The sequence below is a fragment of the Mus pahari genome, chromosome 13 (assembly GCF_900095145.1).
Source record: "Mus pahari chromosome 13, PAHARI_EIJ_v1.1, whole genome shotgun sequence".
Lineage (NCBI taxonomy): Eukaryota > Metazoa > Chordata > Mammalia > Rodentia > Muridae > Mus > Mus pahari.
This window is the reverse complement of record NC_034602.1, coordinates 35,999,120-36,071,208: the sequence shown is the minus strand read 5'-3', so window position 1 is coordinate 36,071,208 and position 72,089 is coordinate 35,999,120. Positions and strand designations below refer to the sequence as shown.

Below are 72,089 nucleotides of genomic sequence, written 5' to 3'. Positions count from 1 at the left end.
TATGACAACAAAGGTAACTGCAATGTGTGCAATAGGTTGTAACCCACATAGTGTTCAAAAATTGTATCACAAATTGGAACTACGCAGAGCCATACATTTGTATCTCTGTAGAACTCTAGAAGACTTGGTTTTCCTTGTTAGAGTCAATCTGTGCTCAAGGAGTGTCTTGCATGTCTTGAATTTATTGAACAGTGGAAATCCTTTTTTTTTTTTTTCTGTATTTCTCAGAAAATTAATTAGTATAAAGAAAATGGTAGGAAAGTTTGTTTGTTTGTTTTGTTTGTTTGTTTTTGTTTTGTTTTGTTTTGTTTTTAAAAGACTTCTCTCAGGATGGCCTAGTCGGCCATCAATGAGAGGAGAGGCCCTTGGTCTTGCAAACATTATATGCCCCAGTACAGGAGAATGCCAGGGCCAGAAAGCGGGAGTGGGTGGGTTGGGGAGCAGGGTGAGGGGAGGGTATAGGGGACTTTCGGAGAGGAAACTAGGAAAGGGGATAGCATTTGAAATGTAAATGAAGAAAATATCTAATAAAAAATACAAAAAAAAAAAAAAGAGAGAGAGACTTCTCTCATACAATACACCTGATCATAGATTCCCCTCCCTCCATTCCTCAAGTCCCCCTCTCACCTTCCCTACCCCCCAGGTCCATTCCTCCTCCATTTCCCTGCAGAAAAGAGCAGACCTCCCAGGGATATTAACTGGACATCCTTGTTTCCTAGGAAGTGAGATATACTGTTATAACAACAAAGGTAACTGCAATATGTGCAGTAGGTTGTAACCCATGTAGTGTTCCAAAAATGTATCACAAATTGGAACTATGCAGAGCCATACATTTGTATCTCTGTAGAACTTGGTCTTCCTTGTTAGAGTCAATTGATGTTACATAAGAACATCGATGTGCATAAGACATTACAATTAGACTAAACACAAACCCGCATGCTACAAATGGGCAAGGCAAATCAGTAGTAAGAAAAGGGACCCAAGAGCATGCTAAAGAATCAGAGACACACCCGACTCCCATTTTTAGGAGGGCCATAAAAACACTAATCCAACAATAGCATATTGCAAAAAACCTAGTCCAGACCTGCACAGGCTCTATAATTGCTAGTTCAGGCTACCCTATCTGCAAAATATGCTGGAACAATGGAGATGCAGAACTTTGGAAATGGCCAACCATTGATTGGGAGCATGTTCCCAGCACTGCCTGGAAAATCAGGAACTGGATAGTCAAGAGACTAAGAATAGAAAAAAAAAATAATAAACTGATTTTTAAGGATATTCTGCTATACTTATAGATCTGTGCATAGTCCAATCATCATGAGAGAGGAAATGTTTTTAAAGGGGCCAACAGTAAATATTTAATGTGGAACAATTACTTTACTTTGCCATATAGCACAAGAACTCTTGATATCCCATAAATGAATGTACATGCCTGGTTCCAGTAAAATACAGCCCACAAAAGTAAGTGGCAAATGGGAGGATTTGAGTCTCCCAGGTCTCAAATTCTCAGTCCCTGATCAACATCTTTTCTTACAAAGCAGTTTAGATGCTGAGCTTTGTACTGTATCTGTGGATTGTTTACAAACTTTAGGAGCAACATACCCTGCTTGTTTCATTTCTCCTACTCCAAGCATCATAATCTTGGCTTGAATTGTGTGATGAGCACATAAAAAAAGGGGGGGGTCGTATAAAGAGCTGGAAGATGCTTTTAAGTGAGATTTGGTAAAGATGGTGGAATTGTCAGTTACAGATAAGAACTATAGGTTGTGGCTCAGCAGTAGAACCCTAATGCTTCAGGAGTACAGGAAGACCTGGGTTCTATTCCCTGTCATAAATACAGAAACAAAGACATGAGTCTGCTATTTGCTTCTCAAAAATAAACAAATGCAAAGAATCAATGGTGTTAAAGTGGGTATAAATAAAATCAAATTTTATTAATAATAGAAATGCTAACGTATACAAGGTCTTGAAGTCTTTGTGGTTGGCATGACACAGTACATTCCAAAATAGATAACATTATCTCATATATAGAACACCAGAAGTTATTGCATGGAATTTGAGGACAATGCCAAGCTCCTAACATTAATTAATTATTTAAGTGTGTGTGTGTGTGTGCACATGTGCCAAAGTTCAATGCTGGACCTCCTGAGTCTCTTTGAGATAGGGCCTCTCTCTAAGCCTGGAGCTCAGTTATTCTGCTAGTCTGGCTGGCCAGTGAGCTCATGGAATCTGTCTTCACATGCCCAGGGCTGAGGCTATGGGATTATAGCACTGTGCTTGACCTTTTCTGTCGGTGCTGGGGATGTGGGGTCAGGTTCTTTTGCTCTCATAGCAAGCCCTTCACTAATTGAACTGTCTCCCCAGCACCACGGAATTTCCAACTAAAGAAGTTTATATTATTGTGTCTTCCCCATCAGTTAAAGCTTGAGTAAAAGTTACCCTGCCCCTAGGCAGGAGCTAAAATTAACTTTTAGCCCAATGAGGAAACTGCGGATGTCTTTTTTTCTCCTATGAGGTATCAGTATCAACAGCTACACAGCAATCAGAAACTGAGCCATAATTCTGTTTGTGGGTCCTAAGTGATGTTAACTGAAGCAATGCTACTGGATACCAGAGAATCTGCCTGGTTTTGTCTGTATTCCAAGGCACAGACATCATGTAATTTTCTGCATGTCCCTTGAGCCGCATAGCAATGAGCTAACTCAAGGTCACCTCCTTGACAGCTCCAGAATGAGGCCTGATCACCAAAGAGACCAGCCACATAATTAGAAGGCTGAGATGCTAAGCCAGTCTGAACCCTGGGAGTGGCTGGAGAGTAAGGTAAGTTTTTTGATGACTTACTCAATCATATGTACTCAGTGAACCCCTGATGAAAATGCTGGACATTGAAACTTGAGGCTTGTTGCAGTTTCCAGCTAACAAAAATGTCAAGGATCAGGGAAAGGTCACATCCTGACTCCGTGGGGTAAAGGTACCCAACGACTCTCCTAGAAATCACATTGAGAGCTTCTTCTTTGGTTTTTTTCCAGAGATGGATCATAACAACAACAATCCCTGTAATAAATATCACATTTTTCTGAATTCTAGAACACATTCTAGAAATGAATGGACTAGAAAAGTTGCAGGTAAATTTTAATCAATTTACCTGAAGTGCAAGTGATTGAGATAACTCACTTTTAGCTGGTGTCTAACTGAGAATAATGGTCTTAAGTGAGGCTGTGCCCTTTAACTTGAAGGTCTGCATTAACAATGTTGATAAATACCAGAACTGATTAGTTGGTGACAGGCTACATATAAAACAACTTCCTCGCCATAAATAATAAGGTTTATTTGTCTTGTAAACAGGTTTACTGTACCATGTCAGCCTTTAGTTAATTGTTCATACTCTCTTATACTTTTTTAAAATTAGAATTCTTACCAAAACCCTAGCCACATTAATAGCATATCATAGTCAGCCCCTAATATTTTCTTACAGTAACACGTATTAAAAATAATACTAAGATCAATAACAACCTGGCAGCCTCACTTCAATGCAACTTAATGGCTGCATATAAAAGCAGGCTGTTTGTTGGAAGGTTCTAGAATGTAGCCTAAACTTACTAAACCATAGAACCTACCTTTCTTTTTGTTGTTGTTATTGTTATTGCTGTTGTTGTTGTTTGGGGTGCCAGTTCACCTCACCCCCAAGATAATAGACAACAGTAATCCAGACAAAACAAAGTGTGGAGTGTATTTAGCCAGAGCCAATCTTTGGAGAAAGCTGTCTATTTCATCATATAAAATTAGCATCCAACAGCACCACTGCAAAAAAACATATTTAATGAACAAACAGTAACACCATGCCTTCATCAAAGAAATTCATTGGGGCAGGTTCCTGGGCTCTTAAAAGCAAAGAGCATTTGTAGGAATGAGTAGCAGAAAATTACAAACTGATACAGCTTACAGAGACCCTTGCAGGTGGCACACATAAGTAAAGTATAGACAGTGAGGGATGCATAGGCACACATGCAGGGAAGCAGACCTGGGTGACACTGTGTTTTTTAAAGGAAACAGAAATGGAGGAGGCAGAAGTGTTCTGTAGGAGCCAGAAGCTGAGTCTCCACAGGGCTGGGGAAGTGAGCAGAATGAAAAGGCTCCATTTGTGCCACTGCCTTGTCAATTAACCTCCTGGGAACTTGGTAAGTATGCAGCAGGATGTGACTGGCAGTCTCAACATATGCACAGCTGGGCACAAATCACCCACTGGCAAAACAGGGGCCAGAGAAGTTTCTGCACCTCTCAAAGCCTCTGCTGCAGGATCCCCCAAACGGAAAGAAAAAGCCTCAAAGCACTAGAGACTGGGGTTGTGACTGGCAGGCTAGGGTTCCAGTCAGCAGAAGACCTGTACATACGAATAGGGGTGGGGTGGGGGGCAGGGCATGCTGTATATTGTGTGTGTGTGTGTGTGTGTGTGTGTGTGTGTGTTAGGAAGGGGGAACGTTAAGAAGAAAATAAAAGAGAAAGTAATGGATTACATGCAACATGATGGCAAAGGGGGCTGGGCTATTGGGACAAGAGAATCAGTAAGAGGCTCAAAGGGATGGGAAGGAGGCTGAGGGAAGAAGACAGATGAGAATTTTCATGGAGGACAAGGGTAAAGGAGGGAATGTGAAGAGAGACAGATAACAAAAGTTCTTAACCCATGAGTTGCAACACCCTTGGGGTCATATATCAGATATCCTGCAGATATCATGACTCATACAGTAGCAAGATTGTAGTTTTGAAGTAGTAATGAAATAATTTTATGGTTGGGATCACCATATATCCTCTATCTGTATTAAAAGTCTGCAGCACTAGAGAGGTTGAGAACCACTGCATTAAAAGCTATTTGAAAAGCGACATGGAAACCCATTAACTGTAGAAACTTCCTATTATGTGAAAGAACTTTAAATGGAGTCATCATGTAATGGGAAGACAGTACCCCAATGTCGCAAACCCCAAACTCCGACCAGCAGAGACGGGGGAAAAACGACACAAATGCCAAAGAAGGTTCCAAACAGATTTCTTCTTTATCTCTCCGAGCAGCTTTTTCCTCTCCCTCTCACAAACAGCTTTGTCTAACCCTCTCCAGACTCCAACTAACTCCAACTGCTTTCTTCAGCTGCTTTCTCCAACTGAACTGTTTATAGCTTTTCCCCACAACATTCTCCTTCCCCCCGTGTCACATCTTGTTTTCAGTCCTCTGACCTAATCCCTCCCCCCCTCTCCTGGATCTGGTCAGAGTTCAGCCAGGGCATGCAGTGATAGTCCAGTGACTCAGCAGGCAGGCAGTACAGGATTGTCCAAGTGCACAGGCTCAGGTTAAACAGGGATCACGGTGGTCTCACTTACTTCCCACATCCCAACTAGATATTATGCCACCAAATAAAACCCCAGTGCCAAGAATTGGCCACATCTTATGGAATTCTGGCTAGAAGGGTCCATGGACACTCCCAAAACACCACAGGCTATTGTGAAGGCTATTTGTTACCTTCCACAGTCTGGCAGTATGGTCCTATTGGACAAGGCAGCACTTATTTATGTAACCAAACATGATGAAATTGAGCTTGGGCCAAACTAGAAGCTTCCCCTTTACTGGCTAGCATTCATGGTGATGGAAAGTACTATGTATACTGCCCACAGAGAAAAGTAGCCATCCATACCAATCTTGTGATTGACAACAGTGACTTACCTGCAAGATATACTGATCTTATGACCGAAGGGTATAGGAGTAACCAGCCACTGTGATAAATAGATCCAGGGTCTATTCTGTAACATCAAACCTATACTGGACATGGCTAAATTGACCAAAAAACCAAAGAGACCTAAGGAAAAACTTACTTTGATTATTTTGCTAAAGAAATATAGGTAGTAAAATGACTCCTAAAGACATATTGCTATACCTAGTGATCAACAAATTGCTCAGCTCTTGTCAGAAAAGCCCTTCTTGAAGTATCTGGTAACTATCATCGACACCCACAACCGAACAATGTGCAGAGAGTGAGAAACTTTGGAGCATTCAGCTGCAATGGACTACCTTAAGCAAGCTCTGCCATTCAGTGTTCAGAGATTTATGCAGAAGAGGGGTTCAATAGTTTCTAAGAGTCAGAGATGGTGGATGGTGTCCAGACAGAACAGAGATGACACATATGCAAACTCAGAGGACAGCATGCACAAAACCAGCTCAAGCTTAAAGCAGACAAAATCCCACACTCAAAAATAAATTAGACAAAGGAAGCCATTTGTGGTTGATACCTGCTGGAAAAGGGAAATTCAACACTGGGCACATCAACCCCATTCCTAGACAGGCCACAGGCCCAGGAGGAATTGACCAACATGAACTGAACTCCCTGTTTTATTTGTGCACTTTCTGTTTTGTTTTTTGGTGATTTTTGTATGATTGATGGTTCTTAATTTGTTTTGATTTTCATTTTGGGATTTTGATGTTGAGAGAGACCGAGAAAAACAAAACAGAACACGTTGGATATGTATAGAAGTGGGAAGTTCTGGGGAATACCATGTATGTAATAAATAGAAAAATTTAAAAATATTAGGTTCCTCAAATAGGTCCAGTGCCTTTAAAACACAGACATTTGAGAGCTGATAAACTCTCAGTTTATTAAAAGGATAATTTGAGACTATCTTTGAGTAGCAACTATTTTGACTCAATTGCCCATTCTCTCCCCTCTGTCACCCATGTTTTAGATGTTGTCACCTCTCAGGGCTCATCAAAGACATCCATGTCTCAACCTCTCTATATTAACTGATAATTCCATTGAAGCAATCAGCAGTTACTTCCCTTTGACCCCTGGTTATAGAGGCATCACCACATGATGTCAATCTGGTTAAGGAGATGCTATGAAAGCCTACCGGATAGCATCCAGGGAAGGTTTCCCTCCTCCATCGTTCTCATCCTCATCTCATCTGGGGGAAGGATTGACCTCTGGGAGCTGTAAGATTGATAGGATAATCGGATGCCATGGTCTAGGCTGAAGCAGGTGTCTGTCTGCCTCTCTGAGACTGTATCTCAGAAAATGGAAGGTTGCAATGCCTTTGAAATGCCCTGAAGCCTCTGCAGTCACCACACAAAGGTCCTGCTTCCAAATTTCCTGTTGGCAAGGGTGCCAGTCTCGGCTCTGAGTTATGCTTTATTGGTGGATATCCTCTGACTCAAAGCAGAAGGTTGGAGGGCACAACAGGGAACTTCTCACAACTTCTACGAGTGAGAAGCTAATGTATATTGCCACCTGTCCTTCTCCTAAGTTTCCTGGTCTGAATAAGAAAACCCATTATTTCCTACAAAGCTACCACAATAATCCTAAGAAGATACTGAAAAGTGAAATCAATGAGGTCATGGAAATGATTCCACAATTCAACTAGCAATAGCAATAATATTCTCTGAAATACTGTGAAGAAAAATCGTATGGCTATGAAGAGCACTATAAAATATTACGTTATGTGATGCTACTAGAGAGATGTCATACATGGTCAATCATGCATGACAATATAGCATCAAGGGAGAAGAATGACTAAATCCCATTGCCTGAAACCAATGGAAGGGATACAAATTTTCAAACAAACAAACAAACAAACAAACAAAAAACCAAAAAAAAACCCCCAAAAAACCATGTAGTTAATTTTAATCATGAAATTAAAAAATAATTGAATTTGTAGTGCTGGTCAGCATATGTTCAATGGATGCTCATATTTTGTGGGTGGAATATAGGCTGGGTGGGCTTTAAAGACAATTGGACTTTGTGAGTTTAAATACATATGTACTTTCTAATATTATTATTCTGCCTTTGACAAAATTCCCTATGGAAATAATTCCAAATATGTAAATCCTTTATAGGTAGATAAATAATGGGAAAGATGAAAACAAATTACGTTTGTCACATGTATGGGGAAATTAAGTCAGTTCCGGCAACTTTGCTCTCCTCAAGCGCAAGTATTTGATAGGAAAGTTTGGAGAGTAAATTAGTCACGAGAAATGTCTATAATTTCGCGTGAAATGATGATATGGAATCAGATCCAGCATAATCATATACTTGGAAAATAGCAAATGGTGACAGTAGCATTTGTTAAGGAAATGTTAAAATTTCTGACAAGTGGAATACCAATGATGTTGAAGCTGAATAATGATCTATTTCCTATTCTAAAAATTTCTAAATACGGCTACAGTACAGTGAACAGTTTTATAAAATTCTAAATTTTTGCTAAAAAGGCTTCATGTCATATTACTCGATTTTCTTTAAGGGAATAAAATTAAACAGGGTCAGCAACCAGTCAAAGAGTTGTTAAGAACAATTTTCTGGAGATAGGGAGGTGGCTCAGTGGGTAAAAGTTTTTGTTACACAAGTCTAGTAACTGGAGTTTGATGCCCTAAATCCACATAAAAACTGGGAGTTTCTAGAATTCACCTGGAATCCCAGAACTCTTGGAGAGAGACGGGAGGCGGAGACAGGAGAAACAGCTGGAGATTCATGTAGTGCACTTCGAAAACAAGAGAGCCGTGTGCCCTACGGAGCATCTAAGTCCACAGGCGCCTCTTAGTTCAGAGCATGAGGACTGAAAGTCTGACAGACAAATTTCTTTGGCCCAAATTTGACATTAAGCAGTTTTTCAGCCTTGGGAATGTTACCTGACTGGTTTGAGACTTCTCTGGACAATCTGTGGGATAAGACTACCAACAGCAGCTGCCTTGTGGAGTTGTTTAACGGTCGCCTTGGGCATTAGAACGGGATTGTTTTCTCACAACTCTCTTGCATACTCCGGAGTCTGTCTGTCTATCACTACCTACTGTCAGGAATGGTTCCCTTTTCTTTTTCTTTCCAGTGTCCTTTTGTCTCAATGACACATCCCGGTGTACACTGAGTAGCTCTGGCAAGAGCAACCCTGGCTCTATTTCTCCTCCCTAGCTATTCCTTGTGTTTCTCCTCAGACTGGTTTCTCTAAGAGGCTCCTGCATCCAGAGTGAGCTATTGCTACCTTAGCAAACTATATGCCAAATCCTGAACATAGGCTCTGTTTCAGCTTTGCTATCTCAAAACCAAACCAGAGACTAATGGGTTTCTGCATTGCTTTTCATGTTAACCTGTATTTTGGGAGCACAAACCACAAAACAGCTGTTTGGAAGCTAGCATATCTCTGTCACTGTGCGGCAGATTCCTTTTTGGCTGAGAAATCTGTGTTAATGGTGCTACTTTTAGTTAGCAGACACATTTTTTGTATACTCAGTGCTGACTTTCATGTGACCTCCTGAAGGCAAGGGCTGTGACTCTATTAGTAGAAACTGACTTTGTGTCTCAGAATCAGAAGGCTCATTAAAGACTCTCATGCAAATTTCCACAGTGCTTCAGTGCTCTCACCAGTAACCCCACTAAACTGGTAGCCTTGTATTGCCTTGATGGTGACTATTGCCCATGCTAATGTCAAATAACTTCATGTTGCTGTTGCATGGAACTTGAATGACTAGACTTATCACCTTTTTTCTACTAGACTCAATAGGTCACAGAAGAATATGAAGAGGACCTGTGCAAGCCTTTGTTTCTTTCTCAGAAGAGTATGTCATACAAACTAGTCCTCAGCGAGGAGGTCACAGACTCTGTGGAGATGATCTAGGTGCTTAGAGACCCTTTCTCAATATTCCTCTATTCTCTATGACCAAAGAGATGACTATGAGTTGTATTAGCACTTCTTGCTGCCTTTTGCTTGGTTCCACTGATGCCAGGCCGTGTTTTAAATAAGAGCCGACCCAAAGCAGAGTCCACCAAGAGCACTCTTATGCCCTTTTCTTGAGCTGTCATCTATTATCTGGAAGAGATGATCAGAAGCAAGAATACAAATCTAGGCTTTTGGAGAAGAAAGTGGAGTTTGCTTGGGCACTTTATACAAGGAAGTGAAATAAATGCATGATTAACCATTGCCCCCAGTCCTTGTTTGAAGGTTGCTTTAAAGGCCCCCATATCCTGTATTCCTTAGATGGAGGTTGAATGGGCTGTCACGGGCATCGGAGAAGGTCTGTGGAGGGCAAGGGAGCAAAGAGAGGAGTTCATGGATAGTGGCAATGCTCTCAGCACTAAACAGGTAAAGTCCCGTGTAGGATTGTGCATAACGCCATGGCAAGTTAGAAGGACGCTTAATGTCACATTGTCAAAGATGCTCCTGCTATGTGTAGATTCCCTTGGGTTCCTCCTTGCAAGGTCACCGAAGTTTATTTATATCATTCTGCCTGAGGCTACAGCTTGTATCAAGCAGCTTCTAAAACTGGGACTGAAGCCAACTAACTTCTGGCTCCGATAAGAGGCGCAGGTACCTAAATAAAACCTGGTCTGGACTGGCAAATTAAATACCACAGTGAGAAGGAACCGGACAGGCAGCAGCCTTAGAAGACTGAACATCCTAGGACTGAGAAATCATGGGACATTTCCACTCAGATGACTGTGAAAGTCAAAACTATAGACAGTGTAACCAAAACAATCACCAGAAAGGACTGTCTACAAGGGATGACGTGTGCAGTCACTACAAATAAACAGGTGTGCACAGTACACACAGTCCGAAGAGAACTTTAAGTGCCATGTATTAGCATTTACAAACAAAAAGGGGATATGCTGTATCCATAAGGAGGGGATAAGGAAAAGGAAGGTATAAACTGGAAACAAGCAAATGCAGGCTAAGAACAGAAGCATTGTTAAGGACAGCTGACTTTTAAGTTAAGCATTTATTTTAAAGCAGATTTACAAAAATCACCGGGAAGAAAGTATCGAAACCATAAGCCTTACTGTGGTTTGGGTATGATTGTTTCTCACTACACTTTTGTGACTGAAAGTCTAGGTCTATAGGGTGCCATACTGGGAGAGGGCAGAAGCTTTAGGTCAGTGGTTCGCCATCTGTGGGTCCTGAGTCCTCTGGGAGTCCTGTATCAGATAACCCATGTATCAGATATATTACAGTTCATAACAATAGCAAACTCTTTGTTATAAAGTAGCAACAAAATAATTTTATGGTTGGGGGGGTCACCACAACATGAGGGTCACAGGATTAGGAAGGCTAAGAACCCTTCCTTTTGGAGGGCATTAGGTCATGGATGGTGTATGTTGAGATTTTGGGAGCCCACACTCTCCCGGTCTCTCTGCTCCAGTTTGAGACATAACTGTCCACTTCTACATAGGCTCCTACAAGTCAGTGTGGTCATCCGATTTTTGTCTTTCAAGCTTCAAAACCATGAGCCGACTAGACCCATTCTCTTTATGAAGTTAGCTTCCTGAAAAAGTACTTTTGCTGTATCGCAAAGCTGATGAGGGGAAACAAATTGGTGCTGAGATTGTTCCTGGGGGATGCAGAAGCAGCTTTGGAACTGGTTAATGGAAGGGATGTAGGGTAGTTTCAAGGAACATGCTAGTAAAAAGAAAATGTTGTATGCAGAGTGTACGGATGATTCTGGTTGGGGGGTGGGAAGAACAGATGCTGGTAAAGTGGACAGTAAATAGCATGGTGAGGTCTCAGAAGTGAAGATTTTATTGAGAGTTAACTGAGGGTCGACCCTAGTAACACCATAGCAAGAAACCTGCGTACATTGTTTCCATGACTCCGTGGATAGCTGAAATAACGATTTTTAAGATTTTATTTAAATTAAGATTAATTTATTTGGACTACATCATTTCAAAACCACAGATCATTCCGGCTGTGGCCTGGGTATTACTGGATGTTTTAACTCACCTTCGTAGTGATTGTTGGTAACAAGAAGGAACATGGGTGGGTTTGGAAGATTTTTACCCCTGCTACCACAGGGGTGAATAAGAACGCTAGGGTCTAAAAGGCAGGAGCAGTGTGGATCAAAGGTCAAGTGCTTAGCAAGAGGACAAAGGGCAGGGGCCAGTAGACTGTCTCAGAAGTGTCTGCAGCTTCCCCTTTATCATAGACACATACATGGATGCATTTGGGTCTGGAGCCTGCCTGTGAAGAACCATTTCAGGAAAGAGCCCCAGAATGCCTAATAAGCCCATAATCATCTCAGGACTCATTCCCCCTCCCCCCACGATTTATTACTAAAGCCTTCCACAACCACAGCTGTAGAGTTTTACAGGTAGGTAGAAGATAAGAGTTACTCTTTCATGGCTGCTTACATCAACATTTCAGAGGAAAGCTTGGGAGGACAGACAGAGGGCTTCAGGGTCAGAACCCTTCCAGGGAGTCCCTAGTGCATTGTTCTGTAGAGAAGCCTTGGGACAAGAAAAAACCCGAGGTGATGATTCTAGGGTGGCAGAGGTATCAGGAACATGCAATGGTACCAGAATTAAACTGCACAGAGTGTGTGAAGTCAGCCTGAAAGAATATAGTGTGATTAGCAGAACAATAGGAAGAAGTACTGCCCCAAACCTTGAGCACACATCTCCTGCTACACTGTGCCCAAGATGCTCACATGGGTGGACATAAAGCTTTAGGGTTTAACATTTGTCCTTCTGGGTTCTAGCCTGTTTTGGCTATGGGGATCCTGAGTGTTCATCTTATACAAAAATATACAAAAGCAGGTACACGAGTAAATACAATCTCGCACTGTTTAAAGATGTAAAAAAAACATTACTATTTTGGGACTTACATGTATACAGTAAAGTTGTAGTTAGGCGGGAAAGTGAGAGGTTGCCTCAGAAGAAGGCAAGGATGGTTTTTGCACACAAGAAGACCATGACGGTTATTCCTGGTTGTCAACATGACTACATCTGGAATGAGCTACAATCCAGAAATCCAGGGCACACCTGTGGTCCAGGTCTTGAGGTTGGAAGACACAGGCTTCTGACCCGGATCTTGACATGGAGATCTTGAGGCATGGAGGCCATGAAAAGCTTAGGCCCAGGCAAGGCAGTACACGCCTTTAATCCCAGGAGACTGAGGCAAGCAGATCTCTGACTTCAAGGCCAGCCTGGGAAAAAGCAAGTTTCAGATCCAGGCGTGGTGGTACATACCCTGAACCTGGGCCTCACCTTCTGGAGGCCTACATAAGGACAATGGAAGGAGGAAGGTTTTCTTCTTCATCTGCTTGAACTTACTTGCCAGCACATCTGTTGAAACCTACTTCTTCAGGATTCCAGTTTATACAGAAGACCAGATGAAACACACTAGACTCATAGACTGAAGAACTACTAGATATTTTGAAATCCCATTCAGAGCAGCCCATTGTTGACATAATTAAAACTGCAGGCCATAAGTCATTATAATAAATTCTCTTAATATATAGAGACATTCTATAAGTTGTGTCACTCTAGAGAACCCTGACTAATATAAAGACCCTAATGAGTTTCCAGATACTATTTTGAAAAAATTGTACTGAACTAAGTATAAAATAGACTATCTTTATTTTAAGGTTTAGTTTATGCTTACGTAGCTGTCTCTGTATGTATATGCATACACATGGAGTAGAGGGAGCAGGGTTGAGGTGGGGCTGGTGGCCAGAAGGGGGTGTTGGATCCCCTGGAGCTGTAGTGACTCAGTGGTGAGCTTCCTGATGTGGGTAATGGGAACCCACCTCCAGTCCTCTGGAAGAGCCGCAAGGGCTTTGAATAGCTCAATCATCTCTCAAGCCTTCCACCCTAACTAGGTTTAAGTTCTATGGTACTGTGAATACCACATCATTACACACATCCACAGTTTTATGTGACTCTCGCCCCTATCCATCACCAGTTTTCATCTATCCCGAAGTCTGAACTAAAAGTAACTCCCCCAGCCTCTGGAAAACTCCACTCTGTTCTGTCTCTGCAAAGTTTACTACTTATGGCACCTTGTGCTACTTAATATTTTTGCTCTTGAGCAAAATATTTTTCTTAGTGTAATTTCTCCAAAGTTCATCCATGTTGTAGAAAATGTCAGTGTCCTTTTGTGAGGAGTAATATATTCCTTGAGTGGCTGTATCCCAAGTGGTCTGGTAAGCATCTATTGACAGAAATGGATGACTTCCTCTTGTCTATTGTGACTAGACTACCTGCTAGCATCATAAACACTGACATAGAAAGATGGCTGGATTCTTTTAAGAATCTTTCCTTTCCTGACAAGAGTTTTGAAACACAGTATGAACTGATGTTGAGTGATATCACACAATTATAAAAAAGGAGGAAGTCTTGAAGATCTGGAATTCAGTTGCCATGGGAAATCTGAGACCTGGGTTTGCAATTCTTGTGGTAGTGTTCCTCCCTCGTCTTACTACTGGAGCAAGCATTTGTTTTTCCAATTTCCTTAAAATATACTTCATTAGCTAGCTATAAAATGAGTGGGTAAGTGAGTGGGTAGAAACACATTAGGCTATTCATACGATGAGCATCGTTTGTTTGCTGTTGAGTGTGTTCATGCCTGGTATATCCGAAAGGAAAACATGGTTATTTTAGAAAGTCAGTAATAGCTGAGGGGCTGGTGAGCTAGCTCAGGTGACCACATAATCCTGATAATCTCTGTTTGACCTCAAGAACCCACATAAGCAGAAGTGCACTGTGAAATGTGTACTCCCTAAAACCTTGTTCACAACACACACACACACACACACACACACACACACACACACACAATCTTAAATTTGAAAATAAGGTACACAGTAAGTTTGCTCCTTTGCTATGAGGAAGTAAACCATGTAACAATGCAAAGGTGCTAGAAGCTTAAAGTAGTCACCTAACTGGAATAGAAATTGTATTGCCTAATGACACATTAGCCTGCCATCTTCACCCATGACTGTCACCTGGCACCATCTTCTATGTCCACTGACACTGAGTGTTATAGTTTATCCCCTGGAGTTAAAGCTTTGACCCGCCTGACAATGAGTACTGAGAACTGAACTCTGGTCCTCTGGAAGAGTTTTTAACTGCTAAGTCATCTTTCTAGTATTATATAATTCTTTTAGAACGTTTTTTTGTTTGCTTGTTTGTTGTTAAACTTCTCTTGCTTTTCCTTTCTCCCTCTCTTTCTGTTACATGTTTATGTAGATGTGTTTATGCAGGTTTGTAGGCCAGGGGGCAATCTCAGCTAATATTTTGGTAATATCTCCCCAGAAGCCCAGACCTCAGAATGACTAGCCTTCTGGCCAGTAAGCTCCAGAGATCCTATTTCCATTCACAGCAGTTACCATGGTTACTGATGCCTGCCATCATGGCTGGCTTTCTGTGTAGGTGCTAAAGAGCCAACCAAGCTTGTGTCTCGATGCTTGTGCAGTAGATACTTTAGCCACCGACCCATCTTGGCTGCCCCAAACTATATTTTCCAAAATAATGCAGAAATTTAAAACATATTATCTTCCATATGAAATTCTTAATGAAGTCAAGTTGTTTCAAGAAAAAGTTATTATAGTGGCAGCTTTCCCCCCAACCATCCTATTTGCTAGCCCATTTTATCTTCTGTATTATTTTGTGTTTGAACTGAACTGACTTTTCACCTATAGGCTCTAAAGGGGCCTGGTGGCAAGGGTCCTGCTTAGTCGGTGTCCAGTGCTTAGGTTGTATCCAAAATGTATTCTTTTGCAGCTGAGTGTGGTGGCTTATGCTTGTAGTTGCAGGTCTCTGGAAGTTAGTGTTTAGGCCAGCCTGGTTTAGGGGACTGTTGCAAAAAGAAAACAACAACAACAACAACAACAACAACCACCACCACCAAAGTCCTTTATTCTTTTGTTAAGTGAAAGAGGAGTCTGGCAAGTTAAATGATGTGTTAGCACCAGAGAAGCCAAGACAATGTAAAAAAAAAAAATTTTTTTTTTTGCTACAGTTTAAAATAGGTCAGACTACAGATGAGCATCTTTGGATTTAATAAAGTTTCAAATAAAAAATTAGTGCCCTGTGCTGAGTGTAATCCATGATTTCTTTGGGAGGCTATGGGTGATGATGGTGATGATGTAGGGGGTTACTGTCTTGACTAACCCCATTCAGGGAGTTTTGATCATATTATAGAATCTGGGAAAATTTATCTTTTACTTCTTAAACATTTTTTTAAAAGCAAATTTATCTGTATGGATGTTTTGTATGCATATACATCTGGGCATCCACTGCATACCTACCACCTTTGGAAGCCAGAAGAGGATGACGCCCTTACAAGCAAAGTTACAAATGATTGTGAGCTACCAGGCTGGGGATGGAATGTGGGTCCTTTAGTGGAGCAGCCAAGTGCTCTGTTTTTATTTTATTTTATTTTTTCTTTATTTACATTTCAAATGTTATCCCCTTGGCTCGTTTCCCCTCTGAACATCCCCTCTCCTCTCCCCTCCCCCTGCACCTCAGCCCATCCACTCCCATTCCCAGTCCTGGCATTCCCCTATACTGGGGCATAGAACCTTCACAGGACCTAGCCGCCCAGTGCTCTTAACCATTGAGTCAATTCTCCCAGTCCAAATTTTACTTTTTGAATATAGCATTTTTTTTGACTATTTATCCATGTATTTTGGGTATTCACTCTGTACCCTCACCTCCAACTCATCCTGGACCTCTTTCCATCCCCCTCCCAACTGACTGGCTTGATTTTGTGCCTGCAACAGCTTCTCTTACAAGTTTTTAAGGACAATGACCCTATTCTGTGCAAAAGTCAGTGTTCCTCAGTCCTTTCAAACTCCCAGTGTCTACAGTCATTTTTAAAGTGTTTTCATTTTTATTTATGCTTTGTGTATCTCTCTCTCTCTCCTCTCTCTCTCTCTCTCTCTCTCTCTCTCTCTCTCTCTCGTGTGTGTGTGTGTGTGTGTGTGTGTGTGTGTGTGTGTGTGTGTATTCCACATGTTTAGGCGCCTGTAGCGTCACGTAAACATAGGATCCCCTAGAATGGTAGTTAGGGAGTTATGAGCTGCCCAATATGATAACTGGAAACCAAACTCGGGTTCTCTGAAAGCACAACCAAGTTTCCTAACCCTCTTAGGCCCTCTTATATTCTCCCTGGCTCCCCTTCTGTGATACCCCTGAGCCTTGGTGGAAGGCATGATATAGATGCCTTGAACATATAGACTTTTATTTTCAAATACCTATTATTCTCTCTGGAAGCCTATATGCTTACAAGCACAGATCTTTACAGTGATGGATTACTGTTCACCCTTTCTAACAAAAAACGAATAACTCCTCCTTTCACTTATCCCAGAATCCCGTGTTGGCTTCATGATGGAACTTCATCTTTACGATAAGGTTGCTCAGTCTGTGTCTCTTCCTTGTTCCTCCCCTACACAGAGCACTGAAGAATCCATGGGGTGTGCAGAGAACAAGGAGAAAGTGAGGATCGGGGGCTAGCACTGTGGATCTAAAGCACCATCACTAGACCTGTTTAACTGCATGATTAACTTCATTTTTACAGGTTTGCTTATATGTCAGCTTGCACAGGCTTGTGTATGCCATTGGCTCAGTTCCCCTGAGCTCCAGGCAGTTTTTAGCTGCCCAACATGGGAACCACAGTGGAGTCCCCTGAGAAACATCAGTGCTCTCAACGTCTGCACTCTCTAGCAACCCTTGACTTCCTTATTTTTGGAGTAAAGCATCAAGTCATATGAGGTAACACTTCAGGGCTACTGCGAGGTGTCTAAGGTGTGTGAGAGCTAGGTGGAGGAAGGGGCGTGGATACAAAGGGGCTTCCAGGCTGAAATACCGAGGGGGAATCCTGCATAGCTAGCTGCTGGAGTGGCTCCGACACACGCACACTACACTGTCCAATGACTTGTGCTTTCTTTTTTTTTTTGGGGGGGGGGTTTAGAGACAGGGTTTCTCTGTATAGCCCTGGGTGTCCTGGAACTCACTCTGTAGACCAGGCTGGCCTCGAACTCAGAAATCTGCCTGCCTCTGCCTCCCAAGTGTGCCACCACCGCCCGGCAACTTGTGCTTTCTTAAGACATTGATTGATACCTCTGAGCAAACTACAATCTCAATTGTGCGAATTGTAGAATAAGATTTCACAGCTATGCCAATAACTTAATAGTTTATTAGTCAGTCAACAATATTACAAATATTTAAAAATTACTTAATATAAATAGTTGGCAGCAAACTATTCCATTACAGAGTTAAATTACCAGTACAACAGACAGACTGGAGATTTAGACACCTGGAAGATAACAATAAAATAAACTAAATTATTTAACAAAAATTTTAAGCTGAAGGCGTTTTACCTAGTGTCCATAAAAGCATGGGTTCTCTTTTTATTTAGAAAAAAATAAAAAACGGCTTTAACACCCCATTAGGAATATAAAATAAAATCAACTGAAAATATTAATTTGCATATCAAAGAACCATTTATAGTTACAATCCAAACACTCCATAAACCACTTGTGCGATTCTATACAGAAACTGGGAATTAGAAACTAGTTGCTTTAATATTACAAAGATTTCAGCTCCAAAAATAATTCAACATAAAATAAACTTTAGCAATTAGTGTCATAAAATTATATATTTTCACATAAAAATACAAAATAATATTAATGACAAGAATATGAAAAATTATTCCAAGTATTTTACTACTATTAAAATAAAATAAAACCCAAAAAAACAAAATAGAAATATGCATGAAAAAAGTCTCTCCTTTTGTTAGCAAAACACTATCCAAAATAACTACAATCATTTACATCAGTACAAAGATTTCTGGGTTTAAAAAATAGTTGCAATGACAAAAGGGGCATCTTTTCTGACAGTAAAAAATGACACTGTGGATAAAGTCTGCAAAATATGCAATGAAAAAAATAAATTTGCATTAAAAAGGTTTACACTGTATCTTTATACAAACATTAGAAACAGTATTGCACATCACAACACAGAATCGAGGTTAGTCAGCCTTCCAAAATGTGTTATATTCAAGTTTTGTGGCATCTTTGAGGAGAGGCTCGTGCAGCCAGATGCAACAGGGATAAAATATCAAGTGTTTTCCATACACAAATATATAAATGCTAAATGTTTCCTTCTTAACAAAAAGTGTGGATTTTTAAAGTACTTTTTTCCTCCACAGTCATTCATACTTTTGGGCAGCAATATGAACATTTAGGGAACACAAATGAAGAAGCTTTGAAAATACAAAAATACAATCAAAATTAATAATTTTCTACAAAAATAGTAAAATAAATATGATCTGTAAATTAAAAAAACTCAAATACAGTGTTTAACAGTTAGAAAATAAAAATGTAGTACATAAAAGGAAAAATAATCCCCAAACAAACAGAAAACAAAACAAATCAGAGGTAGGGGAGAGGCAGGGAGGGACACAGTATTAGACCAATGAGCTTTGTCCTAACAGGATCGAAGGTGACACAAACCAGCATTTCTGTCACGCTCACCCTGGTAGGAGAAGGTGTTTCTCTTGCATTTCCCCTCATTTCAAATATTTACTTCCGTTTAAGAAGGGAAAATGATTTTCAGCATCTCCAATTATTTTATAATATAATTTATTTTAGAGTTCATTATTTAATACATGAAAAGGCTCTTCAATTTTAAACATTAAGCAGAAATTATGAAAATAAAGTTTAAAAATCTGCAAAATTAAATATCTAAATAATTAACATTGCAAAACTACTGATTTCTTTTCTAAATTCCAAAAATTGAGGTATAGCAAAGGAGATGTCATCAGTGAAAAAAAGTGTGCCATAAAATAGCTGACTGCTGGAAAAATCGCTCACAGAGATATAAAAATAGTGCACAACAAATGTCAAAATGGATCAAGGGCTGGCAGGGCGAGGGTGAAAAGAATGCTCCAGACACTCTGGAGGACCTCAGGAAGGAACAGGTTGGGAAATGGACAAATAAATTAGTAAAGAGCTCCTCTGAAAACAGCATCAACGTCAAACACTAAAACCTTGAGCCACAACCACGATAAAACAGCAGAGTTAGACATGAACCACGCAGTTTTACAGTACAAAAAAGCATACCATCGACAACCAAGGCTGGGATCAGCACTTTGCTCACGTGAAGGATTGTCCCAAGGGTTTGCTGCACGGGCCATACCCTTGCAATTTTCTCTCTTTAGAGTCAAAAATCTTAGTTCTGCATTTAAAAAAATAAACAACACCAACACCAACACCAACAAAAGCCAACATTTCCCATGTGGGGTGCTTTGCTTAGACTGCAGGTAACCCTACATCATTAACAGCGGCTAGCTGCCGTTAGGTTGCCCTAAAGAGGAAAACCACCACCAACGAACCAACGCACGGGGCTCTAGGTCAGAACCGCGCATGTTTCCACGCAACTCCCTCAATAAAGAAAAAAGAAAAAAAGGCAAGCAAAGTCATTACTGAAATTCCTTCATCAAAGTTTTAAAAAAGCAATTCTTAACCATTAAGAATAACAATGCTCCATGCAACAGTGACCCCAGTTTAGACAGAAGACCCCATAGACATAGGTCAAACATGTAAGCAAATTTAAGCCAGATTTCACCATTGTCTTAAAGGTAAATTTTATGCAACTAGCCATCTGTTATATTTTCCCATCTCCATTTTGACTTCACTAAAGTTCTGTGTTCTTCTATAAAATCCTCTTTTAAAGTATGGGCTTTTCATGGGTCTCACATTCGGTGACTGGTTAGCAGTGGGCTGGCCATCTTTGGTTTTTAAAGGATGTCTTAACCATGAACTATCAAAGGGGCTAAAATCAACTTTCTTTAAAATTCCTGTGTTTTTCTTTTATTCAATCTTTTATCTATACTATATCACTGCACATGAATTAGAACCGCACATCACAAAATTGCACAGGGATTACAAATATTACATCCAGTCTGCATAAAATCGAATTCCACTACTGACCAGATCACAAAATGGCTGCACTCTCTAATCTAAAACTAATTTGCATATTGTACACATGTAGGACAACATTTTTAACTTGAAGTCACAATAATGCATGCAAGTTTGCTTTTTTGTAAAGAAACAAATTTTCTAATTTGTTCATGCTACCTAGATTCAAGAGAGCTTTTTGAACATCTGCAATACCTCACCCCGTTAGTTAATGTCCGAGTGCATGCATATGGTGGACACAGGTAAGTAAACATGCATTGTTTCACATTCTAAACTATGGCAGTTCCGGCCATATTGTGCTGCCTGCATTTCATCCGCAATGCAGTGTGTCTCTAACGTTTTCAATCCCGTATTAATAGGTGACATTTACACATAACACCTATATAGCAGCAAAGCTAATACAGCTTGTGATTAAAAATGTTTAAAAATAGCTAATAAATCAGATTATCTTGAGGTATTATTTCTTGCAAGTCAAAATGGAGAGCAACAAAATCAACCCTAATTTTTAGTTTATGTACACACTGAAAACAGCAACAATAAAAATAAGCATTTGTAGCAGACATATTCCATCTTCACTATTATTTTGCTACCTTTGGTAAAGTACTGGGGCAGATCTTGAAGTTAAAAACCCATGTTAAGAAATAAGTGCACGCTTCACCCACTATATAGCAGCAGACTGTGTTGCCCCTACGCAAAACATTCTCATATCTAATTTTAACTTTACATATAAAAATAACTTGGAGAAAATACAAAAAAACATTTTATTTTAACATGAAAATATCACAAAAATTAGTAAGCCTGAGATGTAGGGTTTTGGTGAAAAACAAGAGGCTTGTAGTGTTTTGGCTGCTGATAGATAACGATGCATGTATCGCGAGCTGGGTGAGAGGCAGAAAGATGCACTTATTTCTTCTGCACGTCAGTGTCTTCAGCACAGTAAGCCACATGCACCCTTCCCTTCCTTGTTAGATGGAGGCCAGCTTGCTATCCTTAGTTCCAGCGGAAGTGGATCTGACGTGGGCGATCAGCACCTTCCTTCACCAATGGCTTATGGAACTCGCGTCCTGCACGAGAGTGGATATTTGCCCAACAAAACTCACAGTAATACTGCAGGCAGGTGACATTGGCACAGAAAAAGGGGGCAAATTTCCCACCGCAGCGTGCACCCTGGCACTCGTCACACATCTGGTCATCTAGCACATATGGCTTCACCTCCACCTAGGAACAGACAAGGGAAAAAAACAAAAAACCACCTTTGTGGAGTCTGCTTCAGAAATAAGACTTGCAGTGATTTTAAATGTTTATAGTGCCCTAGAGAAAGAAGAGACAATAGAGAGGGTCTTGTGGAAACAGTTTCCCCAGGCACGAGGCTAAACACAAGCCAGTTTGCCTCTGTGCTGATTCCATGGTGTGTCAGGTTTCATGTTTATAACTGGCTGTGAGCTTGAGTGGTTAAACTCTCATTCGTTTACTTCAATGGGTTTCCTTCCGGGGTCACTAAGTGCTATTTTACTATATTTTCCAAAGAGAAAAGTCACTTTAAAGATTTAAGACACTTCTCTCACTTTTGTAACATCTTTGAAACATGAAATGCTGTATGGTAGCATTAATATTTTCAAATTGTGAGCAAAATTCATAAGGGATTATCAGCTCATTATGAAAGACTAATTTCTTCTCATATTTTTCCTTTATTCTAGGATCATCTGTAAACTGGTGAAACACAACAGCCTAGGACTACAGCAGCCTCTCCACTGCAGGTTATAGCTGCACCTTGCTTGCAATCACTGCTGCAAACAAGCCAGAACCGTGGCTACTGCGATTCAGGGCATGCCCAGTCTTCTTTATGAACTTTTACGAAATAAAGCCTCACTGTGAAGGAGTGACTCAGCAAACGTCTGCTTTGAGTCGGCTCTAGACAACAGTCTCTCTTGACCTTCTTCCACATCTTCAAACTGAGAAGGATAGACCGTCGGGGATGAGAGGGTTAAATTCCACATGGAAGGAGACAGATCTGGGAGTGCCCTGGGAAGCAGTGTCAGGTGCTCTCAGCTGCAGCAGCCTCTGTGTCTTGGAACTTTAGGAAGGAACCTCCTAGGCTGCTGTCTTTGGCTGACTGGATGGTGTCAGTAATTTAGAATAGTCATTTACAATTCAGATTTTAGCGTGAAACAGGTACACAAATTAGTAGCTTGCTCTCCTCTTTTAAATGATAACCAGTGTTCAATTATTCAGCAGGACAGCCTTTCAGCTGCCATTCACTTCTCAAAGCTGTTACTTTGATGACCCAGTCTATGTTACCAATGAACTGATGTTTCCACTTTTAGGTTAAATGACTTACAGAAATATATACATGTCTGAATTTTAGTTTTTATAAATGAAAACTAGCTCTTAACTAGCACTTCCCGCGGACCAATTTCTCTAAGCACCTGTGGACACTTGAAGTCCTTAACCCAAAAACTAACTTGCACTCCTTTTCACGTTGTAAGTTTGGAAAAGTGGCACAGAGAGAGCTGTTTGACTGAGATTATGGGCAGACACGTGGCTTGGTCCTAAGCACTTTTGTCTTGGTCACAAGCTCGTATAAACTGCCTCCACATCTAAGCAGGTAGTTGGGACTTACTGGCTGATAAAAATTTTTGACATGGCTTTAGAATCACATCTATACTTTCATGTAATGCTTTTAAAAATTCACCAGGAATTTATATTTCAGAGATATAACACTAGGAGACAAAGGGAGCTAAAAGTGTTTGAGTCATATTATTAACTCCTTATGGTGAAAGCACCTACTAAGTAATAAGACACAGATGACTTCCCGGTGTGTCACTTACGCGTTTATCAATGTCACCATGCTGAAGCTGAACAAAGCGAGCACTGATGGCAGCTATGTAGCTCTGCTGATTGGAGAAGGCGACCCGCCCAGCACCTTTTGGGTATTTGAGTTCTGGATCTGTATCGATTCCTGCGTAACACACACCACCATACAGCCGGTCCATGATCATAGCAAGTTCCACTTCAAAAGGAAAGACGTTCCACATTAAAGGTAAAGTAAATCAACAACTGCAAACCAAGAGAAGGCTAACGCAAAGCCGCTGCTGGGAGAGAGCCTGGGAGCCAGAGCTGCACAGGCCAACAGGCGCTCATCACTGAGTTACTTTCTTAATCTTAACAACCAAACCAAAACAACCATCCTCCAAAACACTTGCTTACTGCAAACTTAGACTCATTACCACCGTACGCACTGTCTTATACTCTGATGGAGAAGCAGTGTCATGCTCTTTCTCTGTCTGCATGTCTTTGTCACTCAGTCTCTTTCTAGAAAGGCCTCTGCCTTGCCTCCCCTCCCTTCTGCAGTGAAGCTTTTCTCTCACACTCATTTCTACCTGCATGGTTTCTTCTTATTAAGAACAGTCCTCCTCTAAAAGAAAATCCTCTCCTGACAGGCCACACAGGTTGGCTGGACACACAGCACGGGGAGGGAGGCCAGACTAGCTCAACCATTCTGGTGACCAGATCACTAGCCAGACTGTGCTCATATCTGTACAACCTTAATGATCAGAGTAGCACCCTATGACTCTACCTTAATTGTTCTTGTTAGGATCAACTTTCCCTCCCGATAAGTCTCGTGCTCAGTCTTCTTGATGGCAGTCCTGATCATAGCTAACCTACTCCCTTGTCTGGAAATATTTTTTCATTCTGCTGATAATTTACTTCACTGATAACTTCTTAGTCTCACTTTTCAATGTCGGACACCTTAAGGTTCCATCTTTGTTCCTTTGTCTACACTCCAGTTTGGTGTCCCCATTTTATGATATGTATTTAAATACCACCTGTGTTTGTACCTTTAAGCTCCCGAATTTGTACAAATTTGTGGAATTTGGGTTCCACACTCATAAAAGCAACTGTCTACCAGACAACTCTTGTGATCTCACAACACACAGCCACTAAAAAGGCATAAAGACGATCTTCCTCTATTTCATGAAATACGTTCCAATGAGGTTTTGCTGACTCAATTGTGAAAGAGACAGAAAGGATCGATCCCTGAGTTAAGATCTCTGACTTAGCACTTTTATCTCCACTATACAGATAATCCCATGGAGCTGCTTTTCAGAGCACAGTGAGAATCCAATCTGCTCACTTCCATCAGTCATTTCTGTCTAAAAGCTAGTATCATGTTTCCTTTGGTTTACAGAAACAAGCTTATCTGCTTGTCTTTTATCCTTCCTCTCCCATTTATTTCCAAACCACTAGAAACAAATTTTTTTGAAACAATTGTTTTTTAAAACATTGTACTAGATACCACACGGTTTAACTGAAATTTCTACTTCAGACTTCTGAATGGGGCCATGAACTTCTATTGAGAACCCAGACACCATTTCCTTTACTATGCCCTCTTTTGCTGTTTCTCACAGCTATGTACAAGGTATGCAGCCACCTTGCAGCTTCTGACTAAAGATGGGATTCAGCCTTCTATTTTCTGCCTAAGTCCTCAAGTATCTGTCCACCTGGTTCTTCACTGCCATGCAAGAGGCCCTTTCCTATATTTACTAAAAGCCTATTTTCCCTCATAACTGATCAGCTCATGTGAGCTTTCAAAAATCTCTGTGATTATGGCTCTCTTTGCTTAAAAACTCCTCTTGATCTGGGGATAAATGTCAATTAGTCCATTAGACTTGTGTGATCTAACTTCTATTGGTATTTCTAATACATTTTTGTATCTCTCCAATCATTCTGTGCATTCCTAGGTCAGCCACTTTGCTCTACACAGTCCCTCCATGAATATACTCTGCTCTGCACTAAAGACTTCCAGACATGCTGTTTGAAGGGTTTGGAACATTTGCCTGCAACACACTCCTCACAGTAGTCCTACTGCCCAAACTCTAGACAATTTTTTTATAAGCTCATATCTTCTAGATATCACATCATACCATATTCTAAACATGAACATATATAAGCATTTGTATATATTTATTTATATATAAGCATATGTATATATGTACACACACATGTGTGTATATATATATATATATATATATATATATATATATATATATCCACATCCACATACATAGATACTTCTATTCCCAATTGTCATTCTTTGCAGCAGCTATCAAATTCTTTAAGCATTTACATGTGTGAATAGATAATTCATATTTCCCTGACTTGAAGAGTCTGCTTTCAGAGGTAGAAATCACTACTATCCTTTCAGATAGTGTGATACTATATAGAATACATATACAGTAAATTTACACATCTATAATTATATCCTGCTGCATATTCTTTAGATTTTTTGTTCCTGGGTACTGAGAAACAGACCTTTATATATAACTCATTCATCTAAAATACTAATTTAGTGAATAATTCAAATGTAGAAAAAGACATACTTCCATAGATTCCAAAGTCAAGAACATGAGGACCCAAATATCTTTGATTTAGAGATTCTACTTACCAGCCCTTAGTGGCCTAGGAACACCTCCAACAAAAATTGTTTTTCGGGGATCCAAAGGCTGAGAACCATCCATGACGAAATCACTATCACTTAAATTCCAAGGACGGATTTGAACCTATGGAGAAAATGACATTTGGTCTTACTCCTTTTACTGTTTAATTTTTTTTAAATGCAGTCTTACATTTTTAACAGTAATTTTGAAAACCTGCCTTTCCAGGGCACGTGGTTCACATGGTGTTACTTACAGGTTTATCTTTGATAGTAGGGCTGGAAACACACAAGTAGAGCTTCCCATCTTCTTCAATGCAAGCGTCAATGAGTGCCTGGACTGAGCTCTCTTCTTGAAAGAGGAGGAATGCATAGCCTGGAATAACCGTGAAAAATTTAAGTACTGTTAAAAATAAATAAAGCCCATGAAATATGATTGAATAATCCTGTCTTCCACAGGAGAACACAATATCCTATGGAACATACATAGACTTGGGACATGATGGGAGCAAGAAAGAGAAAGAGAGAGAAAGACTGATGGCAGCCCTGACAAGGTCCTATGGCACTCAGTGTACAGTCCAGTGAAAGAATCCCTCTGGTTCCATGATACAGTCATGACTATGAGGTCAAGGTATATTCGGAACTCAGAACTCTGATGCAATACAAAACAGCAGCATTAGATAAAATATTTGATTGCATTAAAAAACTTCAAGTTATTAAACATATCTGCACCAGAGAAACTTCCATAGATAAGACTATGCAAGATTAAAACTACACTCAAGACATACATAATTGGTAGGAAAACTATAAATAATCTTAAAAACAAAGACTAGTTTTCTTTAGGAAGTTAATTTTGATATAAACTAAGCTTCAAAGGAAATTTTCTATAAATATTCTAATAACCAACATCTAGACCAATATACTAAAATAACAGTTTAAAGTAAAAAATTTTAAATTTTGTGATGTTTAATATTTTAGTATTATTTAATTTTATAATACTTCAAATTTTATATTTTAAGTTTTTAATATTCTGCTATTAGGAAAGATATAGCCAATTAAATGGAAACTCAAGTAGTTGTAATTTCCATTTCTCTGATGACTAAACTGCCAAATGCTTTTAAAGTGATTTATTGGCCAGTTGTACTTTATTTGTAGAAATAAATCTACTTCTTCAGTTCCTAAGTCCATTTTTGGTTGGGTCACGTGCTTTCTTTTTTGTTGGTCTGTTATTTTAAGTTCTCTGTATATTCTAGATTTTAATCCATGTCACATGTATAGTTGTGAAGATTTTTTCCCACTCAGTAGGCTGTCTTCCTTTGCCTCTTTCCTTCACTGTATAGCCTTTCCATTTCATTAGGGTGGGTCTGTCTCCAGGGCCCCTGGAGCCCCCAGGCAGTCCTCCCATGTGCCCCTGTCTTCCAGGGTTTTGCTACTTCTTCTGGTGGCTCACTTTTTTATAAAGTGGGAAGTCTAAAACCATTATTTGACAGCAAGTTAAAAATACCAACCAGTTACTTCCCCAATGCTGTGTCATACAATCACCTGAATACTTGCGTATGCCCGGCAATAATTAGAATACTTAAATAGCTTTATTTGTATAAAATACAAATGAATCATTTCATGTGCATCTTGACTCTTAGCACTGAAAATACTTTTTAGTAGTTTGGATCCACATTACTTATAAAATAATGCTTTAGGCAGAGAAATATTAAAACATATATTCATTTGCACTTAGTCCATTAGAAAATTATGAGGAAACTGTCAATCTTCTGACTCTTGAATGGCTGCAAGTAAAACTGGAGTAGTCCTTAGACTCACTCTGCCTCGCCCAACTCAGGCTAATCGTCTCTACAAAGTGTTAACTTTTTTAAAAGTTCATTTTACTTATTATTTGGGTATATGTGGATTCAGAGAACACCTTTCAGGAGTCAGTCTCGCCTTCTATCATTGTGTGGGATCTAGGGTAGAACTCAGGCTTGTGTGGCAAGAGCCTTTCCTGGATAAGCCATCCTCTGGGCCTATAAGTCACTACTAGCACTTATATAAGGGACTTAGTCATTTCTAAAAGTAAGCCCCAAATAATTGAGATTATTTCTTTTGCTCTCATTCAACCTAGAAAATATTATTAATACACCTCTTACCTTTTGGTGGAAAATAGGATTTACTTTCTGCTTTGTGGGGCCAATCTACTACCAAAGGTCCAAATCTTCGGAAGCTGGCAGTGATCTCATCTTAGGAGAGTACAGAATGCACATCACAAATTAGTTCCAATCATTCATTCCAAGAAACTCCATGTTTCTAAGTACTTGGAAAATTTAATTCTCTAAAGTGTCAAATAGCTTTAGATTAAGTATAATGTCAACAGAAAATATATCTAATGCTCTTATTAAAACATTATATAAAATTTAGTCATTTCCATCAAAATAAATTCATTTTAAGCAGCATACTAGGTAATGTATTCAGTATGAATCCTAATATTTCATAGTTCACCTGAATATTAATGAATTCTTATACTTAATCATAAGTAGCATTAGACTGAAACATGTCATCATTATCAAGTTAACTAAAACAGCTATTGGTGTTCACAAGTAAAACCATTTTTTTGTTGGAATAAGGTGTACTAAAACAAGACTAGCTGTACTATCAGTTACTAAAACAAGACTACCCATTATGTCAGTAAAACACACCAAGGTTAACATAAGCCAGATAGTTTCAGTGACATTCAATACCATCTGGTCAGTTTCAATGATCTTCTCTAATATATGTTAGAATATGCAGAATATATTTGCAGATGTATAAACCATACTGAAAATTATCTCCAAATTTAGAAATATCTTCTCTGTAGGCTATTAATGAATTGGTAGATTTTTCCATAACATTATAAAAATAGTTTAAATAACTTATAACTTTTACCTTAAGATACTTTTCTTTATTGTATATTTTAACACATTTGCTATCATTTGCATAATACTAATTTTCTATTTTATGTTCTGTCTCTACTTTATTAGATTTTATACTGTGTTTCTGTATCTTTAAGTAAACTAGAACAAGGTTGTCCTTTATAAAAATGCTCACAGTAACATTATATATATGATAAAATACTTACTAGACCTTAAAAGTACTTGGTTCAATTACCTTCATATTTCAACAGCTCAAAACTACATTTTACTCTGGTGGTTTTCGTTTTTTTGTCTGTCTTTAAAGCAGGATAAATTTACCTTCATCAATATCCGGAGGAAGCCCACCAACAAAAACTTTTCGAGAGAAGCGTTCAATTCGTTCTCCATTTTGATGAGCTGAATAACATGTTGGTGAATTTAAAACACCAACTTGATCATTGTGACCATCATCCAACAAGCTATCATCTATTGGAAATAGGGAAGAGCGACCTAAAATATAAGAACAAATATAAACTGAATCTCATATACTAAAAATTGATAAAACATACCGGTAAAGCCAAACATATTGATGTCAAATGTAAAGGGTTAGGCACTAAGATGAGACTGGCATAAAAATGAATGGAGATACAGACAGTACAGAGAGAAGTGATCTCAGTATGACTCAGAAATAAAGCCACTGAGCTATGGAAGTGGTTCTGGAGCAGATACTTGCCTAGCATAGATGAGGCCCCAAGTCTAATCTCCAGCAACACAGCAACAAAAGGAAGAGAGTCACACGATAATAACTACAGCACATAAGAAACAAATCTACTAGCTCATTTCAAATTTTTATGGATTGCAGAAAGAAGTTAATGTATAAGAAACACTTAGGCCTGAATGTACAACAGGATTCTTTAGAAATTGGTGGTAAAAAGGAAACAGCATTAAGTCAAATAGGTAAGAGGACATTTCAAAAGAAACCAAGAAAGCAAGATGCTACATTAAGCTGCAAGTTGTACTTGTCTATAGTCTTAAAGTTATCACCCGTGACAATCATGACTGTGTAGAGGGGACTTATGCACATGTGGAAAGCACAGAACAGTGTATTAGGATTCTAGTTCCTATTTGAGCCCACTTCACAGGGCATGTCTAGTTCAGTCTTATGAAGCAATGCTGATGTTAGATGTCCTGTATGCTCACACAAAATAATACTACCTGATAAAATATAGTGCTTTCATCCTCAAGAAATACATACACACACACACAGACACACACACACACACATACACACACAAGAGGTAAGATCTATACATGTAAGGATGCTGTACATTCTATAGGAAAGCCTCAAAATGCTGGAAAGGAAGTAGAGCAGAGGAGAGCAGCAGTGTACTGAATAGGGAGGGAAGTTCTTGGATCTTCAAGGGTACTAGCTAACACCTGGCTGAGACATGTAGAGCCAGAATAAAAGCAAAGCCCTTTGAAGATAAGAGAATTTACCTTAAAAGAATATGTTTTACTTAGTAGGTGGGGGAAAAACAACACAACAAAACAAATGAGCAAACAACTACCACTCCCAATCAACTGCCTGGAATCAGGAGCCACCCCCCCCCCCAAAAAAAACCCCAAAAAACCAACCAAACAAACAAACAAACAACCCCCCCCCCAAAAAAAAAGTAACTTTGTATGACTGAGGAAGACAAATGAGCTGCTGAGATTTAGGGAGGATCCAAACTACAAAGAAGGCAGGAAACCAAAGATGGGAAATGAAAGAGAAACAACAGTGGAAAGAAAAGAGACAAAGTCACATTTTGGCTGAATATAAAGGAGTAAATGTCAAATACAGGTGCAAGGAGGATGTGTTAAACCACACAAAAAGCTTCGAGTGCTGATTGGGTGCTGAGAACAAATGCACAGTAGAAAGTGGAATCAGATTACAGACAGGAGAGTGATCTTTTCAAGAAAACAGATTTCCAAGAAAAAAAAAAATGTGCAGTGTAACTGATGAGAATTCCAGAGAGCTGTGAGGAGGACAGCACCGCAGTGAGCATGGAGTTTCATCATAGAAAGAAGGAGGGGAGGAAGCAAGCAGAGCAGCACTAGGACAGCAGCATCAACAAAACATCAGGGGGAAGAAGGAAAAAGAACCATCAAGCAAATGACTGATAATTTCAAGAAATGAAAAGAAGGGTTTGAGGTTATCTGCATATTTGATGGCAGCAGTTTTCAGCAAGCTGTTTGGGTGCCACATGCAGGGATATGTGTATTGTACATGTTTAGTCCGATGCAGATATGAAAGGAAGCCTAGTCTTCAGAAATGTATTGCAAAAGGAGCAAAGTGTATGATGCAGACAAGCTGTTCTTTGAAGATTAAATGAAGGATATATTTTTAGGACAAAAAGACAAGTATACATTCTATATAACATGTGCCATGATTTAGAAATACTTAAATAAAATACCATTAACATGTTACCATTTTGAAATGTGTGACTCATGGTGATGTGATATAAATAAAATTAGGAACATGGCATCCTGTGGTGAACTGGCTGGGAAGGGAGGGTTGAGCTACATACCTGTGACCATGAGCAAGCCAGTCTAAAATGGAGTCCCCAGGGAAAATGCCACGCCATGCTAAAGATTCCACAAAGCTGACTGAATGAGTGCAGAAAGTGGGAGTAGCTTCCATGAACCCCTCAGCTAATACTATCCATCAGACAACATCTGAGGCCTACAGCAGACATCTCTCATTTTGCTGTAACATGCCTACTGTTACACCAACAGCACCAGTCTACTATGGAAAACTAGTTTCTTCTGGTCTAGAAGGTAGAATCTCTGGCTTGTGTGGAGACTTAACTCTCCAACTGATCCAAAACATAACCAAGTTAATCTAGTTGTGCCAGTCAATCACCTGGCCAAAGTCCACCCTCAAGACATAGGTTTACTACAATCCATGCTAAAGAGATTGGTGGAATAACCACCCTTTAAAGAGATAATGTGCCCTTTCTTCCCAGAACCCTTGCCCTCTAGCACAGTCCTTAAGGGATGTCATCAAGTTTGGCTGGGTCTATGCGCCAGTCTCAGAAAGGTGTTGACCACTTCGCTTTCCTTCCTTCTCCAATGCTCACCAGACCCTAAGTGTGCCTGGTCTGGTGCTTCAGGTTTCCTTACCCTCTCTAAAGCTTCTCTCCCCACTAAGTGCTTATCCATGGTATAACTGACGTTATACTGTGTTAACTAAAGGTTTCCTCCTCTCATCTGCTTCTCTTCCTCTGGGCAGCTGCTGAAATTAGGACTCGGAGGGTTCTCTTTTAAACCCTAATGAAATTTGCCCGACTTTTGATTTTTTCTTGCTCTTTAATTCTTTAATCTGCAAAGAAAACAAAACCTTCTCCTGCATGGTCCCCCTATCTGATTATTACCACCAGCTTACTTGACTTTCTTTAGTTCTGTGACTACAAAAGCCAAATAAAGTCTTCCTTCCACACTGGAACTATCAGTAGAAGCAATCTCAAGTAGTGTTCCTGGACTGTGGCCATTCATATTTGATTCCCAAATAAACTATCTCTTCTTCCTTTTTAGATGAGAATTGTGTTCCTTGCTGACACTATATAGACATACATATACTTACATGTATACATTTACATATATATATATATATATATATATACACACACACACACACATACACATATATATGTGTGTGTTCGTGTTGGATATAAGTGTGTAAAATTTATAGGATACAACAACAGAAGAAAGATTCTACAGGAAACAGGAATTACTCAACAGATAATATCAATTGAAATTGAAATTTAATTGTTCTGTTAGAAACCCATTCTATTAATTTAAACTTCTAAATTTCCTTTGTTATCAGAAATAAGGGTCAATGAGAAATAAATGTTTATATTTTCTTTGAGATTAATAGAAAAAATTCTTCAACTTTAAATTATAGGTCAAATATCTTATCTCTAAAACACTTGGGCCAGGAAGGGTTCTTATTTTGCTATTTCTTAGAATTTGGATTTTCAGATTAGAGGTATTCAATCCATCCTTCCTTCCTTCCACTCTTCATCCTTTCTTCCCTTCCTTCCTTCTTTCCTTTGATAAAAGCAACACCATCAATATCTATTAAAATTTATATTAATTGTGCATTAATTGTCCAACTTATCTTATTTAATTGAATAAACCTGCATTTTAAAGAGAGAAAGAGTAGGGAAACAACTGCTTAGATTTAGGGAATTTAAAATGACTAATCCAAATGCTGGACTGAATTTAGACATACTAATAGTGCTAATATTTTGACCACAATTTCATTTTCAAGTATTTTTATGCAAGCTTAACAGACAATAAATAAAATTAACAAGTCTAAATGACTTTTAGTTTGATAAAAAAATCAAAACATCATAAATATTTAGAATCTAAAGAGGAATAAGAGGTGACCAAAAGCAACTTAAGATTTTTATGAACTACAACATTATACATATACTTACACAACAAATGCACTGCAACAATACTAACAGTCAATCAGTAATTGCGTACTGTGCTTACTGTAACCATACACACAGTGTATGTATCCTTAACCAAAGTTCTGCTGAACAAAGATGCAGCACAGTGGCTAAAAACATTTCCCTTGCTACACACACACATCAGAATCTTCATTTCTAGAAAACAGTGATTGCTGTATTTCAAAAAGTCAAAAAGAAAAAAAAAAACAGATTAAGTTTAATACTCTTGAAAGAGGAAGTAACAGGATGTATAGATCATTGATTAAAAAACTAAGTATATGTAAAGACACTCCAAGTTTATCATTTTAGTCATTAGGAAAATCAAGTTGGAGGCACAATGGTGTTAGTATTATGGTTTCTTCTGGCAATCATCAGGAAAAATAAATAATTGATAGACTCTATAGTCAGCAATTTGGATACTTTTAGTAGGAAACTCTTAAGCCTCCTTGCAACATTTATAAATTCAGGTTACACATTTCAAACTGCTATTAAAAAAGGATTAGAAAATACATGGATTCTGCTGTTGTTTTTATATATAAAATACAATAGCATCACTGGATTCTGAGCACGGCTGTCTCCCCTGCCCCATCTTATGTACCTCTGTGGATAGTGTGTGTGGGCAGCACATATGTCAGAGAAGCTGATGCTGATGCTGATGCTTGGCTAACATACTGTTGCACTTCATTTTTCAGATTTTGAACTTATTCTAGAATTTCAGAAAAGACATTTCTCAACATGATAATGTAGGGGTACGGGAAGAAAATATTTGCATTTTATAGGTTGACTCTAAGCAGGATTCTTCAATTTTATGAATTATTCCATAATTTCATTTATAGAATAGTATAACATTTTAAAAATGTAAAAGCACATATATTTAAATTGAAAGGGAATCTGAATATTCTTCCTATTTCCTAGGATGAAAGAAGCTGTAAATAGCCGCCAATGTGAGTGATGCAAGGATTTATTTTCTAATTATCAAGACAGTAGAGGTGGGTTCAGGATTGGTTTCTCTCGAGTACCACAGTTTGAACAAGCAGTCACTTATCTGGTACGCTCCTCCACAGAAGGGAAAGAGCTACTACTTAATGTGCAATTCTTTGAAGATATTTTGCCCCAAAAATAATTTTTCCCCTTTCTTACAAGATAAAGAACCAAGGAAATCAATTCTAGGCTAGTAGTTTGCATCTTCGAAAACTTAATTACCAGGTATATTTCCCTTAAAATTAAACTTATTGAAATTTTATTTTCTTTAAAAATTCATATGGCAGGGTATAGTTTGTATAACAGCCTCTTTGGGGCTGTAAATTAAGTTTTACGAGCAGTATATTCTGTGCTATAACTACTCAAACTCTACTGTGATGTAGCTCCAAGGTGACCAAAGTGGGAATCAAACAAAACGAACAAACAGTAGAAAATGCCAGTGCAGCTACCCAAGCTAACCCTGTTCAGACCCGGGAAGCCACGCCCAGAGGCCATGGCCAGCTCTCCTTATGTGCGGCAACTCCACTGAGAGTTTTTGCCATGCTTCAGAGATTTTGCTCTTTCTCTGATTATTATCAAAGATGTGGAAGGTAGAGCATCAATACACTCTACAAGATTATTGGAGAAAAAAACCCTGGAAATAAATAATATATTCTATATTAAACTGTTCATAACTCTTTGTATATAGTGGCATGTAAATCTAAACAGCTACTGTGCATATACCAAACCTCATCAGCTTCCAAAACTTGCTCCCTCTAAAATTATTTCTCTTATCTTTTCATCCAAATGCAATATACCAACTTTTGGGTTAATTGCTCCCCTGCCCCATGCTTTCTTAGTACATTAATTAAAATAAGTTCTTTATTTCTATTATTCAAATATTCCTAAATGCATTTTATTTTTTCTAGAGATAGCTGTTTATTCCTCTATCAGAAGGACAGATTGTGACATAGAAATAGAAAATTCTGAGTGACAGGGCTTAAATAATCTAACAGAGCTCCTAGAACAATCCTGTCCCTATTCTAATGAGAAGTATGCCCATTCTCAGGACAGGATGGAGGAAACACTAAAGAAAACAGCAACCCCAAGGGAAAGGCAATGTTCCTGATAGGCGGAGCTTCGTGTGCCCTCCTCTCCTAATGCAGCAGAACTTCCCATGGCCCCAGGGTTCCTGGCATTCTGAGAAAGATATCTCTGGTTTTGTTCATTACTTTTGGTATAATTATTCTTTGATGATCCCTAAAGTATATTTCACAAATCAATACTTAGAGCCAGCTTGAGCTAAAGTTCTTGTTGACATTATTAAGGAACTGAAAATATATCAAAGACATTTATTTTGGCATACTTTGATTTTAGTACAGCCAAGTGGGAAGTCTTTAAAACAAGAGAGTGTTGCTCCTTGCTGCACTGAAAGGTCAGGCAAAGGTGGGAAGGAAGAAAACCCTTCTAAAGTCCACTGGTCCCGGGGAGCTGGACTGCCTTCTGACATCTGAGGCTGCCCCACCCCCACCCCCACCCCCAGCATCGGCGCTGACAGGACTTGCGTTTGGCCAGTTGCACCAACTCATTTGGACATATCCCTCATGAACAGCTTTATTTACTCTAACCAAAAAGAATGACCAAAGTGGACACACAACACTTGACTAGCCTATCAAATCTACAGCACAAGTTCACAATAGGAGTGGCTAGAAGGGTTGGAGACAGCTATTCTATCAGGGGAGGGGACAATGACGACAAAGCAGAAAGATGGCCAGGCTACTATCTCTATTCCTTTCTGAACTGTTCTTCTGGTGTGCAGGTTTGTCTTCTAAAATATTCCTTTTACTTATCAAGCCAAGGTACTCCAAATTCAAGTAAAATCTCACAGCAGCTAGTCTCAACGGTAAACCTTTCATCTGACCATCTGAACTGCAAGGGCAGCAGTGAATTTATGTATTCTCTAGAGGTCTACAACTCTATTACAGCCACCGTGGACAAACCTGAGGGAAAAGAGGCCGAAGCTCCCAGGGGTTATGGAGAGGCTGCCAGTTCAAGACAAGAAACTATGGTGCTTCCGCCTTGTGCTGAGGCAGCTCTGAAGTGGAGCACCTGCTTCTCTTTACAGTCCCCAAGGTGAGACACAGCTAGGAAGGATCTGAGCAGCAAAGAATTAAGTGTCTATTTTCCTTCTCTGTATCATTGTCTGCAGTAACTGACCCGAGCTATAATAAGAAAACCACTGAGTCTGATACCTTGCTCTTAAAAATTTAGCACATTATATTTATATCAGAATATGCCTAACTGACTTAATGCAAGTTACTAGAGATAAACCATAAAAGATGTCCAACATGAAAAGAATTCTGAACTGCTCTATCATTTTAAAATCACCCCTCCCCCGAAAAAAAATCACACTTTACTGTCAAGTGATCTAGAACATAGATCTGAACATGTAACCGTCCCACTCTATTCTAGCTTACTAATAGCAGCCTTTAGAAAATTACTTGGCCTCTTTTCCAGTTTTTTAGAAACCTAAAGAACCCAAAGATTCAGTCAAGTAGAGTCAAGACTCCAGCAATGAAATTAAATTGAAATATGAAGCAGGAGCCACCGCTTAAGAACACAAAATACTAGCGTTGGTTGTCAGTGGTGATAACTGGTTTTGTTTATGTGTTTGGAGATCTATAACATAGATCTGAACATGTAACCGTCCCACTCTATTCTAGCTTACTAATAGCAGCCTTTAGAAAATTACTTGGCCTCTCTTCCAGTTTTTTAGAAACCTAAAGAACCCAAAGATTCAGTAAAGTATTTAGAGTCAAGACTCCAGCAATGAAATTAAATTGAAATATGAAGCAGGAGCCACCGCTTAAGAACAGAAAATACTAGCGTTGGTTGTCAGTGGTGATAACTGGTTTTGTTTATGTGTTTGGAGACTCACTTATCAACAGAGAGGACACTTCTACATATGTGTCAAATACAACCAAGAACACGGTTATTGCTGTCTATCTTCCAATGGCTTCAGGGAAATTCCAGAGGGGAGAGCAAACGCTTGTTATTCGAGTGTGAAACTATACTCTCTGGTATGGCTCACGGCTCAACTCATGTGCTTTCGCTTCCTCTCATGCTGCCTTTCCTTCCACTTCTGCACATGGTAAAGGGAAGGGGAGCTTTCAGCCACAGACGGCGGTCCTGCTTTTCCCGGGAGTTCAGTAGTAGCCCCATACCACAAAGCCTTGTTCCTTGGTCCCAATAAGAATGCTCATGGAAATCCTGTTGTAAGGGAGAAGGTAGGAAGGGGTATGCAGGGGTAGAGAAAGGGGCTGAACAGGATCTCAGCTTCACAGAATCAATGACAGGACATGGGTTCTGTCATTGATGACAGTAATCTACTTACACAGGTGTCATTTCCAACTGAGTCAAACAAAAACCAGCGTCATTGATCAGAGAATAGGTTATAGAGTAGAAAATCACAACACATGACACTCTGGTTAATACTAACACCTTATTTCTTAAAGAGATAATACAACAACCTTATTTTAGAAGATACAGACATAATTTTTAATAAGAGTTAAAAATTTGGACAGTTTAAGGACAGATTTTATTTAACAACCATTAGTATGAAAATACACCCTTAGAGGTTAAGAATTAAAATTTGAAAGTTGGTAAGTGCTCACATCCACATGTGATTCTTCTCTGAGCTTTCAGACATTGTATAAAAAAATTCTGAGATCAGTAATTATGACATTGATCAACACGGCCCAATTAGAAACAGATGAACTATAGCAAACAGAAAGGAATTACCTCGTCTTCGCCCATAACTCCTTGCTGCATGTAAACAAAGGACAAATTGTAAAATGTTAGAACTAAAAACAAGCCCACACATCCAGATATCCATGACATGAAAAGCTATGTGGGCATCTAGAAAATGCTACTTTAAGACCAAGGATAACGTAAGCACTTAAACTTTGCATATTTTACCATTTATAAAGCACTTACACATACACATATGTACAGATATACATGTGATATGTGTCAGATATATTCTTCACAAGTACTTTTATACATATGCTATCTGAGTAACTGAAAGCTGTAAAATCAGACAGAAACACCTATCTATTTAAAACTCTCAAATACATGTTTCACCTAATCATGATAGAGATATTTAACAATTTACAGTTAAATAGTTCCCAAAATAGCTTTCTCAGTAAATGAAACTAGCTTGAATTAAATTCCTATTTTTCTTCTTTTGATTAAAATTGTATGGTATATATTGTTCACCAGCTATGTAGCATCAGTATGTTGCAGCCAACGCTGGCAAGGCCATACCAGAAAATGTAGATGGTGAAGAAAGTTGACTGTTAGTGAGTTATAAAACTAAATCCTGTAATCAAAGCTGAGTTCAAAGCCAATTAGGGAAACAGTCAGAGACTACAGCAAATGACATAAATGACACTTTCTAGTCTTCTGACATGTAAGAGCTACTGACTATGTGTCTGCCTCTAGATAAAAGGCATTCTAGTGCAAATTAAAATGACTACTCTCATAGAATGATAAATGTTAGCAATATAAGGTAGAAAGGAGCTGGCAGTTTACACCATTCCCAAAGATAATGTATGAATGTGACTTCTTCACAGAAAGTTAGCAGTGTTGAGAAAATCTTCCCCCAATCAGTGCACTAAGTAAGTGTCTTAGCCTGATAATTTATATGACACAAGCAATACACAAAACAAAGTGAATGCTAGAAGACTGGGGTCTTAATTCATGCTAACAGATTGGGGAAGCAAGAAAAATTCAATGTTGAATTAAATCTCAGTTCAAATTTGTATTAGAAATGTCCACTCTCTAAAGTACAAAACGTAAAGGTCAAAGATGTATTTTACATACTAAATATGTTCTGTGTTATGCAAGGCTTAAAAATATATCTTGAACTGTACAGTAAGTCTTTGCTCTAAAGCAATGCTACTCTATGCTAATATGGCTTTAATTCTCCTATAATAATGAGTAGGAACAGAAAACATGTTATCTCTTAGTCATTTCAACTTCCCAGAAACAAGTTGGTAAGCATAAGGCTTAAGCAGACCGCCAGCAGCACTACCCCTGTCATTATGGCACACAGTCAGTCTGTTCTTGAGCACCAAAGACTCAAAGTCTACTTATCTATACCTTACTTGACACATGTGTTAGCTTAGGGTGAGGGTAAACATAAACCAAACTTTTAGAATTTTGTTTAATTCTTCTAAGGCTTAAAGAGGCTTTAAAAATAGTTTCACCTGAAGGGGAAACTAAGTGTACAAAATCAATTGACAAAGGTAACTTAAACAGAGCTATTAAGTGAAAGAACAAAATTCCCTTAATAGCTACAATGAATCTTCCAGTGGTTAACAGGTCCCAAAACATTGCAGAGCAACACCTCAAGAGTTAGGTCTCTTGCTTTTCCTAGGGGAGTCCCAATAATATTATTAAAATTAAATTTACTATGGAGAATTTTAACCATAGTTCAAGAGATCAAAGATTCATAAAACAAATGAAAACTATTTTTTAACAACTTTGAAATCAAAACATCAATGGTGATGAGGTTAGAATGTGGCCAATAATTCCAGACCTAATAAGACCCCACCAGTCCTGTTGATGTTCTTAACAGTTAGACTTTTAGATGGGACTACAGAGTAATAAAATAGTGAAAACATGTATAAATATTTACAGCATCTTATGATTTATGTCATTCCTAGCTTTAAGCATAATTATTTAGAAAATTTTCTTAACTATCTCATACCAGAGAAATTTCAGAAACCTGTAAAGAGTCATTCTACTTATTTTTTGGACAACTCTCAGATTCGATGTCTCTATATTACCAAAACTAGAAATGTGGCCAGTATGATAGTCAGTGTGTAAAAGTACTTGCCATGCAAGCCAGAAGACTTGAGTTCAATCCCAGGAACCCAACCTGGAAGGAGAGAACAGACTCCTGACAGCCATCCACTGACTTCCCCAGGGGGCAAATGGTACACACATAGCCACACCCGACACATGAATACACACTGGGGGGAGTTAGTAAGTAAAACATAATGGTCTACAAGTAAAGCTAAATTATGGGAAACATTTATCTTACCCTGTCATGGAAATCACCATGTCGGTACCACTGTACTACAAACGATGAGCCTAAGGCATGTTTCACATGTAAGGTTTCTATGTGAGTTCTGGGATCTGTTTCAGTGCTATCTCTGCAGCAGAGTAGTGAGCAACCTCCATCAAAAAAGATGGCTACCACATGAACACTGTGTGTATAAAAAGTTTTTGTTTTTTCCCCGAGTCTTTTTTTTTAGGTTTTCTTTAAACAGTTTGAACTTCCAAATAAGAATATGATTTCAAGTGATTTATTCTTCAAAATATATTTTATAAAACATTTATAAAGAAGTAACTAACTCTTCATAGATTGCTGGTACTCTTTATGTATAAAGGAGGCTCTGAGGTAGTTTGAAGACTTTTATACAAAGGACTCTAACATTTGTGTTAGGTTACCGATGATGTTCTTCAGGTTCTAACCAGATAACAATAAGGAAACAGAACAGCTGTTTAGGGACTTTGGGTCCTAACTACTGGTTCTCAGCTCAGTGTAGCTAAATTACTTCAGCATAGGAAGAAAAACACTAAATAAGCTAGAAATAGAGGTTAAAATTCTATGGATGAGAAGCTAAAGCAAGTATTATTTCTCTAACATTAACAGGGCAAAACTGAAAAGAAAAATACCCATGCTCCAAATGACAGCTCTCTTCAAAACCCCACATCATCATCAACTGCATTCACACTTCCTTGTGCGAGCAGCCTTGATTGAAGGCTACCCATGTTTCCTCACTTCATAAATTGATATAGTAGATTTAGAGCATCCACCTTTAGAAGTACAGCATTAATAGTGGGCTTGTTTTCTTGACACAGGGTCTCATCAAGCCAAGCTCCAACTCACTAAGCTGTTGAGGATTATCAAACACTCCTGATTCTCCTGCTTCTACCTCCCAAGTGCTAAGATGACAGGTATGCAACACTATGCATTGGATAAATTTCCTTAATTAAAGGATACCTATGATTTATTTCACTTTCAAAGTAAGACAAGCACTTCATCACATAAATGGTGTATGTATGGATTATAAATGCAAATTTAAACTACAAACTAGCTTGCTACCACCAGGTCCCCCATCTCACACTTTGTTCTGTCTGCTCCCCTTTTGTGTAAATGTACTAATAAAAATATCTAATTTTCTTTTGGGAAAGAGTAGGGAAATGCAATTCAATCCCAATAGAGACAAATACTTGACATACATAACATTTTTCCTTATTCCTGCAAAAAAATACAGAAAATACTTTTCCTCTGATATTACATATGTTAGGTTTATACGCTCAAAAGTATAAAGATTCTGTCATTCTAAATAATTAAAACTGATATTTTAAACAGCCACATATGTGACTTTCTTAAAAAGCTGATGAGCACTAAATATAGACATATAACAGTGATTTACAATAATAATAATCTTTAACCTTCAAGTCAACTTTATTTCAAACTTATCTGAGGAACACTGTCTATTCAGAGACAGGAGCCTCTCTGTGGTTACATTTATATGCCTTTTTTTCTTTTCCCTTTTTGAGGCAAGGTCTCACTATGTAGTCTTGGCTAGATAGATGGAAGGTGCACCCCAGGCTAGTCTCCAGCTGACATGTCTGCTAGTGTCTGCCTCCTGTCACAATGACTCCTGGCTCCAGCTTATATGGCACTTTAGATTTAAAAATTTGAATTTATACAACTCCTGAGTTATGTGGGTGCTGTGCTAAGGGACGTCTGAGTAGCGGTACCTCAGAGTTATAGGTCTGGCAGAGGCGCTCCCGAGTGCAATGATCAGTGTATGACCAGTGTCCTGATTAAGTTTCTATTCCCCAGATTAACTTAAAGCTTTGTCTGAAAGTTTTAGCCATAACACATAATTAACTCCTAAGTAGTTATACGGCCTTTCTAATTTTAGAATATCTAATTTGCATTGTATCACTGTTATTTATATTATATAATACTTAATTAAAGAATTCAGACTTGGTGTACTGTAATTTTTGATTTCTGTCAGCTCTATGTATTTTCTCAAAAAATACTACTTAATTTCAATAGCCGTGCATTTGTTTAATAATATATCTGTGTATCATTGAAATTTATTCCATCTACCCTATGGAACAAGGGTCTCACACGACAGAAAATTTAAGGGACCCAAACTTTTTCCTTATGTACAACTTCTAATATAGCTTCTTCCTATTGGTTTTCCTGCAATAATAAAAACAAGCTTTCTGCTTATCATATACAATATTCTTGCCATAGCTGAAAATACCAGTTATGTTGTCTCTTCATCACATGACATGTGAAGAAACCTCCCAGTTCTTTGTCTGTTCACAGGACTCAACTTCCAATCCTCCATGATCTTTCGCAAAGATTTCCATCATTAGCTCTCCCCCAGCTAATATGTACTCTTAGAAACTGTTCTAAATATGTACATGAATTTGCTCAGTCCTTACAGCAGTCCCGTGAGGCAAGCAGTGTGCTCTGGCTTAGATATTAAGGAATGATGTCAAGGTTAAGTCAAGCATGCTGCTCCAGGTTGTACAGAAAGGTGAGCTGGTGTCAGGGTTTGATGCTATCCACAAACCTTCTCCAAACATGGTGATGTGAAATGTATCACTAAACACTTATCATTAAAGTGAATAGGGTTAGCTATGCTTACTATAATAAGAAGCAATGGCTAAGCAACTTAAACACCTACTCCACAGTGAATTAAATCTAGATAATAAGATGCTATACTTCTTCACCAATCAGTAATATTTAGTAACTATTTAATACAGAAGGAGCCTTGTGCTAACATCACTTAATCCCCTGGTTTCCTGAGAACATAACATGCTAAGAATATAGCTAAACTGCATTTGTTAAAGAAAAATTTTCCTTACTTCCAAGCACTGTTATTTCCCTATATTTGGTGTCCTTCATATCTCATTCTTTAAGACATCCTCACCCCCCGATGCACCTATTAAGCGACTCTTTAACCTCTTAACTCTTTGTCCCCAAGAAACAGTCTCTTCTCCTGTCCTGAATACATATTGATATCCTAGAGTCATTACCTTCTTTTCCTTCCCTAGTCCCTTGCTAAAAAAGCTCAGTTTCCAGGTTGTCTTTCTTCACTGAGTAAGCATTATGGCCTCAAATGGCAGACTACTAAGAGTGCTCATATTTAGAAAATAATAAAATTAAATAAGCATATTTTGTACTAGATATTAACTTCCCTGAAATAAAATATTCTCATGTCTTCTTTATGAATAATAATTTAGTCAAGATTCATAGGACTTTAAGCAATTTGCAAAAGCAACTAATTAACAGTTTAGTGTAACAACAACAACAACAACAACAAAAACCAAACAAAACCAAAAAGCCAAAAACAAAACATAAAACTACAAAATCATTGTGCCTTTCCAACGTCCTTGCTCTGGTGACTGGCACTGTGCTGTAATCGTCTTGGTCATTCTCTGGGCATCCACCTAAGATTGCTGTGGGTAATGTAACTCAGACACCTCTGCAGGCTACCACTAGGCACCCACCTAAGATTGCTGTGGGTAATGTAACTCAGACACCTCTGCAGGCTACCAGGGTGCCTTCTTCCAAATGTATTCTGACACATGGAAACGGACATTTTCAGTGCCTTTTTCAGAAGCTAAAATAAATGTGATTTATTTTTATTTCCCACACAGAATATTCAAGGGAAGTGAATCTATATATAGTTTATCATATCTTACAAATCAAATAGACAAAACATTAATAGTAAGCTAGTTTGCTATTTTAAATTCAGTTTCAATAGCGTCACGTTAGTCACAGACTGAGAAACAAAGACAAGATGGACAGAGAGGGAAAAGAGGAATAAAAGGGTCCCTGACGAACGTTTCAGGCCTCGTCTTTCTATGGAAGTCTGAGTACTTAGACTAGGTTACACTAGACTGCTGTGTTAGGAAACTCGGTACACCATGGTCATCATTGCTGTACACTCCCGTCTGTCACTATCGTCACCGTCCATGTACTCTAACTTTGCAGTTGCCTTACTTTCAGATTTGCTTCCACAACTTCAAGACATCTTATTTCAACAAAGCCTTAACTGAATAAGAGCCACGCCAACACAATCACGTGATTTTAAACAAGCATTACTTTTAGTTCTCTCTCCTCTTTGCCTCTCCTTGCCCGCCTCTAATTTAAAATTAGTCCTGAAAATCACCCCAGTTCCCATTCCATTCTCATGTTTAAGCTATAGCCTGTGACTATAAATATATTAATATTTGTCCAATATAGAAAAAAGAAACTTTAATCAAAATTTTTCTTTTCTAATTGGTAAACTCCTATATTGGTAATATTGGTAAACTTCTGATTAGAATACGTTAAATCAGTGTGATCACTACATTTATAAATTCACCAGTATATTCCTTAAAACACACACAAGGGCTTATACTGAGTAGTAGGGTCTATGTTCTTTGCAAACTTTTATCTCACTTAACTCTTATAAGCTGTGAGATTCTATCTCCAGTCTACAGAGTGGGAAATAGAACGATAAAAACAAAGTTACTTGTCCTAGGTCATAGCTTGAAATAGAACCCCAACATTCAAACAGGGATTGCTCCTGAGGTTGGGATAGCTGAATTATATTGTTATAAATAAACTTCCCAATGACTATTCTTTTTTTTAAGGGACATACAAATGCCTAATTCCCACAGAATGTTTTCATTTTTGTACAAGTTGAGACTTCATTATGTTGCCCAGAATGGTGTGTATGTGATGGGTCACATGATGCTCATTCCAACATCCTGCAGAGCTGGGACTACAGGAGAGCACGGCTGTGCCTGACCACAGTCATTTTATAAATGACTAAGCTGTCTATATGGGGATGTTCAGGAGAATATGTATATAATAATCTTCATTTGTATAAACCAAATGAAAACATAAAATCTTTCGTTAAACTTACCATTTAACATTAACAGATTGTCAGTTCCTGGATGTGGATAGCTCAAACGACCTTGAAAAAAAAAAACAGGAAAAGAATTTGAGGATTATGAAGCTCTTTGAAAAAAAAAGGGGGGGGGGATAAGTAAGGTTAAGCACTGTATATTTTTTAAACTAAAACGTTAATCTTTAACTCAACATATATGTTAACTTTGAAACCTGAAAACAAAAGGAGATAGGTAATCTTGGTTCCCAAGCCTTAGAGCATAGCGTGCTCTGAGATCAAATGAAAATACAACAGTGCTTATCTCTAACTGAATTTTAAAAGCAGCAAGGGTGCCCTAGTCCTGAGAATACAGGAGGTTTAAAAATGGACCCAAGCAGTTTGATTTTTTCTCTAGTTTTTTTTTCTTACCAAAAATAAAGTTTCCAAAAAATATATTTATATTTTGAAATCAATAACTACAATATAAAAATTAATGTAGTTTTATACTGTCATATTTAAATAAAGAAATTCAAAGAAGACTTCCTAGGATATTGCTATATATATTATAATTATATCCCTCATTTAGAGTTTAAAAATTATTTATGAAGGAAAATCAAAAATACTAAGGCTTGTAAGAACAGTAACAAAGTGTCTGTTCTAAGTCACTCTTCTTGAAGACTCTGTATTTATAAAATTGGGAGACAACAGTTTGCTACAAAGACACTGGGTATACTGAAAAAAAGCTGTAGTTCAGTTAGCATTTGCATGACACAATATTCAATTGGCTAATGCCAACACCAAGGATGACCCTTAGTGCAGCTCATTAAAACGCAGGGTTTTTTTTCCTGGTATCTGAAGCAGACGGTCTACTTTTAAGGCTACACTAAAATGTAGTACTAGGATTGCAATCTAGTCCCTTTGCACAGCTCTCCTTTAAAAGGACAGCAATCCTACATGGAATTCACTGCCATAAGAAGGGTGAGCATACGTATCCAACCTTGCTACCCTAGCCCAAACCTGAAAAAGACTTTAATGTATCCAAATACACTCTACAAGCCAGAGATCGTGGCTTTTGTTCTATTTATGAAGTGAATTGTTTACCTACCAATATAAGTATAATTGGCAGATAATCCAATTTTGATCATAAATATATGTATACATGCACATATTAATGATGCAGAGATGGACATATAAAAATGTATAAAATGATCTCATGAACATTTTGATTTCTGGTTCCATACAGTGAAGAAAACTAAGCAATTTTCCCTTAAAAGGATATTTTACCACCATTTATTTACTCCCAAGTTTCATGAAAGAAGACATTAGTTAACTAAATGAACTGTTAAATAGAACTTCCAAACTCTAGAAACATATAATTGTGTTTACTGTTCTGAAACCGTGGACTGCAGTGAGAATCAGAAAAATATACAGAGAAGGTACAAAATAGAAAGATCTAAGAAATGCAGCTTCTTTGAACTGAATTTTAGTAACATGTCATAATACTTTAATGGAGTCACATCAGGACTTTCTTAACATTTTGTTGTATTTAAATCAAATTTAGAGAAATATTTAAAGCTATCAAAATTGCTCTTTTCTGACATGAGATTTAAAATAGTAAATTTCTTCAAAAGTAGCACCCTAAATGGCAGATGAGTCCAATTCTTTCCTGATAGAAAGCAGCACACAAAAGTTAAAAACATGAGACATGTTTTTCCTACTGTGGCATCAGAGAGACAGAAACACATTTCAGTACATTTACTCACTGCTGTAAGAATTATGCATGCACTGTGCGTCACAAACAAAACACAAAGGAGTATTTAGCTAAACCCAGGAATGCAGAACTCTGTGCTATGATGCTACGTTAAGGGAGCAGAGCCCTTTTCCTAAGGTTTTTTCTACCTTAAAGACAGGTAACCTTATGTTGACAAAAATTTCATCTCTAATAGGTATTGGCATTTGGATGGACTTAAAAAGGCACAGAAAACAAGTTCACCGTTAAAAAAATATTTGCAAATGAGTATATATTTTTATTTATGTTCTAAAATATTAGAGATCATAATATAATAACTTCACAATTAAATGAGCAAATATAGACTCAAATTATTCAATTATTTATCCTTCACTACAGTGAAAATAGTAATATAAAATTTTAAGTTAACTTTCATAATTATTTTTATTTATGAGATCAAAAACCACTTGCACAAGGTACCAGTCAATTGAAATAATGGTCAACATCTGTAGGTGTATTATATGCAAGGAGTTTTTATAGTTCTCAATTATTTAATCATGCTAACAATCCTTTGGATTTCATACTGTTTTCTTTCCATTTTAATATGAAAACACTTTATCACAAGAAAGATTAAGTCACTTGCCTGAGGTTTCATCATTGGTAGGAATGCTTGATAGGATGGGAACTATCTGGCTTGATTCTCTTATTGACTACCTGAGACTGACTTCCTATTGATAAGACGATATGGGAAAAGGCATGCACTACTTAAAATCTATAGACTACTTATACTTAAGCTTCAGTACAAAATAATGCATAAAAGAAGCCTGCTTAGAAGTAATCCCTTGCTATTAGTCCAGAAGGCTGGTGGTGCAGACTGACTCTGACGCTTACTAGCAACAACAATTTCTTTTACGAAAAAAAGACCCAAAGCATAAAAATTGTATTTCTTGGGTTTTGCCACACTGTGTAAGATCTGGACACAGAATAAAAGATAAAAGTGGGATATATAATTTTTAAAAACTATCCTTTAAAAGGGAAAGACTTTGTTGTTGTTGTTCTATTTGCTTAGATGCAGACAGATGGCTAAACTACAGGAGTCTTAGGCAAAAGCAGGATGGTTCAGATAACAGAAACGTGAAAAGGAACTTAGACATTTTTAGCAACTATCCTATTGATGTGAAAAGACACCATAACCAAAGGACTTCTTATAAAAGAAAGCATTTAATCGGGGATTTGCTTACAGTTGCAGGGGTCAGTTCATTGTCATCATGGTGGGAGCATAGAGATATGGAAGAATGGTGCTGGAGAAGTGTCTAAGAGATATACCCTGATGGACAGGAACAAAGAAGTAGGCACCGGGCAGGGTCCCAGTGACATGGCTCCTCCAAGGCCACACCTGCTCCAACAAGGCAACATCTCTTCAGATTTCCCAGTCGACCAAGGGTTAATGAAGTATTCAAATATATGAGCCTATGGGGGCCATTCTCATTCATCTGGCATATTCTGCAAGCTCCACTTTACAAGAAGAACCTCCATCTCACTGAAACAATTTTAGTTTCCTGATAACCCACAGGATCTTAGCTTATGAGGCAAGTTACTCCTTATAATTGTAAGCAAGCTTATAGAATAATCATTTCACAAAGGATTTAATACATCCATAAATAATGAATATGTGCTTCTTCTAGGCAATCTCCTTTAAACATTAACATCAGGTCTGGTGGGATGGCTTAATGGGTAAAGTTACTTGCTCCCAAGCTTGAAGACCCAAGTTGACTCCTATGACCAATTTGGTAGAGGGAGGGAACCAACTCCCACAAGTTGTTCTCTGACTTCCAAATGTGTACTGAGCTATGAATACATGCCCATGCACACACACAGGCACATACACACAGCCAAATACTTGCACACACACACACAGATAAATTCATGTAAAAAATACGATATGTAAAACATTTGTAAATGCATACTTTTAAATTTTACATGTCTATGAAAAGATAGAGGACTTGTGCTATCATTAAATCATGTATTAGTCTATTACCATTTTAAATAATGATACACACACACACACACACACACACACATACACATGCATGCCTTAGCTCATGTTGGCCATTTAAATGTGTACTCAGCAAGTAATTGTACTGGCAACCAAAAACAAGCTACATCTTGCTTGGACAAAGTATCAGAATCCATTATAATAAGCAGCTGGCACCTCATCCCCTACAGGGATTATGCTGGCCTTTTTGCTGCTTCTCTAATGTGTCAGGAATCCTCCCATTGGAAGATATTTCTACTTCTGATTTCTGCCAAGGGTTGCACCCCTCAGCACAGTCAGATCTCTAAGTGCTAGGCAGCATCATATAACACCATGTTTCCAACAGCAGCTTCTTTCTTTCTCTATCCCCATATCTCATTTTTAAAAATTATCTAACAGTTTTCCACCACTGCTCTTTTTTAAAACAAAAGATCTGCTAAGATCAGGGCTTCCATTTCTGTTATTGTCTTTCTAGCACCTACAACAGAATGGCATAATAAGCTCTCAAATACTTGTTGAATGAATATATCAAACGTTTTATTCTATGATGTGAAATACAAATTTGACTAAAAGCAGTTACCTAAAAGCATGATGTATGTTGATACCAGAAACAAAGTTATTGTGACTAACAAAACACATTGGAGGCTAAAAGTGGTGCTTTTTAATTTTTGCCAAGGTAATTTTTTTCCCCGACTTCAAAGCAAATTTCTTTAATGAAAGCAGTATTATCTTATTATTGGTTTTCTCTCTGTATTTTCAGTTCTAATTAACCACAGCGCTCTTTTAAATAGCATCATCAATTCCCACACACCATCACTCTGTCCTGCCCAGGACACACATTACCTCTTTGTCTAATGCATCGTGCTGTATCTGCTGTTCACCACTTATCATTTCGTAGACATCTATAAAATCAGACTACCACAGTGCTACAATGTTTTATCTAGAGTTTGATGCTATTTTTTTTAAAGCAGCTTCAGGTATCTTCTGCTCTGGATAATGATAATAACTTTTTCCTCATTAATGATGAGAAATTGCTAAAGTTCAATGTCATGCACTTTGGCAACATTAAATGTCACATACTATAGACATAAAGATCCCAGGTTAGAATTAATATTAGACCAGTTACAAAGGCAGAGTGGTTAAAAGCACCAACTCAAGACCTACCAAGTTCTATTACTAGCAGTTGGCACCTGGAAGTTATTAATAATAAGTTACTGTGGCCAAATATAATGTAAGACCAGTTACATGCTAGTTGTAGAAAATGTGTTTGATATATGGTCAATGTAGAGGTATTTTAACACCCACACCTATGGATTCTTACCTGAAGACAACTAGCATTCCTTCTTATGAACTTTCAATAAAGCACTGTTCTCACTGTTTGGTTTATTAATCCAATACTATTTCCACAATCTACACTTCACCTTTACTTCTGTGTCTACATATCTTACATAAAGTCCCCAAAATCCACTTTGAATGTAGTCCTTACCAACCTTAAATAATTTCAACTTCTAATCAGTTTGAGTGTGTGAAACAATAATTTCTAACCCCACTTCTCAAATCTTTATGCATATCCCCTAAAGTTTTAGTAAGATCATAAAAATGCAAAAGATGTAAAGACCAGACTCGAAGGGAAAAACAACACTGACTTCTAGCTAATCAAAGCAATTAATTTCCACTAGAGTCAAGTGCTCACTCTTTTTTTTTTTATTTTTCTTTCTTCTTTCTTTCTTTCTTTCTTTCTTTCTTTCTTTCTTTCTTTCTTTCTTTCTTTTTTTTTTTTTAAAGATTTATTTATTGTTATATGTAAGTACACTGTAGCTGACTTCAGACACACCAGAAGAGGGCATCAGATCTCATTATGGGTGGTTGTGAGCCAACATGTGGTTGCTGGGATTTGAACTCAGGACCTTTGGAAGAGCAGTCAGTGCTCTTAGCCGCTGAGCCATCTCGCCAGCCCAAGTGCTCACTCTTAAATCAAGTTCGATCATAGCGCTCTCATCTACCCAAGCGATGCTTTACATCTTTGTTCTATCATCACTCTATACTATAACTATATAAAAAAAATACTGAGGATCATGTACTATAACGGTTCCAAGCAGAGTATAACTAAGAGAAAACAAGAAAGAAAACACTAAACAAGACTTTAGTTATTTATTAAGATAATGGGTTACAGTTATTACATTAAAACTAATACAAAAAGAATATTAAAATCAAGTTGAAGTAATGGCTATAAACTTTCTACCATGAAAGCATTTGTGAAAATGAAAATAATGCTGACAGCTACCAAAAATAACAAATAAAAATAGCAAATAGAAAAAAAATCTACCATCCCACCATCCCAGTGTTTGCTTTCAGTATAGCATTCCACATGAGATACTCAACATCATTTTTCCACCATGCAGGGGATGGGCTCATGACCTTGGGGATGCTAGGCAATACTGGACTCCTGAGCTACATCCCTAAGTCCTACACACTTTATAAAACACTGTGGTGAATGCCCTGTGCAAATGTAAAGTAGGCTTGGCTGATAGTCGGCAGATTAGGTACTGTAAAAACAGCTTTGACTGACAATTTTTGACTATAGATCAAAGTGCATATATATATATATATATATATATATATATATATGTGTGTGTGTGTGTGTGTGTGTGTGTGTGTGTGTGTGTAGTCATAAAATCAAATGTATTTAGCATATCCTCTGAAAATAAGTACAGATTAAAAACTCATATGAGATTTTCATTTAAAAACTGTAAATATATAAAATCCTAACTGTAATGATACATGCTATTATACATGCATGAATATCTTATGCTAGGATTCTGGAAGTACTAAAAAGATATTGTAAAGAGCAGAATTATAATGGAAAATGTTTATTTTTCAAATAGTTACTGTGCCTCTATGTGCTTGACATCTCCATAGATGGCAAAGTAAAAGCAGCTACATGGCCAGTATTCCCATGACACAGTCTCTCTCATTTGAAAGATATTTAAAAACAAACTAAGAAGTTATTATAGTTAAAATAAATGAAGGACATTTGATTCTCTAAGTCTTTCACACAGTGTAATCTAACCTACACAGGGATGCCCAAGCTTCCTTGCTTTGGAAGTACAAGTTGACTAGAAACTTCAGCCTTCCCACTAAACATGGAGGACCAAGGACTCTTTATTTGCCTCTTGAAGCTTTGTGAATCACCTGAAATGGCTCACCAGGGCCAACATGAACCGAATGGAATACAGGAGAGCCATGGTAACATTTTTATTTTTATTTTTTTGAATCTGTAAGTTTTAGAAGTGTAACTGACTCTATAAACTGTAAAACACTGAAAACACAGCCCCAAGCGACTCTGTGTCTGGGGAATGTCATCGGGAAGTAAGCAGATGACTGCAGAGAATCTGCTCTGAGAAACTCTGGCCACCCCTGAAGGCAGAGGAGAAAGCAGGGACACCAGGGAATGCCTGTTAACTTTGAACATCATCACACAGACACACAGACACCTTTTTGCTTCTTCACAAAGGACTACAGAGCTAGACTTACACCCAGGTCTGCTCCCTAGGCCACAATGAAAGGCCTACATACAGACATTATGGGTATCATGAGCTTAGTCCAGTGCCAACCAGTTACAGGTAACTGCATACACAGAGCTTCCCATTCCCACTTTAATATTTTACTTCCAAGTATGGACAGTAACCAGGATCAGTATTTTAGGACAGCTTCCAGCATGAGAGTAAAACAAGAAGAAGGAAAAAAAAAAGACAGAGAAAACATAGATAACAAAATAAACTTAGTCTCCACATAACAGTATCCACCAGGTAACTAAGATCAAATAAGGTTAAAAGGTGTATTAGCAAGATTCTGAAAATCGTTGTCTAGGAGGGTCGTCAAGCTGTAGTCATGTGGCATGAGAGTACCTCTTCCAGTGCTCGGTGGTGAACACTGAGGGCACACAGCTCTGTGCTCCATCCCAGCGCCACAGAAAGAAACCCAAAGCAAAACAAAAACCTCTGCAGATCATGTGTGTAGGCTTAACATGGAAACAATTTCAATAGTACTTATATTAACAATAGAAGAATTGAAATTATAAGTGAAATAAAGCCACAAATTTTTAAGAAGACAACTATTTGTGGATCCAAACAAATACGTAACTCAAAAAATAACCAAAATGGAGGAAAGCATATAGGCAATATGTGACCTATTAATAAGGCATTATTATGAAACTTCTGGTCTGCAGGCATGAAAAATATTAGAGTTCAAAAGTTTGAAGAAAAGAAAAGATAATCATGAAACGGGCTTCAGAATAGCATCATACTTGACAGGAACCAGGATAAAACATTAAGTACTAATACTGGGACATCCCAAACTGAGAAAGTATAACTCTATACTGCTGTCATCTTTTGCAAAGAAAATCAGTGTGTTTGTATATACAAAGGTTCAAAATTTACATCCTATTGGTAACTCAGGCCCAGCAAAACAAGGTCTAGGTATCTTAAGACAAGGCCATGGGGGAACCTGCACCCCATACCCTGTGTACTACTTCCTGCCCCACAACCCTGCCTGCTTTCTTGGAGGCCTGCTGGCATGAGGGACACCAAAAGTCAAATGCAGATAGATTTAAAGCTCATGAATGAACTTTTTCCTGAAGCAGCAAGAAAACCAGCTGGCTAAAATGAAGGAAGAAGAAGAAGAAGAAGAAGAAGAAGAAGAAGAAGAAGAAGAAGAAGAAGAAGAAGAAGAAGAAGAAGAAGAAGAAGAAGAAAGGAGAAAANAAGAAGAAGAAGAAGAAGAAGAAGAAGAAGAAGAAGAAGAAGAAGAAGAAGAAGAAGAAGAAGAAGAAGAAGAAGAAGAAGAAGAAGAAAGGAGAAAAGACACCAGCATGGTTTCTGTGGCTATATTATGGCTCTCAGCTTAGTGGTTTATGGATTCCCAAGTGTATGTACAAGTGGGTCTCTGATTCTTCTGTCTTCTCTGAGGCTCATTTCCTTCTGTTTGTCTTGTCCAACTCCAACATGTTAGCTTTTGTTTTATCAAATTATAATATGTTATATTTTATTATATTCCCTTAGGACTCTGTTTGTTTTCTAATGAGACAGAAATGGGGTGGATCTGGCTTGGGGGGGGGGTAGGTAGGCAGAAACTGGGAGAGTAGAAGGAGAGGGAACCATAATCAGGATATATGATTATATATGATTATATATGAAAAAGGAATCTATTTGCAATAAAAGGAAAAAAATGAAAAAAAAATTGTCAAGATTGCAAAAAGGAAAGGACATGAAGATCACAGGGCTTAGCTCCCCAGGGCTCTGGGGACACTCCAGACACATGCAATAAAATTGTGTGCATGCTTATCTGATATGTTTGCATGTTTTCAAAAGAGCTGTATAATTATACAGATGCGTCTTGTGATATATCAGTGATATTTATATTAAATATTTTATAATGACCATGAAGACAGAATAGTGGAAATGCCAAGGATAGGTAAGCTACAGGATATCAAAACATAATACTAAAAGCTTAAAAAATATAAAACAACCAAATAAGGAATCCACTAAAAAATGTGAAACTTCTCTAAGTGGAAGAAAGACAAGGGAGTGTAAATTTTTGGCCATATCTCGCTTTAACTGTTGTACATATACATCCTAGTTTTAAAAACACTTACAAGGTTGGGAGAAAAGATGATGAAGATTGCAAATACCTTAAATTATACATAGAAAAGCAAGACTGAAAAAAGCTACACAGTTAAATGCCAATATTATTTACTTTGCATATTACTGGTGGTATTAAAATTTACATTTCTAGTTTTCCATACATTTCTAGTTTTCCATTAATGAGTAAAGGCTTTTTGTAATGAAAAATACTTTAAGTAATTAAATATTATGCTTTTGAAGGAAAAATTCTAAGATACTGCTTCTCATATAAGAAGCCAAAATTTATATACCAAATCTTCCCAAGCACTTCATTTTAGCGTTATAAATGATGTATGAGATGTATGCTATAAGAATTTATTAAATTGTCCATTTAAAGAGATATGAACTTCGACTTTAAATCACAAAAAAGATATAAAGTGACTTTCAAAAGAATATTATGATTCTGAATTGGCACAAATGCACTGTAATTTCTGTATGATAAGGCTTCGGTTTTGAAAAAATGAAGTTCTAGTGTTATAATTCAAGTATTAGTCTAAAGAGTCAAAGATGCCTAGAGGAAATAAGAGCACCCATACTCTCAAGCACTGCTATTGACAGAGACAGCTACCTACAGAGAAATAAGACTCACATCTCTACTTGAGTTACAGTTCAAGTAAGTTTTCTCTGACAAGAACTTGCCCAGAGTTTTCTCATTCCCCTTTTAGATTGTAGATACTGCCACTGAGAACACAAGTCCAAACTCTTGTAAGTTGTACTTTCATAAGATAAACTCAATTCTGAGTAGCTATGTGATAAAATATTAAGTTATGATAAGATAAGCTATATGATAAAATATTAAGTTTTCACATTTATTATGAGAATGATTATTTCAACATCAGGATACATTTAGGAAAATGTGTATGTGTTGTATGTTGCCTTTGTCTTACCAAAAGCCAATGGTCATAAGAAAAAGTCAATAGAATAAGAGAGAATATCATGCACCCTTTCATAAAACAAATGAATTTAAAAAATCACTCCACTTAAAAACATAGAGAACAGGTCTTTTTTTTTTCCTTTTATAGTTTTGTTTTTCAGTTTAGACAGGGATTCTTGTATAACTCAAAGGTGGCCTCAAATTCACAGGGACGCTCCTGCCTCTGGGCTTCCAAGAGGTAGGATTTACAGACTAGCTTCCTTTGTTTTTTGTTTTTTGTTTTTTTTTTAAAAAATCATTCTAATATAGAACCTAAACTGTTTGAAGCCAGAAGTATTTTAGACACTGGATTAATTGTTGAATTTTAAAATATTTAATATTTATAGTTATACAATGCATTCTTTTGATATATCAATCCAAATATGAAATTCACTATGATTTACATATATAGTTTAAAGATAATTTTGTACAATATTTTTATTGTAACTATATTTTTATTGTGACATATTAGGAAATGTAAAATTTTCTATGTAAAGCATCAAGTTTTATATTTTGCAATATTTGGGATTTGGGATTTTTAATCTTCTGATTTTAGTTCACACCCTTTTGGTAATTGTAAAATGTTTGGTACCAGGAATCACAGGTGACTGCAGGAAACCATAGTCAATTTTGTGGTTGTATTCCTCTGTCACAAGGAATAAGGTAGGGGCTTGTAGCAGAAATCCATAAAACTGTTTCACAAGTTTATCACTGATATGTATCAATTTATTTTACTTTGATAAAGAAATGCACTAAGCATTTTCAGTTTTTCATAATTATTTTTGCCCTTGTTCTCCTATCCCAGAGTTTCTAGCAATGTGTTTTTAATGAACTACACAGTTGTGGGGAGCAGACCTGACAAAGCTGGAGAGCCTCTGTCCACTTAAGAGTTCCCAAGTTCCGGAACATAACTTCTCACAGCAGAGGCGTCACATTCATCTGAGTTATCTGTGCCTTTGCACTTTACTCACTTTCACAAAATCACCAGGAAAATAACAGAGGGCTAGATGGGAAGAGAGCAAAAATCTGGTATTCCACAAACAGTTAAGAGGTTCATATTGCTCAGGGGTAGGCTCCCTAAAGTCAGCGAGTCTTCTTGCTTCCAAAGCCTAAACACGGCAGTTTATCAGTGAGTAACGGAGCTGATACTAGGTAATAAAAATCTCATTTTTTAAAAATCCTTTGAAAATCATGCACTTTAAAAGCATATTTGTTGGCATAAAATCACATTCTGAGTTCTTGTTTTCAGGGAATGGTGGAGAAGTCATTATGACCAGCTGAGGCTGATCATCTCAAGAACTGTTACCCAAACTGTATTTCTCCCTATAGTCTGCAAGTCAATTTTTATGAGCTGGAATTCATTTATTTTGTTCTTACAGTTTGAGGGAGAACTCTGTGTTTAAATGCTTGCACAGCAAGACCTCTTTTTTTTCTTTTTTTCTTTTTTTTTTTTACAAATTGTTGGGGGCAGGAGGAGGGAAGGTTTAACAATGATCTGCCTTGTTCTTTTGTTAAAAGAGGAATGAACTGACTCACACAAACATAAAAAGATCACAGACTATTTTAAGTAAATATGCAAATATAAAATGGTAAAATGATGAAACTACTTGGCACGCGTGATTTTCTTTAGGCACTTAAGATTCCACACTTATTCTTCCTTTGGAAAGAAAGCAGTTTGCCTAGCATCAAGACCGTCATTAGAAATAGTGTGTCAGCAGAGAGGTCACACTGCACATAAATAACGCGGTTGGGTCAGAAGCATTCAGGCCCAGCAAAGCACATCACAGTGTGTTAGTGTTTCTGATTCCCCAGCAAAGGACAGCACATGTCTGACAACACTGAACGAGCCAACAGTATCATGTGGCCCTCAACAACAAGCTGAGAGCAAGCTTTCAGTTCTCCAAAAGTTAAAATCTCATGTATGCCTCTCCATGAGATGACACTTCCTCCCAACAACTCTTCGTTGCTCTACTCCAGCTCTGTATTAGAATTTCCTTTATTCCACACATAAGTTAGGAATAGCTTTCCACGTACCATCTCTCTACACATCTTACTTCTCCTCCATGGTATTTCCAACTTCTCTATATATTTATAGTTTGGTATATGGTCTCTATCTTTCCCCAGAAGGCTATACTTTGCACATGGATAGAGAACTTGGCTTTCTTCACAGTATACATCCTCACAGTGCAGTCGGCAAAGGATAGACTTGGCACAATCCGCGCCACCTCCGGCTGCCACCATTTACTATCTGCACATCTCCAACAGGATGAGAGAGCTTTCCTATTGCTATAGTAGGCCATAAATCCTCCATCTTAACTTCTGAAGTGGGTGCTGGAAAAGGGAAGTAGCTAGAGCAAAGAATTTTCGATGGCAGTGGGCTGAGAGGTTGCTTCTGTGAGTGTAGTCTCTTACATCTTAGTGAGATCAGCACTTTTCACATTCTATTCACCGACTCAACTATTTGCTGTCTGCTCATAACCACTTTGAATAGTTTACATTTTCCTTTAAACTTATGAATGGAAGTAAATGAGAAATTGTAGATTTGCCTTTGACTCCTCAAGAATACAGTGTCCACAGTGGTTCCCACCAGTGCTTGCCTCTTCCCAATTACAGATCCAGAGCCATATCTGGTCAGTTGTTAGGATATCATGTAAATGATGGTGTGAGGCATCTGAGGCTAGACTCTAGGACACAGACATTTACACCGATCTGTGCACTCACTCTGGGTAGCAAGGGGCTGGGGACAGGACGAGGCAGCACCAGCAGCCAAGCTGTGACAAGGATAAAGCAGGCCTGTGGGGAGGTCCACACAGCAAGGAACTGAGATTTGTCTCCTCCAGTAGCTCTACACTAACTTTCTAATCACACAGAAGGACTCCTTCAGACTAACCGAGGGGTCACACTGTAGGATTAACAAACCTCTTGACTGCTACCTCATGAGACCCTTAGCCAGAAATAATCAAGTTGCTCCCCAATGTTAACCTTTAGAAAGTATATAAGACAGGACAGCCAGGGCTATACAGAGAAACCCTGTCTCGAAAAACCAAAAAAACAAAAACCAAAAAACAAAAAAACAAAACAAAACTGAAATTATATAAGAAAAGTGATTACTGTTAAGTTAGTTCTGAGTTGTTTTGCAGCATTTGACAAGTAATACAATCTCCTATTACAATAGGAGAACGAGGAGCTCATTTTAAAATTTGCACTCTCCAAATCCCGTCTATTGGTAGATCTCTTGAGGAAGACAAAGCAAATAATGGTTTCAGGAGACATTTTATGAGAAACACATTTGCAGTCTGTCTGTGTCCTAAGCAGCGGAAATGATTTTCCGAGATAAAAAGACAAGAGAAGACTGGGCGCTGCCCTGAACATAAGGGAAGGAAAGACGGGGAAACAATAGTCAGGTACCCCAGCTACTTACTTTGTTTGTCATAGCTCTGCTTAGGCAGACCTTGTAGAGGTCCAGCATCGCCGCCCCCCATACAAAGGCAGTGGTCCCAAAGTGTGGAGAAAGGAAATACATGCTAAAGCAGGGCCCAGTGGGGTGAGCCAGCAGGTGAAGGAGGAAAACATCAAGTAGGAGTGTTCAGCTGACAGTGTTGATAGCCACACAACGGCAGCACGGGAAGCCTCATTTCTTTATACTATGCAGAGATGTTTTCCCAAAGCTTCTTTCACTTTCTTGATATAATACATATGAAATATAAATTATCCCAGTTAGAAACAGGAACTGGCTAACATGGTGATCCCTAAAACTTGCAAGACTTCAATCCTCTCTCTTTTTCAGAACCTAAGATGCCTTTTCTAACAAATTGAATGAATTCCTTTAAATTTTTAAGCTATTACTCTCAGCACCATCCTGTTGCTGCATTTCCCTTCTGGTCCTCACTAGATGCTCTTCTACTTTGTAGGATGCCTAGGCTAGAGAAACATGATAGTGTGGCAATGAACATTTTCTCCAGCATCTTCCAGAAGCTTTGTCTAGAAAGATCAGGGGAAATAAGGAAGAGCTTTTCCTCATCTACGGTGACAGTGAACTATCTTGACTTTGTGCTAGGAGTTTTTCTTTCTAAAGAAAACAGAATTTCAATGAGGTTCCTAATTGTAAGCTGTTATCAGTTGTATTCTTTCTTGTATGTCAGTGTTTACTTTGAGCTAGGTCTTGCTACCTAGCTCAGGCTGGCACTGAACTGGTGATCTTCCAGCCTCAGTCTCCTGAGTCATGTGCCACCACACCCAGTGTAAATTCTATTCTGAAATAGAAGATCCAAGGTAAGCAATACTCATTTTGAAAAAGAGCAAGACCTTATACAGAGAGCCTAAAAATATATGAGAGACAAAGATCAACAACAAAACCCATAAGAAAACAATGAAAAAAATCCAAAGCATAACCTTATTAATTTGAGGAAGTGTCACTAGTGTATGTCAACAATAGCACAGTCCTTAAAATGACAGGACCAGGAAGACAAAAAGGACCTGAGTAAGACTCTTAGACATCCCATTGCTGTTATCAACTTACTTGGCAACAAAAGGTTGTCCGCGGGGCAAACATTTCTAAGAAAATGACCTTTCTGGATTAAAACTTCAGATTTAAAAATAATTTCATGATTCTGAGCCAAGGAAGAGTTCTGAACTAGACACAACAGTTAGTATACTAGTGAATTCACAATACACTACTCTGCTGGCTACTTACTGACTTGTCACCTTGACACAAGCTAAAGTCATGTGACAATAGGGAATCAATTGAGAAAAAGCCTCCATAAATTTGCTGATTGATTGATTGATGGATGGATAGATGGATTGGGTGGACCCAGCCCATTATTGATGGTGTCATCCTTGGGCAGGCGGTTCTGATTGTATAAGAAAGTAAGCTGAGCAAGCAATGAGAAGCAGGCAAGCAAGCAAGCAGTGCTACTCCCAGGTCTCAGCTTCTGATCCAGCCGCCCGCTGGATTCTTGTCTTGAGTTCCTGACTCCCTTCGTGATGTACTCAAGTTCCAAGATTAAATAGAACTTTCCTCCCCAAGTTGTTTAGATTATGGTATTTTATCATAGCAATAGAAACTCTAGCTAAAACGTAGACAACTAATATCTCTCTTTCCTCAAGGTGATACAGTTACAAGATTTTCACCACTAATATGCTTGTTTGTTTGTTTGTTTTGGTGTTTTTTTTTTTTTTTTAGAGACAGGGTTTCTCTGTGTAGCCCTGGCTGTCTTGGAGCTCACTTTGTAGACCAGGCTGGCCTCCAACTCAGAAATCCGCCTGCCTCTGCCTCCCAAGTGCTGGGATTAAAGGCTTGTGCCACCACTGCCCGGCTTTCACCACTAATATAACAGAAAAGTGACAGGAGAAATTACACATATAAAGAAAGAATGTTAATGAAATTTCTTCATTTATCAGTTAGTCTATATATAAGTGCTAATTTTCCATAAGCAGTCAAACCAATATACATATGAAATTGATGCTATAAAATGCTACCTACCTTTGAGAGGATCGTGTTCTGCTCTCATGATATCAATAAGGGAATTTTCCAGAGAGTGCATATTCAAGCTATCATACATTCTACTTCGATCCTGGAAGACAGAAAAAGAAAAGATATAAGATCTATGTAATTTTAAAGAAAGTTTAAAACATTATATAATATAATCTTTCTCACATAAAACAGAACAATTTATCAACACATTATTATTTAACTTGTATCCCAAGAAAATACTGATACTTAAGGATCTTGTTAACTATAATGTCTCTTATTGAGGGAAATATGTTTAACACATTAACCTCTAAAATATATAAAAATTAATGTAATTTCATTGGCAATATTAACTGAATGCAATGAAATAATCTCTGATCATTTTAACAAACATTATGCACAAAAACACATTTTCAGTTGCTTCACATTTTTTTCATGTTTAGGAAGGCAGATAAAAGCACTTGGAAAATAATTATCTTGGAGAAGAATTTAACAATTGCACCACACTTTAAACATCAGACACTTAGAAGTGACTTAGTCATCCAAATTATGAAACAATGAATGCGTAAACATTCTATACACTAAACTCAAATGCAAGACACTAGTATCAGAAAAAGGATGAATGCCTAGCATGTTTACTCTCAACTCTCACTCTCCAAAGTGTTTCTACAGTTTACAATTCTCCCTCTCCCAGCTCCACTGCAGAAGGCAGGCAGGCAAAAGGAGTGGGAGGAAAGGTGCTCACATTCCCACATCCCCAACTGAGAACTGCCTTCTGTATTGTCAGGAGACTTGTATGCTCAAAGCACAATCCCCTTGCTTACTTGCTAGAAGGCACTGAGTGCTTTGGTGCCTATATATTTAATGTGTGTGTGTGTGTGTGTGTGTGTGTGTGTGTGTGTGTGTATTTCAATACATACCCAATGAATATGTAATGAAATATATGGGAAACCAGCTTAACAAGCTAAGGCCCATACCCTCCAAAGAGTCTGGAAGTCTTTTCCCAAAATATGTCAATGCCACCAACTGTATGCTATCTACATAAATGCACAAATTCATGTACACATGGGGGAAACAGGATAGACCACTTTAAACTCTCAAAATTGATACAGCACTGATTAACCTGGATCCACATTTTAAGTGACACTATAAGTCTCTAGAATTATATGTACCCATGGTATAATATATGTAGATTTACATATATTATTTTCTTCAAGAAAAGGTTTATAGCTTTTTATAGTTCCCATTTTCCATAGGGAACAACAATGCAGAAAACATTCAGAACTAGGTCTTTAGAGTGCTAAAGAGAAAAACATAAGGTTTGTTTATTTATTCCCCTTTGATGTTTAACTAGGGTTGTATGCTTTTTAAGCTAGGGAGCCAGAATGAGCACTGCAGACTAAACAAGGTGCTATCAAGGAATTAGGAAGGGTGAGTAGTAACACTGAATGATGCAAAGATGCTAGAGAGGAGGCTCATGTTCTAACTTTGTCACCAAGTACCACCCAATGAGTGAGCTTTAACTGAAAGATCCTAAACACACAACACACCCATCTACAATGCTCTTCACTAGAACAAGTGAACTTGGAAAGGGGGACAAAACAAAGAGATTCAATGAAATATAGCAGTGCTTTCCAAAACTGAACATGTGGAGAACTCTATGAAAGGCAGGATAGTACACACTGGTGCACCTTTCCTGGGTCTTAGTCAGCAGTTCTTAGGTGTTGGTGAAGCTACTGGACAGACCACATTATAAACAGCATTAAGCTTTGTGATCCTCTACGCCACAGAACCTCTTTACACTCTGCCTCCATCTTCTAGAAAATAACCATGTCAGACTAAATGGTGCCTATAGGTCACTTAAAATTGTAGAAAAAAAAGCAAAAATATTGTAACAATAAATGACATAAAATGGAAGAAGAAGATGACCTTTGTGCAAACAAGACCAACACAGTTACTAATGTCTTTGTTTCCACTGACTCTGTTTCTACTCTACAGTGTGTACAAGGAATGTGCTTGTGTTTCTGGATCCTACCACTAAACTTCTAAAGTAATTAAAGCTGGGGTCCTTCTAATCACACATCTAGCTCTCAAATGTCTGTTAAATACTTCTTTATCTCTGCCATAAAATCTCTACAAAATATGTAAGTTGAGCTGTTTGAGTGGAAAGACTACTAGTAAAATGGTAATTATAAAGGACTAAATCCAATCCTCTCCTGATTCTGCTAATTGATTAAACTGGGGCAAGTATCAAATACCAAAATTGCTTTGCTAGCAAATGAATTTCTAGCTACTGAATGGATCCATGTTACAGTTGAGAACTATTTTTTTCAAGACAACAGTTTAAAACAAATCACATTTAATGATGAATACTCAGCTATAAAACAAAGATGTGCCCTTCTAAGATAAGGATACTAAGTAAAAGATTTACTCAACGAAATTGTCATCAGTTTAAAACTAAGGAAGACTTGAGGCAATTTAGCAATCAAGGATGCACACAGCAATCCCGACATACTAACAAATACAGATCATGGCAATGCATCTTATAGTTATCACTGCATGGCTATTTGAAAGTCACTCAGACGTTTCAGAACATCAGACTCGGGGGACAAATCCACATAGCGCCTATTCTACAGTACAAAAACTACCTGGTAATAAATTAAGTGGAGTTTTACAGAAATACGGCAATAGAGCCCTAAGTAAGAAGATAAAAACAGAATAACTGAAAAACCTATCGTTGCTTTTTAAAGTCTATTGTTTATGTTACTATCTTTCTTCACCCATACATTAGCCACAAGCTTGTATGTGGAAAAAGGCAGGCATATCATATTTTAAAACCAGTTAAGGAACTAAAGTTAAGACAGTAAACACCCTGGGAAGGCACCAACTGCTCAAACACAGTTAGGACAAAGCATCCTTCTTCACTGTTGGCTATGAGTTTAAAGCTCTGTTTTCTGAGGTTCAGGGCCCCTCGTCATGCAGCAAGGCCCCTGTATCATGTGACGCCGGCCTTACTCTCCTATCACACATAGATTCTCAGGGGAACTTGTGAAAGAGTCAAGTGACATATTTTCCTAAAACAAGATCTCCAAAATGTGATTTATTGTATTATATCAGTTTGGATGTTTGATTAGTTAAAAAAATATCTCCAGTTAATTCAAGGTAGTATCCAGGATTACAGCGAATATCTGGCCCAGCAAGCTGTAGACTAATATATATTGATAGGTTTCTCAAGTGACACATATCAAAACAATAAACAACCTTAGATAAAAGGAAATTGACTTTGATTTAAAACATTATAAGCATTCACATGAACATACTTTTTAAAAAAAAACTCACTGAAAATTCTATTTTGAGGAAATTAATAAGTTAAAATTTTAAGCATGATTTCTTACTAAATGGTAAAAGCATTCTCAAATCAATGGATTTTGGGCACATCTACTATAGTTTCAGTTCTCAGGAGACAGAGGCAGGGACAATACAGTCGGGGTTAGGAGAACTGAGAGACCAGGGAGAAAAAGAAAAGGCCAAACATCAGAGGCTGTATAAGAGTTGGCCTACAAAGGTTTTGCACGGTGTAATTCAAGGTCCTTCTTTATAGACGAGGCTATGACCTAGAGATAAAAGCCCATAACCAGTGGTAAAGAATACAGGTAAGAAGATGACTCAGGTTTTGGATTGTCTTGCCTTCCAATTCACTTCAATTCGCCTCAGTCATCTATTTTCATCCATCACTGAACTCGCCATCACACCATCACAGCACTTCTGTACAAACACTAATTGCTCAGCAGTTTACCAGAAAGTATATCTTTAAGTGCCAAAATGGGGGGGGGGGGGAATGGTGACCTATCTAAAATCCCAAGTTATAAAGAGGCACAGTTGCTTGGAAACCTGAGTAGGAAGGCCAGAGTCAGTCCCTGAAGTGAATCTAAAGATGCCCCTTTCACCATCACCTCTGTCTCCTCTACTCAACACTTCAAACCCCACCCGCCACCCCACCCTCGTAAAGGTGTCTGCTGCTTGTATGCTGGTACCAGGGCCTGCTGCTTTTGTACTTACACTTCCTCTCTGAACATATTTCCCTTTCCACCTTCAAAATAATTACAATTGCTTTTCTCTCCCCACCTAACTTCTTTACAGCACTCACAGATTCAATTTGAACAGTATGACACGGCTACCAGAACACAAGTGAACTGGGACTGAGTGAAAGAAAAGCAGAAGCAGTTGAGTGGTGAGTTTGCATTCACAGGACAGCAAGCTGAAAACCGTAAGATAACTACTATTTTTATGCTGAGCTCCTGGCAGGACAACTTTGATAAATAGGAGGGCTGGTCTACAGCAGCAGCTAGAGACTGATCACTCAAGTTAGCGCTAGTCCTCCAGATGGGAAGGCTAGCTATAAAATGTCTTGTTACTAATCTTCCTATACAGTCTTGGGAAAAATCAATTCATGTTGCTAAATTACTTGAGGAAGAGCCTTAGCTATGGATTACATAGCTCCACTCACTTAACTTACAAAATCTCAAATGAAGGTCAGACTTGGGATCTATAGGAAAAGCCCCTCCCTCATATGTAAGACCTGAGGTTTCTACACCCTCCTTTATTAATAATCCTCATCACCTGGGACCAGTATACATTCAAATTAAGTCTGCAGAAAGACAGCATTCTAAATCACAAAGATACTGAAGGTAAGTTGTAGGATTATAGCAATAATAAAATGTAGAATAAAAAAGTAGAATAAAAATACTATACTAAAGACTTTTTTAAAATAAAGGTTAAAAAAAAAACTAAATTAAAAAAGGAGCTATTCAGAGATATACCACAAAACAAATGCATCAAACTTCATGGCAAACATTGACTGGAAGATTTCTTAAAACATTAAATGTAAAGTTGGATGTTAAATAAACATATGAGGCTGTATTTGAATTGCAGATAATTCTGAAAGAAAGACAGTATCTGATTAGTTTGAATGATGTTTAAAGTCGGGTGCTCTTGGATACATAATTAACTCATTGTAAAAAACGCATTTGTTATGATTTCAAAATATGACTACAAATCTTTTAAATTTGAACATAAACGTATTGAAGAGTTTAGATCAAACGATATTGAAAAACTAAATTGCTTTAATAATCTCTGACATATGCTTAAATGGCATAGTGAAACGCAATTGATCACTCCTATTCATAATGTAAATACTAAACTCCTAGCCACGATCCTGAGAAACACACACTACTGTGCAGCCTACCTGGTCTATTCTGGATGTTCCGGCTGCAGTGCACCAACTATCTTGGAGTGAATCTGAGCCCCAAGCTGGCAACTGCAAACTAGATCTCACCTTCAATAGCATAGAAGTTTGCATCAGAAATGAGCAGTTCTCTTCCCCATCCCACCCAAGAAAAATAAAAATAGAAATGAAAAACAATCAAACTATCTTAAAACTTTTGTTTCATTCTCTTAACAGTTTTGAGAAAAACTAAATCTCATTTGCAAGAATCACAAAATATTAACAGTTCTGGAAAAATGATGTCCATTAATATCTTTAGGCCATCATCAGTTGGAAAAAAATTACATACACACATATATCTATATTTATAGTCACTGAACCAGTGAGGTAATTTAAATTAGATTCAGAGTCTTAATATTTTCGTGCCACAATCACAGCAGTGTTAAGAACAATCTAACATGTACACAGCTGACCACAGAAAAACCTATGCACAACTGCAGTTACAATTTTTTTTTTTTATCTTGGCTATATAATCAGAAAGACAAATTTTGTTTGTCTACTTAAAAATAACTAACAAACACCTTTAAGGAACTGCCAGTTAAAGGCTTCAATCTGTATGAGAGAAACATAGTTTTTAAAAAATGTTTGGAAGCTTATTTCCATTCATTGTGTATTTACAGAAAAATTCTTTGTTTCCTCTGTGTATTTTTACCCTCTAATAAATGATATGCTTAAAAATTAGAACATTAATTTTGTTAATCTTCCTATACGGCTGGCTACTGATGCCTCCAACCACCCCACTTCCTATTTTGAAAGATAAACATTAGAAATGAGGATATTTACATACCATTCTTACCTGTAAGGGTAAGAGTGTGTTACTATTGTTGTCGGTCCTGAACACATTATCTTCAATCCAAGATTTTGGAGTCAGTGATGGAGTAGAGCGAGTGAATTTCGGTGGTGCTATAACATTACCCGAAAACGGCTTCTTCAGTGGAGATATCTGATTCATAGTCCCTGGAATCCCCATGTTTCCGCTCCTGCGGTGGTCTCTGCCATGCATTGCTCCCCAGGACATGCTCGCAGTGCCCCAACCACTGTTCTGATGGTTGCTCCAAGGAGACTGTTTCAGAAGAGGCTGAGGAAAATATATCTATTTAAATTACAGGCCTTAAAGAGCGTATAATTCAAGTTTTAGAACTATGAATTTAATGAGACCATAAAGAAAGAAACGCAAAAGCCAACAGAATATTTCTTAAGGGGCTTCCAGAAAGAAATCCTCCCATCTTGCTATTTGAGATCTTGTTTACTTTGAGTTAGGGAAGTTTTCACCCTCCTATCTACTAAAGCAGTGATGTCTTATGATAGTTACTAAAAATATACTTTGAAGCTAAAGTTAGCTTTGAAGATCCTTAAAGTAACCAATATTCTACTAGTTAAATTAGTATTAGTTAAATGGTCTTAATGATCTTAGCTATCCTAGCAAAATTTTTAGACCTTAGGCTTTCTAAACAGTTTGGGCTACTCTGGAAAAACAAAACAAAACAAAAAACAGTGGTAACATTAAGAATGAATTGAAGATGCCTTTAAAGAGCAGGTCAGTATAGGGAGAAAAAACAAAACAAAACAACCTCATTTTCCTGAATTGTTAATTTAACTTTTAAGATTTTTATTCCAGTTTTCTTTTTTTCACTTAATCATCCTTGAACTGCTAAGCAATTATCTGATGCTACCCATAGGTGGATCCACTGAGATACACAATAAACAACCAAAGGCTTTGCTTATTTTTAGTAATCTTAAGGCAAGTCTCTGTTAAGTTCATTGACATTCAAAAGCAAATTATATTCAAATCTAAAGCCAATGACAAGAAAAGTTTAGTCATCAAAACATGAAAAAGTCACTACATTTTTTAAAAGGACCTGGGAATTGCTAGTATTTGTACTGTCGATAAACTAAGACTAAATTTTTCTGGGAACATTTAGACAGTGGAAATATAGATCATGACTTTCTAAAACTCAAATATGGCAATCATAAAGTTAAACGTTTCCTTTAAGAAAAATTTAAAACCTTAACATCCAGTACCTCTGGATGCTACTACAGGGTTTTAAATGTTAATTTAATCATGCACAAACACAGCCTCCTCCTTCCTCATAGTTGAAAAGCACAGCCCAGGAGCCAAGGCACAATTACCCAGTGCACTAGGGCCTTATTTTGCCTACTAAATGACTCACAGTTCAAAGTTCTTCTCCAGTGACCTAAAATTCCATAGGAAAGCTGTGTGACCTCTTACACTCCAAGGTAAAACCCATTTCTTTTTGTTTATTGGAGCACACTACAGTTAAATACAAATCACAGCAGAATGCCCAGCTACCGTTCTATTTTTACTTTGGGAATTCAAAATTACCTATCAATTTCAATGGCAAACTTGTAGTTAAAAAGCGAAGAGCCCGACACACAAAAGACAGCTGCTCATATAAACCATGGGAGATGGTGTATTACTTCAAAAGTTGACATTTCCCCATTCTTGGGGCACAAACGACAATCCAACAAAATCTGTTAACTTTTACTTGGGTTAATTTCGACGGACTGTTAACTGTGACGTTGGTTAATTTAATCAGCATCCATTCTTGAAAACTTTGGTCAACAGAAAAGTTATGAGAAGAACCAGTTAAGGTCAAATTTTGGTTCCATGACAATCCATCTTGACATTGGATTTCAAATGATCACCATAATAAATGCTATCTCCACTAAAGGACAAGGAAACTCTCATCATCAGCGAACTCAGCGGCCACCCAAAATCTGCCCTGGGCGGAGTCCGGTTGGGGGGCAATAACAGAAAACATCCTGAGTCAGAAAGGGCACAGACTAGCCAAGCGCCTGCTTGGTGTCATTTCATGATACCGCATACCCCCCCCCCCCATTCCGGTACACACCCATGTCGAGACATGTAGGAGGAAACACATTAAAACCTAGATTCAAGGGTGTCTTGGGTCTTCAACCCTTCAAGAAGTGACAAAACATTAAAAAGAGCAGAAGTCGAGAGCACTCCAGCCCGCGGCCGCCAGCTGCGCGCAGCCTGACAGTTCCTCCCGGCTCTGACAGCCCGCGGGTGCGGCTGCAGGTGCCATCTCGGCTTCCTTAGCCCAGCTCAGGACAAACTCCAGAAGGAAACAACCCCGGCTCTGGTCCCCTCGGGCACCCCGGGGAAGGACCCGGCACCGGCCGGTCACTCTCCGCCCGCCCGCCCTCCCGAGAGCGCGGCCCCGACCCGGGGTCCGCCGCCAAGCCCGAGCGCCCGGGGCGTTCGAGGGGGCTGGCGGCTCCTGTTCCCACCGCCGCCCGCCGTACCTGGTGGTGGTTGTACGAGTTCCTCTGCTGCAGGAAGGCGGCTGCGGCAGCCTGGTGCTGCTGCTGCAGCTGCGGGCTGACGGGTGACCTCCGGCTCTGCGGCTGCTGCGGCGCCGCCGCCGGCGGCTGCTGTTGAGGTAAATTCATGGCGGGCGGCGCGGGCACCGTGGGAGCAGAGAACGGGCCGCCGAAGCCGCCGCCGCCGCCGCCACCGCCGGCCGGCACGCTGAGCCCCGCGCAGCCGTGCGGCGACACCGGCGAGAAGCTCGGGAAGAAGGCCGGGTTCATGGACGATGGTAGCCCGGGGTAGAAGCCGTTCTCCGAGTCCGGGCTGGGCGGCGGCATGGCGCTCAGAGAGCCGCCCGCGCCGCCGCCGCCGCTGCCCGGGGTGGCAGCCGAGGAGCCCGGGGGCTGTGGCTGCGGCGGCTGTTGGGGCGGCTGCGGCTGCTGGGGTGGCTGCTGCTGGGGCGCCGGCGGAGGTTGGGGCGGCGGCGGCGACGCGGTCTGCACCGACCAGGGGGTGCCGAAGCCGGGCAGCGGTGGCGGAGACGCGGAGCCGCCTCCCCCTCCGCCTCCGGGGGGTCCCCCGCCCCCGCTGCCGCCCGGGTGCGGCAGGTCCGGGCTCTGCAGGCTGCTGAAGGCGCTGGTGCCGAGAGCAGCGCCGGGCAGGAGGGTGCTGGGGCTGTTGAGCAGAGGGTGGTTGGGTGACTCCATGGAGCCCGGCGCGGGGTTCACCGGCGGCGTCGAGGGGGGCAAGCCCGCATTGGGGGGCTCGGCGGCGCTGCCCTCGCCCGCGGCCGGGGTCTGGCGAGGGCTTCCCGCGCCTCCGTGGCGGCGCCGCGGAGCTGCGGGCGGCGAGGGCGGGAGCTGCGGGAGCTGGGGCAGGTCGACCGGGCGCTGCCGCGGGGCGAAGTCCTGCGGCGGGAGGTGCTGCGTGTGCGGGAGGCTGAACGGCTGCGAGCGCTGGGCGAGCGGCGCCGACTGCAGGAGCGGCCCGGGCGGTGGCGGCGGCGTTGGCGGCGGCGGGCTGAAGCGACCAGGGCAGTGGAGCGGCGGCGGCGGCGGCTTCGCGTCCGGAGGGTGGGGACGGTGTGGCGGGCTCAACTCTTTCCTCTTCTGGCTGCTCAGCTGCTGCTGCTGCCGCTTACTGAAGTCCTGCGGGGAGGAGGTGCGGCAGCAGCAGCAGGAGGAGGCGGAGGAGGAGGAGGGGTGGTGCAGACTCGGTTTGAAGTCCTGGGAGGGGAGGAGGTGGGTCACACCCGCGTTCGTGCCGCCGCCGGGGTGGTGGCTGGGGAGCTGCTCTGCGGCCGCCGCCCCCGAGAGCGGCCTCGCCGGCTGCTGTGTCAGCCCGAGCAGCAGCTCATCCTGCACGGCCTGGGGATGCGCCACGAGCGGGGAGGAAGAGGAAGCTGCGGCTGAGTTGGCCGCGCCGCCGCCCGAGGGGATGGCGAAGGGGGAGGCGGCCTCCGAGAAGCCGGTGACAGGCAACGGTGGCGGCGACAGCGGGCCGAAGGGCGTGGCGGGCGGCCCGGCGGCGAAGGGCCGGTAGGCGCTGCCGCCGGGCGAGGATCGTGGGCTGCCGCTGCGCAGCAGGGCAGTGTGCAGCACCCCGAACCCGAAGTCCCGCATTTATCAGGCCGGCGGCCGCGGCAGGAGACGCACCCCGTCCCCTGCCCCGCCTAGAAAGCCCCGGGAGCCGTGGCGGCGCGGCCGTGGTGGAAGGATGGGGGTCAATGGGAAAGGGACACTGTGACTGAGCCGGGGCACCGACTTGGGCCCCGCCGCCCCTCACGGAGGCCACCGCCGCCTCCCGGAACCGGCTCCGGCACCACCGCCGCTGCCTCGGCCGCCGCCGCCCTCGCCGCTTAAGAACCCCGGAACGTGCGTCAGCAGCCACCTCACAATCGCGCCGCCCCTTGTCGCGCGCCCCGGCACGCGCGAGCGCGCCGCCGCCGCCAGCCTCGCCCCGCCCCGCCCCGCCCCTCATTAGCATGCGTTGTGGACCCTGCGAGGCGGCGGGCGCGCGCGGCGCGCCCCTCAGTCCAGGACCTTGGAGGGAGCCCAAGGTGGGGAAAAGAAAAGCCGGTGGAAGTTGGGGAGACGGCTAATGGGTCTCGAGCACCGCGCGCGTGCGCACGGAGGCGAGCACGCGCGGGCGTTGCGGACGGTTCCTGGGCAACCGCCCCTCCTGTCCCCCGTCGCACGCGCCCCCTCCT

General features: G+C 39.3%; 1 protein-coding gene across 12 annotated transcripts; it reads right to left on the bottom strand.

Moving 5' to 3' along the window:
- Window positions 1–20,214: 20,214 nt before the first annotated feature.
- Cpeb2 (cytoplasmic polyadenylation element binding protein 2) lies at window positions 20,215–71,735 on the bottom strand. 12 transcript variants are annotated; one of them, XM_029544939.1, is made up of 13 exons: window positions 69,874–71,735; window positions 67,373–67,663; window positions 66,547–66,636; window positions 61,314–61,404; window positions 45,510–45,560; window positions 40,391–40,432; window positions 38,290–38,313; window positions 29,369–29,539; window positions 28,292–28,381; window positions 26,408–26,526; window positions 26,163–26,277; window positions 23,545–23,726; window positions 20,215–21,934 (listed from the first exon to the last, which is right to left on the bottom strand). In XM_029544939.1, exons 1-13 carry the CDS (start codon window positions 71,500–71,502, stop codon window positions 21,707–21,709), a joined length of 3,123 nt encoding a protein of 1,040 aa, XP_029400799.1. In that variant the 5' UTR covers window positions 71,503–71,735; the 3' UTR covers window positions 20,215–21,706. The 12 variants fall into 12 exon arrangements, with proteins under 12 accessions (XP_029400799.1, XP_029400800.1, XP_029400801.1 ...); XM_029544940.1 differs by having other exon boundaries at window positions 67,382–67,663; XM_029544941.1 differs by lacking the exon at window positions 40,391–40,432.
- Between the last annotated feature and the right edge of the window lie 354 nt (window positions 71,736–72,089).

Bases quoted from the DNA above. Each gene is read 5' to 3' on its own strand.
- Cpeb2 (XM_029544939.1), bottom strand. From the start codon at position 71,502: ATGCGGGACTTCGGGTTCGGGGTGCTGCACACTGCCCTGCTGCGCAGC. The intron at 67,664-69,873 runs GTACGGCGGGCG...TATTTTCCTCAG, and splicing joins ACTCGTACAACCACCACCAG to CCTCTTCTGAAACAGTCTCC. The intron at 66,637-67,372 runs GTATGTAAATAT...ATGCTATTGAAG, and splicing joins TACCCTTACAGGTAAGAATG to GTGAGATCTAGTTTGCAGTT.